The 69,527-nt window shown below is 44.1% G+C and overlaps 7 protein-coding genes and 1 long non-coding RNA gene across 18 annotated transcripts in view; 4 read left to right on the top strand and 4 right to left on the bottom strand.

The window, feature by feature from the left end:
- LOC147982412 (transcription initiation factor IIA subunit 2-like) overlaps positions 1–1,876 on the top strand; it is a 2,276-nt gene extending 400 nt beyond the window's left edge. Inside the window, exons 2-4 of the mRNA XM_087514406.1 lie at positions 43–196; positions 348–398; positions 1,458–1,876. Coding sequence (XP_087370532.1) covers positions 65–196; positions 348–398; positions 1,458–1,634 — 360 coding nt within the window. The 5' untranslated portion in view covers positions 43–64 and the 3' untranslated portion in view covers positions 1,635–1,876. The remainder of the gene's footprint in view (positions 1–42; positions 197–347; positions 399–1,457) is intronic.
- A 34-nt stretch (positions 1,877–1,910) lies between these two features.
- LOC147982411 (P-loop containing nucleoside triphosphate hydrolases superfamily protein) lies at positions 1,911–5,189 on the bottom strand. Its single transcript, XM_087514405.1, has 10 exons — positions 4,881–5,189; positions 4,684–4,777; positions 4,486–4,599; positions 4,275–4,374; positions 3,871–3,971; positions 3,586–3,744; positions 3,364–3,432; positions 2,972–3,061; positions 2,426–2,566; positions 1,911–2,333 (listed from the first exon to the last, which is right to left on the bottom strand). Exons 1-10 carry the CDS (start codon positions 5,069–5,071, stop codon positions 2,049–2,051), a joined length of 1,344 nt encoding a protein of 447 aa, XP_087370531.1. The 5' UTR covers positions 5,072–5,189; the 3' UTR covers positions 1,911–2,048.
- Positions 5,190–5,940: 751 nt separating this feature from the next.
- BIR6 (Pentatricopeptide repeat (PPR) superfamily protein) lies at positions 5,941–11,775 on the bottom strand. Its single transcript, XM_087514404.1, has 2 exons — positions 9,928–11,775; positions 5,941–6,430 (listed from the first exon to the last, which is right to left on the bottom strand). Exon 1 carries the CDS (start codon positions 11,707–11,709, stop codon positions 9,949–9,951), a length of 1,761 nt encoding a protein of 586 aa, XP_087370530.1. The 5' UTR covers positions 11,710–11,775; the 3' UTR covers positions 5,941–6,430; positions 9,928–9,948.
- Positions 11,776–20,522: 8,747 nt separating this feature from the next.
- On the top strand, positions 20,523–30,455 carry LOC147982408 (uncharacterized). The gene is made up of 3 exons (XR_015599203.1): positions 20,523–21,204; positions 29,182–29,779; positions 30,004–30,455. It is a non-coding gene; the product is annotated as an uncharacterized LOC147982408 (long non-coding RNA).
- On the bottom strand, positions 21,616–27,555 carry LOC147982409 (phosphoserine phosphatase, chloroplastic-like). 10 transcript variants are annotated; one of them, XM_087514395.1, is made up of 11 exons: positions 27,315–27,555; positions 27,177–27,245; positions 26,955–27,014; positions 26,567–26,625; positions 26,020–26,069; positions 25,261–25,500; positions 24,797–24,993; positions 23,823–23,882; positions 23,395–23,719; positions 22,728–22,816; positions 21,616–22,033 (listed from the first exon to the last, which is right to left on the bottom strand). In XM_087514395.1, exons 7-10 carry the CDS (start codon positions 24,957–24,959, stop codon positions 22,801–22,803), a joined length of 564 nt encoding a protein of 187 aa, XP_087370521.1. In that variant the 5' UTR covers positions 24,960–24,993; positions 25,261–25,500; positions 26,020–26,069; positions 26,567–26,625; positions 26,955–27,014; positions 27,177–27,245; positions 27,315–27,555; the 3' UTR covers positions 21,616–22,033; positions 22,728–22,800. The 10 variants fall into 10 exon arrangements, 9 of the variants coding, with proteins under 9 accessions (XP_087370521.1, XP_087370523.1, XP_087370529.1 ...); XM_087514397.1 differs by having other exon boundaries at positions 25,261–25,496; XM_087514403.1 differs by lacking the exon at positions 26,567–26,625 and having other exon boundaries at positions 23,395–23,508; positions 23,566–23,719.
- A 10,967-nt stretch (positions 30,456–41,422) lies between the features above and the next one.
- Positions 41,423–43,439, top strand: LOC125531035 (Auxin efflux carrier family protein). Its single transcript, XM_048695445.2, has 2 exons — positions 41,423–41,581; positions 41,741–43,439. The coding sequence occupies exon 2, from the start codon at positions 41,857–41,859 to the stop codon at positions 43,201–43,203; it is 1,347 nt and encodes a 448-aa protein (XP_048551402.2). The 5' UTR covers positions 41,423–41,581; positions 41,741–41,856; the 3' UTR covers positions 43,204–43,439.
- Positions 43,440–44,503: 1,064 nt separating this feature from the next.
- LOC147982407 (protein DEHYDRATION-INDUCED 19 homolog 5-like) lies at positions 44,504–46,720 on the top strand. Of its 2 annotated transcripts, none has more exons than XM_087514393.1 (5): positions 44,504–44,972; positions 45,593–45,702; positions 46,066–46,143; positions 46,215–46,450; positions 46,531–46,720. In XM_087514393.1, the coding sequence occupies exons 1-5, from the start codon at positions 44,795–44,797 to the stop codon at positions 46,610–46,612; spliced, it is 684 nt and encodes a 227-aa protein (XP_087370519.1). In that variant the 5' UTR covers positions 44,504–44,794; the 3' UTR covers positions 46,613–46,720. The 2 variants fall into 2 exon arrangements, with proteins under 2 accessions (XP_087370519.1, XP_087370518.1); XM_087514392.1 differs by having other exon boundaries at positions 44,578–44,972; positions 45,590–45,702.
- A 233-nt stretch (positions 46,721–46,953) lies between these two features.
- On the bottom strand, positions 46,954–51,056 carry LOC147982406 (uncharacterized). Its single transcript, XM_087514391.1, has 14 exons — positions 50,830–51,056; positions 50,103–50,236; positions 49,900–50,014; positions 49,655–49,798; positions 49,443–49,547; positions 48,817–48,900; positions 48,412–48,527; positions 48,228–48,329; positions 48,033–48,146; positions 47,874–47,930; positions 47,716–47,782; positions 47,581–47,634; positions 47,375–47,449; positions 46,954–47,268 (listed from the first exon to the last, which is right to left on the bottom strand). Exons 2-14 carry the CDS (start codon positions 50,129–50,131, stop codon positions 47,116–47,118), a joined length of 1,215 nt encoding a protein of 404 aa, XP_087370517.1. The 5' UTR covers positions 50,132–50,236; positions 50,830–51,056; the 3' UTR covers positions 46,954–47,115.
- Positions 51,057–69,527: the final 18,471 nt, after the last annotated feature.

Raw genomic sequence — 69,527 nt, 5'->3', positions numbered from 1 at the left:
ATCTCGTCTGATTGATGCTTGCTGCTTACTGTTGACCGGCAGGGATCAGGGTTGAGGGGAGGGGATGGCGGAGGCGATCGAACTGTACCGGCAGTCCGCGATCGGCGTGGCCCTCATCGACACGCTGAACGAGATGGTGAGCAGCGGCGCGCTCAGCCCGGAGCTCGCCATGGCCGTCGTCATGCAGTTCGACAAGGTCCCCCCTTCCCTTCCCTTCCCTTCCCTTCCACACGCTGTCACTGCACTGCACTGGTTCCTCTCCGAAACTCATCGATCAACAGCGAGCAAGCATCTAGCTAGGTGGTGTTTTGATCCTGGTCTTGTTCTTGTTCTTGTTGTTGTTTCAGTCCATCTGCCACGCGCTGGACAAGCATGTCGAGAGCAAGGCCGTCTTCAAGGTGCCAACCAAATTCCCTACTCTCTTTCTTATATGTGCTACACATTCATCTCTGTGCTATTGTGATGCACATACATACAGGTTTGTTTGAAGGGAATAGTTAATGCAATGCATGCTGAGATACCTTGCTGCTGTTGCTACCTGTCAGTGTAACTAGTTGTTATCCTGATGATGCAGAGCTTTTATGCCTTATGTTTGACTTGATGCCATGTTGACTTGCGTGCTTAATCTTGAAGTAAATTGCTCGGCATAGTTATTTTCCAACTCGCCACAGGGCCGGCATGTGTTCGTTTAGAAGCAGATTTATGCTTCCCCTGGAAAAGAAACCTGAACAAATTATATATGGCAGGAGATTTGTTTCAGTTATGGCAGGAGATTTGTTTCAGTTAAACCACAATTTCGTGATCAGTTAAGGCATTCCAGGAGATTTGTTTGCTTTTGTCTGAAACATAGTATGTAACTATGTGCTCATATTAATTGCTTAGTTTATGGAAGGGTAAACTGTCTGCAACATGCAAGTGTGTGGATTAATTTCCTGTCTTGTTCCTGACTTCCATATGGACCTACTGGATGATTTCACTCTTAACTTACATACGGTAGTTTCTTGCAACCGTTTCCAAGTAGTATCTGAATTTGTTTGCTGAGTTTTGGAGAACATACTGTATTCAAACCCAGAAATAATTCTGGAAACAACACTCATTTTTGCATGGCCTGGCAAGCATCTAGGTGATGCTGTTTAATTATTTCAGAAAGCAATACTTCCACATGGCAATAGCTTCACTCAAATAGTTCTGCCTGGCTAGTATTTCCGTCAAATTCAGAATACTGTCTTCACAATATTGTAATCTGTAGTCATGTTTCCATGCATACATTGATTTCATTCACATGCATGATTTCTTGGTTTCAGAATACTGTCTTCACAATATTGTAATCTGTAATGATTTCCTGGTTTCCGTCAAATTCAGAATACTGTCTTCACAATATTGCAATCTGTAGTCATGTTTCCATGCATACATTGATTTCACTCACATGCATGATTGTTCTCCTCTTGGCTTGACAGGGCGGCAATCTGCGCACGTACAGGTTCTGCGACAGCGAGTGGACTCTCATCCTGAGAAACACAACATTCAAGAACGAGGAGATCGAAACAGTCCTCCCCAAGGTGAAGATCGTGGCCTATGATATGAGACTGATTGAGGAGCCTGTAGAACCTATCACTTGCCAGCAGTGCCAGTAGTCCAGCCCCTGTAGCCATATTCCTCTTCATGATAGACCAGGCGCGACCCCAAACTAGACAGTCATCGGTATCGCTTATGGAATGATCCCACGAGCATCTAGGCAGCTTCCATTGTGCCAGAACATAATGGTTCTGAATTTGTTATCGTTTGCATCGTTTATGTAACGATAATCTCACTCTTTCGTGCCGATAACTAACTTGTGGATGAGTGGAACTACGAATAGAATGTGACATGTGCGTGATTTTGTCTAACTATATGCTTTGCATGTTTGTGGATGAGTGGAAAGTGCTGTTGAATTTGACAAAGCTTATTAAGATTCATGGCTGTTCGTTCTAATACACATATCTTCACCTTGAGCACTACATAAATAAATAATAACCTCCAGTCTAGATAAAACATGGAGGAAGAACTATTTACATGTTGAAAGTGAACATGGACTCCAAGGGCAGCCGTTGGGAGTGGAACTTGAGCTCGTTCTGGAACCTCTGTAGCACAAAGTGCTCCTCCTCCGTTATGAGGGTCGTCACGCTGCACTCCGACTTGGAGAACGGTTCTCTCCCAGTTCTTCCGGCACGGTGGAGGTAGTCGGTCGCCGTCTTAGGAAGGTCGAAGTTGTATATGTGGCTGGTCTGTGGAAGGTCGAACCCTCTGCTCGCTATGTCCGTCGAAACTAGCAGGAAACCTTTTCCCTTGACTTCCTGCAGCCATACGGTAAATTGATGCGCGCGTCTTCAATCAACATAATAAAGATGCTGGGAGTCTAGACAAACAATTGAATGGGAGCACTTACAGTGAACGAGGTGGCCCGAGCATTGAAATTCATATCTTCTTCTAGTACAAGCACCTCCAGGGTGCCTTTATACTCTGTTCTCAGGAACTCGACAACGAGTGTAGACGACGGAGGATTTCCAGCCCTTTTTGATTTCTCAGACTAAAAAGAATAGGTTGCAACGGTTATCAAAGAGTGCTGTTCTCAGACTACTACTAGTCTACCATGATTTTAGTCAAGACTCGTATATGTGTTCTAAGAACTTGACAACACAGCAATTATAAACTAACCCAGAATTGTCACTTATATGAATATAGAAGTTTTCCAAGTGGAACTAATTTTAAGGCATAATAATAACACTACGGTTTTGAACAGGGCACTGATCATAGAACCATGCCACTACCATAGCAGAAACTGAAACTATGATGGATCTCGCTATGATAGTTCATAAGTTAGCACCTCGGAAAACAGGTGAAAGGGTATCCCATGATACATAGGCTATTTTACAATTGAAAAAAAAAACAATCGACATGCCATGTCATAAACTGAATTAATTTATACTATTACCTGTTGAGCGACAAATATAATCACCGACTTTGGTGCATCCCTCTCAAGCAAGGATAGCAAAACATGCAACCGTTCCTTCTTGCTGCAGATCTGTACATTGATTATGTTCTCGTAAGGATTGAGAATCAGAATGGGGTCAAAAAAGAGCTTTCAGGAGTAAGGAGATTGGTTGTGCTTGTGCACTTAGTTGATCAGAAGATACTAGCTGTGGAGGGGAAGATCCACGGAATAAGAGAAGGTCTGCCGTGCCAAGTAAAACGACTAAATTTTCTAATAAGTGCAAATTCAAATGTACTTTTGAACTAAAACCACGACAAGTATTTTGGAATGGACGGAGTACCATGCAGGAAATAAACTTTAAGATGAAAGTGGTCATTCAAAGATATGCTCACCACATATGTGTGATGTAGGTGTGAAGGCATGGGCTGGACAGGGTTGACATGAACATGAACCACATCGCTCTGCACAAAGGTAAGACACACATGTGAAAACTAATATCTGTATCCATCTGAAGTTCAAAAGGCACAGCCATTCAGGCAGTAATTAGAATGCACATTCAAGGCATGTAGACAAACAATCACGATAGTCCACAACCGCAATGGATGTTAGATAACCTTGGTCCATTTATGTTGCACGCAGTCATGCACAAAGCGATTGTGCTGAGGTATGGATGCGCTAGCAAAGATGGTCTGACGGCTGGAAGCTGCTGTGTAAGAATTCAGTATCTTGCGAAGGGAGTTCACTTGCTTTGATGATCCAAAAATGAAATCAACCTGACAAAACAGCAAGGTTTTTGAAATTAGCTAATCTCTTTCCAAACGAATAAGCATGGCATCATAGGAGATATGTAGACACTGCATAGGTAAACTTGGTTTGCGGCTGAAGAACAGAGTGGCCACCTCATCGATAACTAGTATTTTGATTGACCCAAGACTGAAAGCACGCTTCTCAACCATCTGGCACAAGCTTGCAACAGTTGCTACAATTATTGCAGGGGGCTCTGCCTGAAAACAGACCAATGTTGTTAGCAGGGAGACAGCACAACAGATAAAAGAAACGCAGAGTACATTATATAACACTACAACAGCACTCTTCATATGCCAAGTACAACAGAATTATACATGAATATGCATATCTGCCAAGCCAATTCTCCTTCCTCTCCTTCCCAGCTAACTATGAAATATAATCATATATACTTGTAAGAATCTTAAACGCTATCGACATGAGACTAGATCTAAAAATGTTTCTGCAACTAAGCACGCATCAGCATTGACACAGAAATCCACCAAGGGATGATGATCACTTGCCTTTAACCAGCTCTTTTGCCTTGTCAGCATCCCGCCGTCAAGCAAGGCCATGACGTTGCAAGTCTTCGCCGCGAGAAGCCTGGCGACTTTGGTGACCTTGTGGGCGACGCCATGCATACAGACAGCAACAGGCTAGTCAGACCTCTCACCACCCGGCACGCGAGGCTGATGCAGCAGAGCAAAACAACAGCTACAAGACAACCTCACCTGGATGCCGAGCTCCCGCGTCGGCACGATAACCAGCGCCTGCACCGAGGACCGGCCGACGTCTATCGCCGAGAAGACCGCCAGGAGGTAGGCCAGCGTCTTCCCTGAACCTGTCTACATCAAGAATCACACTGTCATTCTGCAGTATGAATTTCTGAAAGAAATCGACGGAGCTCGAGGGCGGCGGCGAGCGCGCACCTGGGCGTGGAGGATGCAGTCCTGGCCGGCGAGGAGCACCGGCAGGGACTGCTCCTGCACCTCGGTGGGTGAGGTGTACCCGACGTCCTCGGCCCTGCAAAAATACTGAACTTTCAGTGAGAAATTGGTACCAAATGCAGGAAGGGGGAGGAAGAAAGGGGAGGAGCTGTGGGGTGGGGCTTCGGAGGAGCCGTTACCTCTGGAGGACGTGGTCGGGGACGCGGCCGGAGCATACCTCGCGGAGGGTGGCGGCGGCGGCGCGAAACGGGCGGGGGCGTGAGCGTGGCGCGAATGGGACCAGGCGCGTGGCGCGGGCGCTGGAGCTTAGGGCGCTGGGGAGCGTACGGGCGCAGCCGGAGAGCATCGCCGTGGACGCCGCCGCTGCCATGGGAGCCGCCCGGAGGCTGGCCGGCGGGGATTCCGAGAGCCGGCGAGGGGAGCAGGCGGTGCCGGTGGCGGGGGAGGGAAGTGGATGAGCCTGAGCTCCTGAGTGGGCCGGGCCGCAAGTAGAGCTGGGCTCACATAATACGAAAAAAAAACAGTTTATTCCAGGTTGTGCGAAATTTATATCTTCTTCGCCTAGTTTTAATAATGTATGATTTTTAAAACTATGATATTTTGGAAAAAATAATGTTTAGCATGATGTTACATGTTGCACATGCAAAAATTGGCAAGAAATATGACTGGATGAGCTAAGGACAAAGAAGAGACAAAAGTTTCAACTCTGACTAAAAAATAATACTTATTCATTACTACTCCCTCCGTCCCAAAATTCTTGTCTTAGATTTGTCTAAATACGGATGTAACAAGTCATGTTTTAGTATTAGATACATTCGCATCTAGACGAATCTAAAACAAGAATTTTGGGACCAAGGGAGTACCAAGCTGCACCATTTTATTTTATCTATGGAATGCATTTGGTGATTAGTTTTACAGAATTTGCTAGTCATTTTTTGTTATTTTTAGGAATCAAAGTAAAAGCCAATGATTGCTTTCAAATATATTTAAAAATAGCACGATTACATCCACAAAATCCAAATCAAAAAAATTGTCCTACAAAATGTAATAGTGTGCGATTTTATGGTTAAGACAAATGAGAAGCATCTATGTGTGCAGCACACAGCCAAGCAATGAGCACCTATCATCAACAAAATAAAGGGGCTTTATTTTGCTGAATTTTCAAATATGGTCACATCTCGTATCAATATCCAATCACAGGGCACATATTTCCATACAAATCAAATGGTCACAGAATAATTGATTGACTGAATAAAACAAGATCAAGCAACTTGCATATAGCAAAAACTGATGGCAAAACAAATATAGCGAAAAGAAACGAACAGAGATTCTAGATAACACTACCAGCAGAAGGCCTGCAAGTTCTCAACTGCAGTAAGGCATTGTAAAAAATTTGACAGCCACCAAGCATTGCCGCTTTTCTAGAATATAAACTGTTACATTTCCAACTGTATAATAAAGGATATATAAAATTATCAAGATGCCCATGTGATAAACATTCTGCGGATAATAGTGCTAGCGCATGGGATGCACGAAGCATCTTCCCAGGCAAGGAGCATATCTACCTATCAACATATGACTTCTTTCTATTATTGCCAATCACTATCATGCCAAACTCCGTCAAGAAACCAGCGCCCTGGATTGATCCACGGAGCGCCACCACATCGGATATGCCTTCCAGGCAGCGTCTTCCGCATCGTTTTCACCCGATCGTGCGGCAAATCCGTCTCTGCAGGCAAATGGAAGCAGTGGTTAGGTCCCTTTCATTGTGGTTGCAGGATATCATTATTATTCAGGAACATGAAATGTGGACCGAAGAAATAGAAAAAGCATCCAGTTCTTTTCGGGAAATGGAAAGATGATAGACTGAGAATCATATGCAAAGTTAAGGAGCACTGGTGGTGGCTTTTCCCCGCAGGGAAGCATCGTACACGTATAATGTTAGTAATAGTTGCAGCATCTATACATACACCAGAGCATGGCTTTAAATTCATGAACACCTTTAGAAAAAGGTAATGCCTTCGAAGCAGCTCGATAGCCATTCTGATGCACACCCTTTCAGAAACAGGAAGATGATAGGTTTAGAATCATATGCAAAGGAAAGGAGCAATGGGAATAGCTTTTCGTCACAAGAAACAGCATACACGTATAATGTAGTAATAGTTGCAGCATCTATACACCAGAGCATGGTTCTAAATTCATGGGCACCTACCTCTACTACAAAAACAAAATTTGAAGCAGATTATTATAAATTATGATACCTTCCAGAAAAAGATAAAGAAAGGAAACGTTATTTTTGTCCCAGTTGTTTGATGGATCCTTGGGACTGAATAATTTACAAATCGCTGCAGCACGACTATCACTCAATCAGAGTTCATGTAGACAGTCACAGGGATGAAATTAACTAAAAATACAGTGAAACAGATAAACCCAGTAAAAGAGCTAGACAATATATATGCTTAGGACTTGCCTTGTTATTCATAGTTAATGAAAGGTGGAAAAATTTATAATCCAGCATATGAAAGAAGATACCACTTATCTTTACCAGCTGAAGGGGAAAAGCAACTCAACAAATCCTATTTAAAAAGAGAGAGAAGAAGAAGCTGCAAAAGGAACTAAAAACTTAGGTCCATGCTCAGCTAGAACCCTAGCAAGCCAAATCATGTTACAAGATAACGATGGAGTCATTCAACGCCTAACAAATTTGAATGAATAAAGCTAACACGAAATAGTCGCTCAAAATTGTCAAAAGCGGAGAATAAGCATCCTTATTTTTTCTAGTAGTTTGATGGATCCATGGACTGAATATTATCACAAATCACTGCAGTAAAAGAGCTGGATCATATGCTTGGGACTTGCCTTGTTATTCACGGTTAACAAAAAGTGTAAAATATATAATTTCCTGAACTGGTTCATGCCAGCATACGAAAGAAGATATTACTTATCTTTATAAGAGGAAGTGGAAAAACAACTCAACTGCGTCCTATGAAAAAAGAACTGCAGAAGGAACTTAACTTAGGTCCACGCTAAGCGAGAAGCCCTAGCAAGCAAAAATACTTTACAAGATAAAGATGGAGTCATTCAACGCCTAACAAATTGAATGAAGAAAGCTAACAAGAAAGAGAACACGAAAAATATCTCAAAATTGTCAGCAGTGGAGAATATGATGCCCACTTGCCGTCTAAGAATAAGCATCCTTATGGGCCTATAAAAGAGGACAAGAGCACATCACAGCAACAAACCAGTTCCTGCCCTTCCAGCATTTCCTCGTACCCCCAAGCAAGGAGCCACAGAGCAATGTCGCACACTCGTATGCTCTACTTCCAAGCCCACCATCCCCATGCCAACTTTCAGGACAACCATGCCAGTGTTACGAAGAAAGAAGCAGCAGTAGGAGCGAACCATGTCCAAGCGCCCAAAAAACAAGTCAGGTTTCAGGACAACCATGCCAATCCTATCAAGAAAGATGATGTGAATACAGATGTGGATTCGGTGGCTTCAGACTTCATCAAGCGTAAGCACATGTCTTGGGCACTCCAGAAGAGCACAACTATGTATCCATCTTCTTAAGAGAACCAAGGTTCCTTAGTCATGGTATTATCTGTTCATGCTTCGTCCAGCATGAAAGTTCAAATAAGAGGTGCTGCTTGGAGGTGCCCTAGATATCCTGAGGTTATGCTACTATGGTGTTCTTATTTGTAACATGAATAAGAGTGATGTGAAATAGGCTGTACTGTTATTCACTGCTGTATGATATTCTTATATATGAAATGAAAGTGTGGTTATTACAGTGATTCTGTTCGACTTGTTTCTATTTGAATATGATGTGAGAGAATAAGCTTTCTGTGGCATATTTGGTCTTTCTATTAACCATCAATTTAGGAGGGATAAATTATGGACTCCCACGATGGCCAATTGTTTACTAATTTCCCCTATAATCCGAACATTAAGATACCAATAAAAATATCTTACTTAAAACTACAACGAAGTTCTGACTATACCAGCCTATAACACAGAAAAAGGGTACATGCTGATAAATAAATTTGACAGGCACGCCACAGTAAACAACCTCATACTAGCTGTGAGTTCCGACTAAACCAATAGAGTCCTGACCTGCTCATCATATCAACACTGATCATTATAGGATCATATATCATAATCCTAAGCTCTACATATGTAGTGCTGTAGCTCAAAAGGTTGTGATCAACACGAAAAGAAGAAGGTACAGCATGAAACTTAGGTTGTATTTCAAATGGAACGGCATTTGCAAAGACACAGAAAGTACTGGGAGAAAGGAAGAGAGGAGAAAGGACAGAAAAGTACGGGAGGTGGACAAGGCACTCCAGAAGAGCACAACCATGTATCCATCTTCTTAAGAGAGCCAGAGTTCCTTAGTCATGGTATTATCTGTGCATGCTTTGTCCAGTGTGAAAGTTCAAATAAGAGGTGCTGCTTGGAGGTGCCCTGGATATCCCGAGGTTGTGTTATTATGGTGTTCTTATTTGTAACATGAATAAGAGTGATGTGCATAGGATGTATTATTATTCACCTATGTATATGAAATGAAAGTATGGTCATTACAAAGATTCTGTTCGACTTGTTTCTATTGAAATACGATGTGAAGGGATAAGCATTCTGTAGCTTATTAGTCTTCTATTAACCATGAATTTACGAGGGACAAATTATGGACTCCCATGGTGGTCAATCGTTTACAAACTTCCCCTATAATTCGAACATTAAGATACCAATAACAATGTTTTACCTAAAAATTCAACAAAGTCCATTAGTAATTTGACCTAGCACTAAACTATAGCAGCTTATAACATAGAAAAAAGGGACATGCTGATAAATAAATTTGACAAGCATGCTGCAGTAAACAAAGGCTCATACTAGCTGTGAGTTCTAACTAAACCAATAGAGTCCTGACCTGCTCATCATATCAGCACTGATCATTATGGGAACATAAATCATAATTCTAAGCTCTAGATATGTGTGTTGTAGCTCAAAAAGTTGTGATCAACACAAAAAGAAGGTAGAGGGTGAAACTTAGGTTGTATTTCAAATGGAACATTTGCAAAGATGCAAAAAGGAAGAGAGGAGAAAGGACAGAAAAGACAACTCAACGAAATATTCGCATTACAATTATTACCATGTAACAACTCATGACCAGGATCACTAAACAACAGCTAGCTAGTATGCGAAAGCAGGAGTTCACCATAATCTCACCAACAATTTATTGTTCTTCAGTCAAGCAGTAGCCTGAACTTTTTTTGGTTCAAACAGCTCGGTGACATCATGATGCCTGCGGATATGGATGGGGCATTTGTAGAGTAAATCCTGAGCTTCTGAGTATCTCCCCTCCGCAAAGAATGCCTTGAACATCTGCACATAAATAGGGGGCTGCGGATAGTTATTAGATGATCCTTTCAAGGCCTTGAGAAAGTCCCTGGCATCTTCAAGCGTCCCGTATTCAGCGATGTTTGAAGGGAAGGGGTCTGCAAAAGGTGGAAACTTGCGGGCTTTCATTGATTTAAGAAGGCCCAGTGCCTCCTCGAGTTTCTTCACCCTCAGCAACTCGGCAATGATATGCTTGTAAGTTCCTTGCCAAGGGTTCAACTTGGCATTGTCCACCATCTCAACAAACAAAGTGTAAGCCGCATCAATCTTTTCCTGTTTGCACAGACCTTTCACCATCACATCCAGCAAATCGGCGTCTGCCTCCAAGTCCTTCTCGATCATCTCTGTCAAGTACTGCAGAGCCTTGTCCACCTCCCCAGCGGCACAGTGCCCTTGGATCAACATGGTCCAGGTCTTCAAGTCCGGCGTGCAACCCTCAGCCTCCATTTCATCGAGCACCTTGCGAGCTTCATCGCACTTGGCGGCCTTGCACAGCCCAAAGACCAGCTGGCTATAAGTGATGTTGTCCGGCTGGTGGCCAGCGCCTCTCATCCTTTCCACGATCTCCGCGGCCTCGTCGAACCTGCCATTGCTCGTGAGCGCCCTGTGGATCCCATCAAACACATTCTTTGTCTTGAACTCATAGACGGCCTCGAACTTCCTCACCACACGATACACCAGCTCGAGGTCAGGCTCTGGCCCCATGGCGATGCGCCGGAGGAGCAGCGGCCCGTCCTGCTGCGCGGGCTTGTAGGGGCCGTCCATCATGAGCTCGTAGAGCTCCACGGCCTCGGTCATCATGTGGCGCTTCTGGAACTGCCGGGACAGCTTCATGTAGGTATCGATGTCAATGTGCAGCTCGCCGGCCTTCATCTCTTGCACCAGATCCCAGAAATCCCGCTGCGATTCCTCCCGGCCAAGCACCCTCGCCATCGCGTTGTAGGCGATGGACCCGTGCTCGTACCCGTTCTGCCGGCCGGCCCACCGGAAGAAAGCGAGCGCCTTGGCGGGGACGTCCCTCGCCTCCCGCAGCACCCCGGCCACGGCGGCCTCCGTGAGCGGCAGCAGCTGCTCGGCGACGCCCTCCAGCTTCGTCTCGAGCTCCTCGTCCGCCCCCGGCTGGTCGAGGTCGAGCCCGCGGACGGCGTCGGCGAGGGCGGTGACGGGGGTGCCGCCGGAGGCGGCGTGGTCGGCCCGGGACTTGGCGAGGCGGGCGGAGAGGGTGGCGTAGTCGGTGGCGAGGCTGGCGCGCTTGAAGGAGGCGAGGGCGGCGAGGTAGGTGCCCTGGTCGACGGAGTGGCCGGCGGCGTCCATGTCGCGGAGGAAGGGCCAGAAGTGGGCCCGCGCGGCGTCCGGGGTGGAGGCGAGCGTGCGCAGCATGAGGTTGTAGGCCGCGGGGCCGAGCGGGTGGCCCGCGGCCGCCGCGCGCTGGAAGAGGGAGAGCGCCTGCGGCGGGTCCTTGGAGAGGCCGCGGAGCGAGTAGAGGATGGCGTCTGAGGTCGGGGCGGTCGGCTGGGGCGAGGAAGGGGTGTCGGTGAGGGCGGAGAAGAGGCGGTTCCGGCGGAGGTGCGGCAGGAGGAGGCGGCGGAGGTGGGCCGGCGGCGCCGCCATTTTCTGGGGGGTTTAGGGGTTTGCGATGGGGAGAGGAGGAGGGGAGAGGAGGAGGGCCGGACGGAGAGGGGGCTAGGTGATGAAATGGGGAAGAAGGTGGGCTTAAGCCCGCTCTCTCTTGAACGGGCTTTATTCGTTCGTGTATTCTGTTTGGTCCCTTCCCTATTAATGAAAACAGTTGACTCTTGCAATTAGTTTGGCATTTAAAAAATGTTCACGTGTTGCAAAACATGTACATAAGTTTTTTTAAAAAAAAATTAATACTCGCACAATGTAAAAACCGGTTCACCTGATTCCAAAAAAATATATGTGACATTTAAAAATGATCATGATTTCAGAAATGTTTCTAATATTATTTATAAAGAAATTTTATGGCGTCAAACAATATTCCTGCAATTAAAAAAAGTTTTTGTGTTGTGTCATTCAAAAAAATGTGCAGGACATTTGAAAAATGTTCACATTTTTAAACAAATCTTCGTAACGTTTTAAAAAACATTGTTTATTCAATGCAAAAAAAATGTTTGGTTTCATTCCAAAAATTGTTTAAGGTGTATGCAAAAAATTGTCCCAAACATGTATCTGAAAAAATGATGATTATGTATGTCACAAATGTTCAACGTGTATCAAAAAATGTTATGCTTATATATGAGAAATGTACAACGTGTATTGAAAAACAGTCAACGTGTATTTTAGCAAAGGATAATGATAAATAAAAAGAAAAATGCAAAGGCCAAAAACAAAAAAAACTGGTAAAGAACTGCAGAGAAGGGAAAAAACGAAAAATGGAAGAAAAAGAAGAAGAAAAGAAACCGAAAAAAGGAAAAGCCAGAAATAAAAAATCAATAAAATAACCGAACAGAACAGAAAAAGGAAAACCGATCTTAAAGAAACCAGCGTGCAAAATAAAAACAAAAAACGCTACCTGCACACACAGGAAAACCACTTGTTGGGCCGTTCGCAGGATCGCTGAAGGCGAGACGCTGCTATGTCTCGCAGTAAGGTTATAAATAGACCTGGTTTAAATGTCATGAACATTTTTATTGTATGGTATGAACATATTTCAAAGTGCAAACATTTTTTACACCACATGTGCAATTTAAATGCATGGTGAATATTTTTAAAATTTAAGTAAAGTGATTTGTGAAATAGTGTTATAGTGTTATACATCACCCAGGGTGCAGAATAAGTTATTCTTCACCTGAGGTAATCTTACGATCATTTCGTTATTAAATTACATTTGGAATTCAAATAGTTACATTCCTATTGATTCACTACGTAAAATTTGGCATAAGAAAATAAAAACATAGGTCTTAAGACAAGAAAATTTGCAGTTTATGTATATTTTACACTATATTTTTACGTTCGTAATTTTACATAACATAAAATATATTTTTACGACGATTATATATTTTCTTACGATCTCATTTTACGTCAGAAATAAGGCAAAACTTACGGAACGTAAAATTACGGTCCATTGATGGTAAAATAGAGGGGGGTGAAGAATAACTATTCCTCACCCAGGGTGATGAATAGTCGGCGAGCAGAACAAACTAACTAGAAAAGACAAGCCCATTCCTTCCACTCAAAAGAAAAAGACAAGCCCATTCTTGCGACAATCTACCTCTGTCTCACGCCAAGCGAGACACAGACATGCCCCATTGGGCCTTCTATACGAGTACACGGAGGATTTTATAAAGAGAGAGAAAATCCCTCAAAAAAAATACAGAGAACAAGAATCCTAAACTCCGAGAAATTCAAGGTCTCTTTGATTCACGGGATTCTCAAAAAGGAATAGGCAAAACGCAGAAACAGAGTATCATGTCCTCTTGTATCCTACATGATTACAAAACTACATGAATTTGGATGGAAGAGTGTTTGATAGCACATGAAAATAAAGGAATTCTACGAACAGGTTTGAGTGGATGGAATTTTTCCTCCAAAATGTAGTGCAGATGAATCCTACGAAAAAATTCCTAAGGATTCCAATCATGTAAACAGAAGACCACCATAGGAAAAAAATCCTAAGGATCCAGATCCTCCGAAAATCCTATGTAGTTCCTTTGATGAAAGGAGCCCTTAGTCCCTGTGTGAGCACAAATATCTCCTGCAATATCTTCATAATAAAAATATTGGGACTTAGCAAACATATAAGAGATAATAAGAAATTTAGGAAATGTCAAGGAGGTTATGACGTATTCCCCCCCCCCCCCCCCCCCCCCCCCCCCACCACCACCACCACCAAAAAAAGGAGGCTTTGATGCATATGGGGAAAATAAGATTGAGACTAAGGGTGCCGATAATCGAGGGATCACTTGACCTAGTATTTCATCATGTACTGTGCAAGTTGGTATCATAGATGACCTGGAGATGCACAGTACATAGCAAGCACGTGGTGTACACATAAAAAATATATTAAATCATAGTGGAATGGCAACACAAAAGGATTGAAAAATGGGACATCCCAGAATGTGCTTAACCTGTGGATCAAATAGGGTGCTGATTAGGACGTCCTGATGTGTGTGGGGATCTCCCATCTGCCGCTCTTTGCAGCATATTGGCGGCATAACACACATGTGGCCCTCCACTGGGCCGACCATTGGCGCATGTAGTGAAGCGAGCGGGGGGATGTTTGCAGTTAGTTTGAGAACCATGCACTAGAACGAACTGATACATGTAGCAAACCAAATCGAGGTACTATAACTTGCATACAGAGTTTGTGTAATGAAATTTTTAATAAAAGTCTTAGAACAATTATTAAAAATTACGAACATCTTTTGAATTTTCCAAACTTTTTTTAACACAAACAAATTTTGTAATTATGATTTTTTTTAAATTTTCCGAACATATTCTGAAAATCACAACTAAATTTGGAAATGCTAAACTTTTTTTAAATTCTGTTTTTTGATCATTTTTTCAGTGTTTTTGAATTTGTGAACCGAATTTGAAAAATGTGATAATTTTTAAATTTTCAATTAAATTTGAAACACGATCATTTTATGAAAAATCTGGAAGATTTCCTGAATGCCAAACAAATTTAAAATTCCAAATAATTTTTTAAATTTCCGAGTGTTTTAGGAAAAGAAACTACTCCCTCTGTGGTGCCTAAAATGCCTTATAGGGAGTGTTTGTAAAATAAAAAATAAAATAAGAACGAAATCAAAGAAAAATGTCAAAAGAAACAGGTGGAAAAAGAAAAGAAAAAATGAAAATGAGTAAAGTCCGCACATGAACCTTCCAAATGGTTCGCAAAACAGGTAAAAAAAACAGAATTAATGTTCTGGAAGGTTGGCAAAACCCGTGTGTACGCTAGCTAAAATTGGACCAGCCCACCCAACCGCTAGGGTCCCGTCCTCTCTCCCCGTTGGAAGCTCTGGCAATTTGACACTTAATTCTTCACATAGGGTTTGCATTGTGACGGGCCGATTTTGAAATTATCTTGGGAGAGGGAGATATCTGGCCATGCGCCATGATGGGTGTCGAGTTGGTTTTTGGGCGCCCCAGATCAGGGTGCGTTAGTTCGATCAAGGCTCACGTACGTTGGTGCGTGAGCCCCTTCACTTAACATTATTCATTCCCCTTTTTCTGTTAGAGTATTAGATCTAACTGGCCTGTTTAGTCGTCAGATCAAACCAACAGTTTCAGCTAACTAAGTGTAGGGACCGGGAAGCTTGACCATAGACCTTTTTTTTAATTCACTCAGCTAGCTAGTGTACGGTCGATTTTTTCCAAGATCTCAATGAGATATAAGTAAAGCTTTTTAAATTTCTTTTAACTAGCTATAAGTGAACATATGTTTTTTTACCGAGATTAGCAAGAGCTTGTTTACACACCTCCGGCTCCGGCACCAGCGCAATGTCTTACTCATGGTGACAAGGTCCATGCATGAAAGAGAAGCAACGGAGATATGCAAGCACGATTGCAACCATGGCACAAGGAAGTGATGGAGCAAGAATTAATAAACGTGAGAAATCTACTTGGCACGTGGCTGAATTGTATGACACTAAATATGATGCGAACATATGTTCACTTATAGCTACCAAGATTAGCAATATTTAGTGGCTGAATTGCAATGGCACTAAATATGATGCGAACATATGTACTTCACTTATAGATAATTTTGGCACGTGGCTGAATTGCACGTGCCAATGAGATATAAGTAAACCTACTTGGCGCGTGGCTGAATTTTGCCACGTGCATATTCAGCCACATATATTTGTTCAAAAAAGAATTAATAAACGTGTGTATGTAAACCAGACAATGTGGCTGAATATGCACGTGGCAAAATTGTATGACACTAAATTATCTTTTCCAGTAAGAGTATTTTATTGATCCTTAAACATGTGTCCATGCAGCTAGGTAAGTACATTTGATCTTTAAATTGTATGACAGTAAATTATTTTATTGATCCTCAAACATGTGCCTAAATTGTATGACACTAAACTATGCATCTATGCATCTAGGTACACTTGATCTTCATTAACCTAATATATGTTTCCAACCCATCCATCATCCATCCACCTAGTTATATATTCAAAAGAAAAGGAGGAATCCTCATGGATCCATGGCCTGGCATGTCCAGGGAGTCTTTTTTGAAGGAAAATATCACAGAATGTATACTTGCTCTACATTATTTCTCTATACCAAACCGAGAAACTAATTAAGAAGGCTGGCCAATCCATCTCCAAGAGCGCAAACTCTCCACGGCTAAAACCAAGTCGAGAGATATTCTGATGATCGCGTGGCCAATCCATTTATCTCCACATCGCGCGCCCAGTTTTGACATCAACGATGTAGATGCGATGATAGTTGTAACGAGCAATGTGCGACTCTTTTTGCCCGAGCACCAGTATAATGTGCTTTCAGTCCCAATTTTCTCTCGATTGGTTTGTTTAGACAAGGCATGCTAAGATGTCATCCAACTCGTGCTGTCATGCCATATCCAAATCTATACCAGGCACGTGCTCTCCGGCTAAGGTGGCTTTGGTATGAGTGGAAGGAACCCCACAGATTATGGGTTGGATTCGGCAACCCTTGCACGGAGGATGATCTAAACTTCTTTTATGCTTCGATCACCATCATCGTGGGAGACGGCGCCAAAACGCCATTTTGGGATTCCCCTTGGCTTCTAGGGCGCAAGCCCAAGGACATTGCACCTCTAATTTTTGAGGCTTCCAGGAGAAAGAATTGGAAGGCGAGGGAGGCTCTCAAAGGCAATGCATGGATTCTCAAAATCAACTTCAACACCGTCGTCTCCAGTGATCACATCCGGGAGTTTTTCACCCTATGGATGCTTCTGAATGACGTCCACCTTGATGAGCAACTCCACGATGATATCGTTTGGAAGCACTCCAATGACGGGATCTACACGGCGGCCACCGCATATAAGGCTCAGTTCCTTGGATTAACTCTCTCCCCCATGGACCGAATGGTTTGGCGAGTTTGGGCTCCCCCGAAGGTCAAATTTTTCGCATGGTTGGCCCTCCAAGATAGGATTTGGACAGCTGATCGCCTCGAGAGGCGGGGTTGGGCTAATTGTGGCCTTTGCCCTCTTTGCCAAAGGGAACAGGAAACGGGTGCACATCTCTTCTTCAAGTGTCGCTACACACTTAGGCTTTGGAGGTTAATTATCGTCAAGCTTGGCCTTGCTCACATGGACACCATCGATTGGCGCCTTGCCGGGTCCGTCCACGAATGGTGGGACAAGCAAACCGGCAACCACGTCCCCAGCCGGAGCGCTTCGGCCTCCCTCACCATGCTTGTTTCTTGGACCATTTGGAATGAGCGAAATGCACGGGTGTTTCGGCACAAGTTCGCACCACCGCCGATACTTCTCAACAACATCATGGAGGAGGCAAAGCTCTGGATTACCGCGGGTGCTAAAAGACTAGGGCTTATTTTCTTGCGCGAGTAATCGTCATGCCGTGTATGTGGGTGCTCTTGTAAAACTCTAAACTCTGCTTCTCCCTTATTTAATAGAAGAGGCAAATCTTATGCCTCCGTTTCGAAAAAAAAAAATCTATACCAGGAGATGTTCCTTTTGTACGTAGATCAACGTGAGCCTTTGCTCACTGTACACAGTGAAATATGGTTCATCATAACAAAGTCGATGCATGAGATCACGGGGTTGGACAGGCAGCCTTGTTAAGGACATGTGGCTGGTCTTGGCACACACTTCAAGTGTGTAGAGGCTTGACAAGTCGCAAAGGAGCCAGTGGGAAATGGCACGGCGCACAATTACGTTGCGCCGCCTAAATGTTGGGTGTGTGTCGCTGCACTCCAAATTGCCAGACTACAAGTTCCGTTTGGGCTAGCCGGTCGACGAGCAATGGAGCGGGATTGTGCAAGAGCCCCTCTATCGCACAGTACTCTTGTTATTGGCCTGATGGTGAGTAATTACACGAGTTGGATTCATCGTGTCTTTGTCCGATCTACGGCGTGGATACAACAAAAGGTACGTCTGATCTCGTATGCATGTACTCGACACGAGACGGAAAGCTTGCTTTCCTAATGCTGGCCGATGTTCTTGGCTTTTCTGGAGCCCTTCTTTCCTAACGTTGCACCCGTTCTTGAGTTCCAAGTTCCAACATAAAACGGATCAGACTGTGCTGATCCGAACCTGTATATGTTCTTGAGTTCCACGTGGAGACCAAGTCGGCAACCTGAATGTAAAAAACGGATCGTGCATACGTAGTATATATATTTTAGATTTTGTCTAGCAATCGTATCCAATTAATCTTGAAAGTAGCGCCGGCGGCTATGGCGGTCTCGCTCCCGGATGACCTCCTCCTCGAGATCCTCGTCCGCATCAAGGACGAAGCTTCTCTCTTCCGCTCAGCCACGGCGTGCAAGAGGTGGCGCCATCTCGTCACCGACCGCTCCTTCCTCCGGCGCCGCTGGCCGGAGTACTCCCCGTCGTCTTTCGTTGGCTTCTTCGCTCAAGGAAACCGACATGATCAGGAACTGGACGGAGGGTCTTTGCCGGGCCCGGAGCCGTGCTTCGTCCCAGCACGGCGATCCGCTCTGGGCGCTCGCCGCCGCTCCTTGGGCTCCTTTGTCACCCCTGCCCGTGCAGGCCTCTTCGACGGCGCGTCGCCGCTCATCTCGCGCCACGGCCTCGTTCTTGTGCGTCTCGAAGCACACGACGCCACCGGCTATCTGGACAAGACCATCCTTCAACTGGGCGTCTGCGACCTGCACGCCGCCACGTGTGTCTTGCTCCCTCCTCTAAAAGTCAGCCCAAACTTCTACTACGACTGTAATGGCTATGCCATTCTGACCGGTGTAGATTGTTGTTCCAAAGATGATGAGTCGACGCCCACGGTAGTGCTGCCGAGCAACCCTTCGTCTTTCTTCAAAGTGGTCATCATCGGCTACAGCAACGGCGACTTGAAGTACAATCTCCATACGTTCTCTTCCGGCAAATCATGTTGGGACCAACGTACAAACTGCTTCGACAGCGATGTGCAGTCATACGACTATGGGTCGTTCAGCGATGCCGTTGTGCGCAATGGCCGGGCGCACTGGTTATTTGATAACTACGGAGAAGGGTGCCTTCAAGTCATTAATCTGGATGCTAAGACCGGCCGTATCTCCTTGACGAAGCTCGCTTGTAAACTCAACTACCAACCCACTAGTCCTTCATGCCTTACATTAGGCACCAACGGGGTGTTATCGCTGCTATGGATTCAGAAGGAAGGTCCCCGACTAGAGATCTGGGAGCAACGACGCGAGGACCAAGGAGACATGAGCAGCACTTCAGAATGGGTGTGCGCCCGAACAATCGTGCTAAAACGACTCGAAAATGAGAATGGAACAAGGGACCTAATTGGACTGAGAGAGAAGTGCGGCGCATTGATCATCACCGACAACTATCGACAAATTTACACCGCCGATCTCGAAACTGGGATGATGGAGGAGATAGTGGATTGGCCTTCCAGGCACTCCATGTGCCACTGGGATTCCATGCCCCTGGAGATTGATTGGCCCATGATCTTCGTTTCTGGGCTTACCAAATAAAGTTAAACATTCTGTTATGTATGCATACTCCTTGTTTTGTTTTGTTTTGCAATTTGCATTGCAATGTATGCTGGATAACTACTTACCGTTTCATGGGATTGACGAACTTTGGTGTTGTTCCTCAACTTGTAACATTTAACTGCTTTTTTTATTGGGTCTGTTTAGTGGCTCCGTGAGTCCCCTCTAATCTTTTAGTTGCAAGACATCTCCAACAACGACGAAGCGGGACAAGCAGCATCAAGGTTAGACCCGCGGGGGCATATGGAAGTAGGAGAAAAATGTCGCGTTGGCACAATTAAGGACCTAGATTCTCCCAAGGAGAAGCACATGGAAGTCGGGATTTTTTTTAATGTATTTGCTAATTTTAATAATTTGCCTACAATTTTGAGAAATACCTGTCACCTAGAAGTGTATCTTGGTTAGCCTAAACTTGTACTTCCCAAATCCTGCAGCCTTCGTGAAAGTTTAATTAGTTCATAGTGTTCGGTAAAAGCTAAATGGTTAGATATTTCTATCAACCTAGAAACATGTAGGGCCAAAAAACTTCTTCACAGAGTACCAAGTATCCCTAACCTCGGTCACGACAAGTAACTACACATGGTTGTTGCAGAAATTACCTTGTAAAAAATGTACTGTTTGACCAACCGAGGTGGTTATTTTTACACTAGTTTGTATGTACGAGGTGAGGATCGCTGAACGGTTTGAAGAGGTGTATTTGAGACACAGACTAATGATGGAGCAAAAGTTGTGTATATTTAGAGCTTGTTCGGTAATCCTCCCGCTCCACGAAATCCTCCGGGCGAGCTCCCACTCCTCGATCGATCCTGTGAGGCAGGAAAATTGTTGGGCTTTTCGCTCCGCTCCGATTCATATTCATAAGTTAGGCCTAAAGCCCAATAATCTAGCATGTGGCCTATGATGAGGGAATGTGGTACAATAGAAAAGGGTAAACGTTTGTGACCGGTGCGCCGGCTGAAAACTCAGCCGGTCGCACGCGGGCTAACACGCGCCCCGTTTCTCAAGTGGGGCCAGCCCACCACCCCTTCCCTCACCTTATCTTCAGAAGACTGAGACGAGATCCAGTTTATTTTTCCTCTCGCATAACCTCATCTCCTCTGCTCCGCCGGCCGCTTGCACTTCGCCCCTGCCTCCCCGACGGGATCCGCTACAACCGGCGAGGCCATGGCCTCCGACCTCCTCCTTTTGTTTTTTTTCTATCCTGTGTATTGGCTGAGGCTGCTCCACCACCACCCCTTTTTCCCCATTGACCAAGAGCAACACCACCGGCGATGAGATGCACCCATGGCGCCTGTGGATGCAAGGCAGTGGACCGGCCGGCCTGCGGCGGAAGCTGTTGGACCGGCGGTGACGTGGGGGACATGATGCGACCTATGAGGTGCGGTGCTGGAACCAGCCAGTGGTTTCTCTTCAAACAACGAGGATGGTGGTGGGCAGCGACGGCGGTGGCCATTGGCCATGGTAAGTTGCTTTTTTGTTGTTGTTTTGCTGGAACCACTTTTGATTTTTGCTGGAACCCGCTTCCTTTTTTGCTTCAACAGGATAGGCTAGTGCTGCACGGCAACGATGGTAGCCGCCATGATTTTTGCTGCATAGGTTTTTTTTTCTGGAACCAGCATTTGACTCTGCTACAACAGGCGAGGACCGGGCTGGGATGCGATGCCAGGTGGCCGCCATGAATTTTTGCTGGAATCATATCATTGTTTGGGGAAACCATTTTTCTCAATTTTTTGCTGGAACCATATTAACTAGATCGGGCGCGAGGGTGCCGGTCAAAACGTTTGTGCTGCTTAACAATGTATGAACATAGAAAGCATGTTTCGCGATAGGTTTAGCACCAAATATCTTAGGCATAGAAGATACGACAGCACATAATAGCTTGCAGATGATCCGCAACCCAGAATAGATAACTAAAGTCTTAGGCATAACATAGTTTGTTGGGGCTACTTTTATGCATGCAAAATGTTGTTACTCCTAACAAATTTCAATAAATTTGAATTTAAACATTTTTAAAAAATTAACTAAGAAGCATATGATGGTGTTGATATAATAAAGGCAAATGCTAAACCTACGGGTAAATTACAAAAAGCCCACAGATCTTCTCCCACTACATCGTGATCGCGCCTTGGCGCGAGGATGCCGGTCCCAACGACGTGGGTAAAGATCAGATGCTATGATGCGATAGTAGAAAGGATAGAAGTGCACAATTCTTCCGGCCTCCTTGCTCTTCCACAATTTCAAATCGACCTCTTTTTGTCCCTCGCAAGCAGCGGCACACACAGATGCTGATCTGTATGTCGAGGTACATAAAATGGATCAGAACACACAACACACACACACATAGAGAGAGAGAGAGAGAGAGACTGAAAAAATAGAACATTCACTTAGTTATATGGGTCAAAGGTCATAGCAATTTGAAAGCAGAAAATTATCCGATTACTGCAATGAAAGGCAGGCAAACTGATACTTGAAATCATTGACAGAGTTTTGTTAGTCATATTTTTTTTCTTTTGGAGTATAAAGGAAATAACAAATATATAATATAAGAACACTTTAATCAATCTTAATTAGGTCTATGTGAATGTTTAATCTGGAGCAAAATTTTAAATAAGGTAACATTAGTTCGGTTAAATACACCTCTGTTGTTACAGCTCTGCAAGTTTGGGCTAAATACACATATGTTGACCACTATGTGAAACTTCAGTAACAAAATTAAATTTAAAATGTTCTAAAGTGAAGAAAAGAGGAATTGTTGCTTTTAGATCATGGGAATAAACATATCCTTGTTTACTGTTCAACAAATAATATAGACGGAAAATTAGAACCAATTTCTGTATTCAAACCATGGATATCTTAAAAGCATCTTGGTGTGTGTGTGTATGTCACAAAATTTGAAGATGTTTCAAGGACAGGCAAATTTGACTATGTTCTGATAACCCAGGTCCCAAAAGTATCGTTCGTGCAGCCGTTTAGTGAAAATATACCTTGATCATTTGCCGGATACCTCCGGACACAAGGAATACTTCAATATTATTGGCTTTTAATGTCTTGATAAAATCAGCGTTGAGAAATCCTGCAGATACAAACAGATAAACATGTCAATGAACCAGGAAAATAAACAACGCATATCCAACACAAAAATTACATCTATTGCAGTGATGAATAAATGATTAACACATACCACCTTGGAATTATTCTGTAGCCAGAGATTTTAGGAAATCTCTAATTAACACACGAGGCAAATAAGTCAAAAGGGTTATGTTGTGGTTGCAGGGCACGTAACGGCCTAAAGGTTAAGACTAAAGTGGTATAGGCTGATAGTATTTTAATGTCTCATTTAGTGTTATTAAAATGAACTTAACTATGTGGTGGTACTATTCTGAAATCGTGTTTTTACTGTGGCACCAAACCAATTTTGCATATACTCGGCTACTATTTTTCGTATTAGCTTAAAAAGAGAAGCCGAGTAAGACCATTCAAGCATTCCTAAGAGCATTTATTCTATGTTCAGCAGCACATATCTAACCATTCCAATACAAGAACAACAGAGCTGGGGAATCTCAGAAGATTCAATATAGGAATGCAAAAGTGGTAGCTAAATAGTGATTAACTTATGAAATTAACTTGGGGCCGGGACTTGTAAAAGGTCACCTGGGTGGCCTCTTCTCCAAACGGTCCTCAACTTGGGACAGAGATGGCTTACTTAAAGAGATCCAGGCAGCAAGAGCCTCATCAAATGGAACGGTCCCTGTCATCGCCCTGAGACTAATAAGGCCAAGATTAGTTTTTTGGAAGATATTATATGCTAAACAACTAACATACCCCAGAAACTGTGACAATTGCTTTGTCTTCCACCCGGCAACCGCCTGCCCAGCCCCACAGAAATCAGCAAGCTCGACAATACCCTCATCCAAGCATACAGTGCTATCCACATCGAAGCACACCGCATTGGCACTGTGCCATGTCTCAAGAATCTCTGGGCATAAGCAGGGAAACCATTGCATAACCTAACCTCTATGCTTCTTGGAGACGTTCACGGTTAACCAATAAAGGAATTCTCGGTGATTAGGAGTACTAACCTTTGGGGGGATGGCGGGTTGCCAAACCAGAAGAGGAAGGGGCCTTGGAGACCTCCATTGCTGCTACCACGACAGATAAAGAGGTGGTGAGGAGTGGAGGCACCAGAACGAAACATGGAGGAAATGAAGTGTAAATGGCGGCCAGATGTTCTCCACAACATGGCACATGGCATCAAAAAAATAATTTTAGAACCTTTAAAACCGTATTTGGAACTAAGGATACCTAATATTTTGTAAGGTCAGAGTCGTTGAGAGCAAGTTTACTATCGTATTGACTGAAACTATATGCAAATGTGCATGAAAACAGCGCTGGTCTTGCATTGTCACTCCTCGCAGCATATACTGGATGCTTGTCCATAAAGCTGATAACCAAATAATCCCATAATAGCTATATTTTGCTAAATAAACAAAATGCAACTCATCTAGATACACAAATTTAGACCAGTTGACGTGGATACATATTCAGAAACATAACATAGAAAACAACCAGAACAGATAGGAAGCATGGCTCGCTACGCATAAATGTGACTTCATCGATGGTGTTTGATTAGTGAATCTCATTTGGCACTATTGTTCAACAAATATGAACTGTACAAAGCAACTCACTAATATGAGAAGTGCTCCGTCCTTTGAAAACAAAACATTTGAAAGTTTTGGGCTATATTTTGCAGGACAAGAAAAAACAACCTTTTCATTATTGCTGGAACAGGGCAGATACCCTTCTGCTCCAGTTTACTTAATTAATTAAAACTAAGCAATACAAGGCGCTATCAGGCACTACATCTAGTGGCATTATATGGCTAATGATCACCTCCATGATTATTTGCTCCTTTGGGAAATATTTTCCAATTAGTGGTTATAGTGGCTCTATCATCCTTAGCTTTTATCAAACGAACTTGTTCTTGAAAATATGTACATGTGGTTTCAATCTGCATCTGCTTGACAGTTTGATTGAGCAAGTCCATAAGTTATACCTTTTTGTGTATGAAGCACTAAAGTGAGGGAGCAAATCAAAGTAACACTTCTTGTTGACTTGCTCGATCTTGTTCTTAGAAGCACTGGTTCTTCCCTTAAACTTATTTTCTTCCTTGGTCTTGTTAGGAGGGAGAGCAGACTGATCCAAGAAAGCAAACTCATGCCATGTTCTTCAAAGTCCTGCTTGTTTCCAAATCTGTCTATCAGAAAATTAAGCTACTTTAACAACTAAAGAATATATAACAAAAAATAACTATGTGAATGGATTCCAAGGAATGAAAAAACACTTGACTTATTACAAAATAAATAAATAAACAACACATGATTGTAGCAGATGAATTCTTCACAGTTTTGTTGGAAGCATAAAATAGGTGACAACCTTTCAAGTATGTAACGTACATATTAATTATATAATTCAGAACTAAACTAAGCTAATTAGAAGGAAAGCGGACAAAGGCAGGACCTTGAGCTTGAGCTTGGTACTGGGGCCAATGTGTGTGCAACTGGGGCGCACTTAGTAGGAGGAATCTGAATCTTTCACATGGCTCCCCATTGTCTTCCTCTTGATTTCTTCTTGTTAACTTGCTCGATCTTCTTCTTAGCAGCAACAACACCAGTTCTTTCCTTAAATTTCTTTTCTCCCTTGGTCTTGTTAGCAGGAGGGCAGACTGATCCAACAAATCAAAGGCCTTCCATGACCTGCCTATTTCCAAACCTAACTATTAGAAAATTAAGCTACTTGAATATGTAAAGAATCAATCAAACAACTCAGAACAGAACAGTACAAAGCTGCAAGGTAGACATTTGTAGCTACTACCATAACTCCGATTTAACTGAGCAAAAAGCTTGATATATGTATTACTCCCTCCATTCCAAAATAGATGACTCAACTTTATACTAACTTTAGTATAAAGTTAGTATCTAAAACAGAACGTAAAGTGCAGATTAATAATTAGCAGATTTTGGAATCGAATGGAACCTACAGTGATCGCCACTGGGCAAGTTATGGCGATACAACTGATATGTAGAATTAGGCAGTACTATTAGTAATGAAATAATAACATGGTTATATCTCACATACAGAAAAAATATATCAGAATCTGTTACGGATGAACTGGAATATATCTGCAAACAGTTATATGATTTATCATTTCCATTTTCAGAAAATAGTGTATTATGTTTTCTGATAAATGCAGAGGAACCACAATTACTTTGGACATACCTTATTCAGCCTCCATCCTTGTGATTATTGTATTCCTTGTTCCAGAACTCCTGTACAAATGATTTCCATGGTGATACGGAAAAAGTTGAAGCAAGCATATAAATAGTGACCTTCCCAGTGAGTGAACAAAATGTAAAAAACTATCATTTTCATTTAGTGCAAACTATGATTCAATCTTTCTTCTTTTTCCAACGCAAATGTTAGTATTCAAGATGTAGTTGGAAACAGGGCTACAACTTACGAAGGTTTTGATCTTAAGGTTCAATGAATTGCAGAGGCAGAGCACACAGCTGATGGATTCAAACTACTTTTAAGAGATGATGTGGCAAGGCTAACATGATGAAAATAAGTAAGAAGAAAAGTTCAGGCTCAACAACTTACGCAGATTTTGATCTTAAGGTTCAATGAATTGCAAAGGCAGAGCACACAGCCGATTGATTCAAACTATTTTTAAGAGATGATGTGGCAAGGTTAAGCAGATGAAAATAATTAAGAAAAAAGTTCAGGCTCAGCAAAGATTCTAAACGGATAGGAAAATGATGAGTACCAGTTTAAAATACTCGGTCAATCTTGGTGAGAAGAACCGCATCGGAAAAACACCATTAGCTACATAGAACAGAAAAAGTATACTTGGATGTCAATAAGTTAGGAGTTCCATCTCTAGTCCCCTTTTCTAATTATTACTGCCTGGTGTGAAGCACATGCTCAAATATCCTTAAATTTTGCAGTTAAGTATGCCATCCGTAAATTGCGCAGTTAAGTAAATAGCTCCAGGACCACTCTAACCTTGACTGACAGACACGAACAGGTCTCATACTTATGGCCCCATGCACACAATTCAGGTTGGTCAGTAGGCACCATGCATCAGTTCGCAAAATAAAAATGCATGATTCTGAAGCATATATCCGAGGCCCCAAGTAATAGGTTTAACTCACATTTAAATCTCTGTAGACTTTTGCACTTCTGACTGTTCCAATGAGAAAGCTGAATTCCACCTGCAGCAATAGGAAGCTTAATTCTAGTCCCATCCTCTCAACCAATTTACATGTATTCCGTAGATCACAAATCAAGAATCCAACTATCCAAAATTGCAGCCATTCATCATCAGGTATTATTTAAAAAGGAACAGAGGGGATTAAGTGAGAAGCAGGCCAGACCTTCTGGATCTGACTAAACACGTCTGAAGTGGTAGAGGAGACACCTTGGCCACCTGGACGCGTGTGCACCTGCGTGACCAAAAGCAGCAGCAGCATGAGGGGAGTGGAGGGGCCAAGAGCAAATCAAAATGGGGGTACCTTGACCAGCAGCAGCAACGCTAGGGTTAGGGTTGGAGCAGGGGGGGCTGCGTCCCGAGAAGAACATGGCATGGGCGTGGAGCAGAGTTTAGAGAGAGAGAGAGAGAGAGAGAGAGAGAGAGAGACCCCTCGAGCATGGTGCCGCGCTCTCGAGCATGGTGGCGGCTTCCGCGACTGACGATGGAGAGAAGAGACGCGACGGGGAGGGCGGGGCCACGGGAGGTGAGGAGGCAGGGGCAGCGGCGCCCTCACCCCCTCCACTCTCCAGCCAACCGGCGCTCGACACGTCACGGCCCGGACACGTGAAATGACAAAACTGCCCTCGGCGGGGCTCGGTATTATCGGCGGTGGCACGGGATATTTGCCCGCTGACGGAGCCCACGCGCTGCACAGTCCACACTCCTAGCCATAGTCGCTGACCGGCGTGGCCCACCAGCGAGGGAGCAAAGTAATTCTGAGGTAAGAAAAATCGAATGGAGGCTACTATTCATTGTAGCTTGATCCGGGCTTGATCCGAGGTCATCCGAAGGCGAGATCCTATGGTCCAGAACGCATCAAATGAAGGATCCGACGGCCAGGAATTCCGAGCGGGGAGAAGCCTGGGTGTGCACTGCTATGCTTGTTTCTGGATTTTTTTGTTGGAACCATATTAATTTTTTGTTGGAACCATAGCAATGATTGATACGAAGAATATCGTTTTTGCTGGAACCACTTTTCAGTTTGGCTGCAACCATATCAATTTTTGTTGGAACCATGTGTTTTTTGCTGAAACCATCTTTCAGTTTTGCTGGAACCATGTCATTTTTTGGGTGGAAACCATGTTTTGCTTCAAATGGGCGACTCCATGTTCTTGTTTTTTTGCTACAAACGAGCCACTGCTACAAGCGGCGAGACATCTGGCGACAGGAGGAGGCGAGATGTGGGGGGACGACGGCGGCAACGGCGACCTCGTGCACGGCAGAGATTAGGACGTCTTGATTTGGACGAGGCGGATGCTCGCCGCGGGCGGTTACCGTGCGTGCGTGACGAAGGGGGAGAAGCGTGTGTTGAGTTATTATTATGAGACCCAACCGGGGGACTAATTATTACGAGATCCAACCGATGGATGGGGTCTTATCGAACGCTCGGCAGCGGACCGGCTGAAATTTAGGCCGGTGCGCCGGCGCAGAGTACTGCCGATAGAAAAGGCACCAGCACGAGAGATATAACGAACCAGTACGTTCACTTATCGGTGGCAGCCATGCGTAAATTTGTTGAACTCTTCCGTTTTCAGGAGCTGCAGAGTGCCACTTTCCTCGCTCCGAGACTTTTGCCTGTAACTCGCTCCACTCCACGCTGCCAACTCTGTGGAGTTATCATGTTCGGGTCGGCTCCACGAGCGGAGTTGAGGAGTGGAGTCCCTCCGAACAGGCCCTTAGAAACATTATAACCGCGCACTGATCCATCCCTCTCAGCCATCAGCATTTTCGTCCATTGAATTTGGAGCTCTATGCATTTTTGGCCGTTGAATCTCTTTCCAATCCCACCCGGGCTTTCGTTTCACAACAGAAAATGCTAATGGGCCGGCCGCTGCTCCGGTAACAAATTTGCAGGTATGCTATTAGATTGGACCTATTGGGCTTTGAGTATCTTGTACTCCCTCCGTTTCCAAATTTTTGTATTTCTAGAGATTTCAACAAGTGACTACCTACAAAACAAAATGAGTGGATCTATGCTCTAAAATATGTCTACATGCATCCGTATGTTGTGTCCATTTAAAATACCTAGAAAGACAAATATTTGGAAACGGAGGGAGTATATGTCTGGATCTACTCCTTTGCTCTGCACCCGTTCAGCAGATCTGTGTAGCGATTGATGTGGTTTGCAGGAGAGTTAGCGTCGGAGGAGTTATCGGCGTTTCATCGCCGTCCCTATGTGATGTGCCATTAATGAAATTTGGAAACGGCAGCCGACAGTGGATTTCAGTTTTACAGGTTAGTAGCTTACATATAAAATGTGTCGTCTCCCCCGCGCTTTGCCTTTTCAACAGTAAAAGCTTCGCAGTGGCCATGGTTCTCCACTTGGTTGCGGCAACCTATCGTCCCCTCTGCTCCTCTCCTCAGCGGCTCTCCTCTCCTCCATCCTATTAGCATTATCGCCCTATATCTTAGCTCGTCACATAAATTTGCTACGGTTGTAGAGTGTAGACCCGTTTTAAGGTGCTAATGTTTTCTACATGTGGTGTTCATCATGGTTTTGGTCAATTGATTCAAGAAGATCTTGGAGACTGGTTCTCATCAAGCAGATTACCTTTGATACGATTCAAACGATTAGATCATCAGGAGAGGAAAAATATTAAACAAGATCGGTCTGCGTGGGGCGAAGCAAGGTAGGCCTGGTTGATCGAAGCGAGGCAGGGCTGTGATGTATTCAGTCTGTAACGGCCTCGCTCCCCTCACAACCAGGCATCTAGCCAAAATCCACAGGTATTCAATCTCTGCTCCTCCGCCACGCCCATTCCCCTTCTAAGATTTGATTCCGAGGTCCTTTCTCTCTATCTTAATAATATACATGCAGTCCTCCTGCATGGTTCAAAAAAAAAAGGATTTGATTCCGAGGTCCGATCTGTGAGGAGGACTGAGGATACGATTTTGTTCCTTGATCCCTTTCTGAGGGTTTGTCCTAATTATGTTCAGTTTAATAATAACAGGAACATCGCATGGATTGATTGATTGGCCAGGAGGAGAACTGCAACAAGATATGCTGCTGCAAAATCAGTGTTGGAGTTTGAGACAGGTCGATGATGTCCTGCAGTAGCCTCGGTTGATCTATCTTCGGCCTCTGAATGGTGGTGTGTTCTCTTTTGAGAAAAAAAGGGTGTTGTGTACTTGTGTTTTGCAACTAGTATGGCTATAACCCTCGAAGTCTGCTGAAGTCCTAATATGCTTCGGGTGTTGTCTTGTTCGGTGACAAGTCATTCTATGCATGCGGATATTGCTTCACAACCTATGTGAGAACAAACTTGAATACACACTTTTAGTACAACCGCATCTTCTCCTGGCTATGTTTTACTTTCAAGCTACCCATTAGTTCTATGCTGCTGCATCAATGCACAATTTTTTAGGACTGAATTTTGGTAACATCATTGTATCAATTCTTCTAAACCCTTCTATCTGCTCTGTTTTAAGCTCCCGTAATGAAAACTTTTTTCTTCTGAAGACCAATCATAGGGACATGATTGAAATGTTTGCTGTGGTTCCCTTTCCTACAAATATTCACCATCTCCATTGCTAATAAAAGTCTTGGAAAATGAACTTTCACCTCGCATACCTCCATACATTTTATAGATTTCTACTATTCCATATATATTTAAAACCTTACCTTTCTATCGCCAAAATTGACGGGCGCAGCAACGCGCGCCATCATGGTCTAGTATCCGTTCATTGCTGCACACATACTACGTGCCCTCATCTCGTCCTCACGTCAATTGGAGTACAACAAGTCAAGGTCTCTGTGTCTCAGTTGTTTTTAGACTAACAGGAGGGCAGAAAACACCCCCCCGGCTCCACCATTTTCCATTGAAAAACGTGAAACCAGGTACAACGAAAGACACCCTTCTATCAAGGTTTTCAAAGGACGGATTTGAGGAGCTACCCCCTCCCTGATCTGCAATAACAGAAAAGGGAGCTGGAGCGCTCACGAGCTCAAAAAAAGTAGAACTTATTACAAGACTCAAAATCTAGCACAGGAACTAAAGTGTTCATATTTTTAGAAACTAAAGACGACCCTATTGAGAGAGTCAATTCTTCTTCATGCGCCAATCAGTACAGCTCCAGCTTTCTCCTGGCTCGCCTGGTACGCACCCCCCCACTTGATTCTCTTAAAGGTTTGAACTGGGGTTAGCGGCAGTTCCAGCGGAGTGACAGGGCTCAGCAGCGATTCGTGCTTGCAGTTCCTATCAGGTCTGTTAGGAGGTGTGTAATGCACAGGAGGCTATAGACCTGCACCCCCTCCCCCATTTCCCAACGACATTTTTGAGAGTGAATCTAGGCTTAAGATACCTGCAGTATCATTGCCATCATTCACCCCATGGTCAGTAGGAAAGGAGAGGTGAGGGTCATTGCCACTTTCTGTGACACCAGCTTCAGCTCTTCTAGACTTGTTTCTTTGAACAAGATCATCCACTTCTTGAGAGTCCAATGAATCTGCCACCAAACCTGTTTAAGATCAGTCCACATCACATTATTAAAAATCATGGAATTTCTGAACTTCCAGATGCACCACATAACACAGGCACAAACCGAGTTCAAGACCATTTTATGTTTATGAGCTGGCCAAAATCTAGCAATAGATATGTAGTCATTGCCTATATCATGGGAAAGGATCTTGGACATTTCAGCACAGATCTGTTTGGCAACCACACATCCAAAGAACAGGTGGTCTATTGACTCATGTTCCTTACAAAACATACATTCAGGTGGTTTACTGATACCTCTTTTTAACAAGTTATCCTTAGTCATTAGCTTGTTATGAGACAAGAGCCACAAAAACACTTGCACTCTGGGAGGGACTGCTATAAACCACACAGAAGGAATATACACAGGTTGCACTCCTCTAAAATTAATAATATTGTAAAGAGAGCTAGTAGAGTAGACTCCTTTACTCTCATATTGCCAGATTAGGGAATCTTCATCATCAGACAGCACAGTGCCCTTGATGATCTGCTCAAGGCAGTACCAACTCTCCATCATGACATCTGAGAAAACCCTCCTAAAAGTCAATTTGATATCAATCCCATCCCAAATCTCTGCAACAGTAGCACCCTGTTGGTGACAGATAGTGTACAGGGGCCAGAATTGCACTGACAGAGGTGAGGTGCCAAACCAATGTCTTCCCAAAATCTAATCTTCTTACCATTACCTATTTTCCACCTATACCCAAACTTCAGGGCTTTTGCAGCCCACATTACTCCTTGCCAGAATTTGAAGGTGTTCTCTGGGTTGGATGCAAAAATGTTTGGGCTTTTCTTAATATACTTAGAGTCTACTATCTGTCTCCAGATCTTGCCCTCATCTTGGATATATCTCTTAACCCAATTACCTAGTAGGCACAGGTTGACATCCTTGATGTTAGGGATACCCATCCCGCCATACTCTTTTTTCATGCAAACCAAATGCCAGTTTGCAAGATGAAGCTTTCTATCTCCCTCAAAGTCACTCCAAAGACAGTGGGCAAGCTGGCTGTTGATCAGGTCCAGAGCCCATTTGGGGAATTTGAAGAATGAGAGCAGGTAGACTGGGATGCTAGCAAGACAGGCTTTGATCAAAACTACTCTGGCAGCATAAGAGAGAAGCTTCCCTCTCCATCCAGCCATCCTTTTGAGGATCTTGTCAATAAGGGGCTGGATGTCTTCCCTCCTTAGCTTGTCATAGTGAAGGGGAATGCCTAGGTATTTAATAGGGAAAGTGCCTACAGTACACTCTAGAATTTTTTTTGAAAGAATCTACTTCACTGTCGGTGAGCCCAAGGGGGATAATCTCACTTTTTGAGTAGTTGATCCTCATACCAGAAACATTCTCAAAACAAGTTAAAACCTGTTTGAGATTAGTAACCTTATCTACAGAATTTTCTATAAAGAGGATGGTGTCATCTGCATATTGAAGGCAGATGACCCCTCCAGGGATGAGATTAGAGCATAAGCCTTTCACTAAATTATGAGAAGTTGCTTTGGCCAGCATCCTGGTCAAAACATCTATCACAAGGTTAAAAAGAAGTGGGGAGAAGGGGTCCCCTTGTCTAAGGCCCTTGCCAATAGTGAAGAAATCTCCTTCTACTCCATTAATCTTCACTCCAATGGATCCCATCTGGGTGATCTGCTTGACCCATGTGATCCATTTTGTGCCAAAGCCTCTTTTTTCTAGAATCTCATAAAGAAAGTCAAGATTCACCTTGTCAAAGGCTTTTTCATAGTCTAGTTTGATCACTAGTCCAGCATTGCCAGAATGCACTATGGAGTGCAGCACTTCGTGTGCTGTCACCACACTTTCTAAAATGTACCTGCCTTTAATAAAGGCAGATTGGTTACTGGAAGTAAGGAAATTCATTAACCTAGCTAATCTATTAGTCAAGACCTTGGTAAAGACCTTGAAAATGCAGTTAAGCAAACAAATGGGTCTGAACTTCTTCATGCTAGAAGCATCTTGTTCTTTAGGAACTAGAGTAACCATAGCAAAATTAAGTCTATAAATGTCTAGGCTCCCCTCATAAAAGTCTTTGAAGAGGGCCATGATATCTTGTTTATGTTGGGGAACGTAGCATAAATTCAAAATTTTCCTACGTGTCACCAAGATCTATCTATGGAGTCATCTAGCAACGAGGGAGGAGTGGATCTACATACCCTTGTAGATCGCGTGCGGAAGCGTTCAAGAGAACGGGGTTGATGGAGTCGTACTCGTCGTGATCCAAATCACCGATGATCCTAGCGCCGAACGGACGGCACCTCCGTGTTCAACACACGTACGGAGCAGCGACGTCTCCTCCTTCTTGATCCAGCAAGGGGGGAGGAGAGGTTGATGGAGATCCAGCAGCACGACGGCGTGGTGGTGGAAGTAGCGGGATTCCAACAGGGCTTCGCCAAGCGCTGCGGGAGGAGGGAGATGTGTCATGGGAGGGAGAGGGAGGCGCCAGGGCTCAGGTATTGCTGCCCTCCCTTTCCTCCACTATATATAGGGCCAAGGGAGAGGGGGGAGGCGCAGCCTTGGCCCTTCCTCCAAGGAAGGGTGCGGCCAGGGGAGGAGTCCCTCCTCCCCAAGGCACCTCGGAGGTGCCTTCCCCCTTTAGGACTCTTCCTTTCCCTCTTCTCTTGGCGCATGGGCCTCTTAGGGCTGGTGCCCTTGGCCCATATAGGCCAAGGCGCACCCCCTACAGCCCATGTGGCCCCCCGGGGCAGGTGGCCCCACCCGGTGGACCCCCGGGACCCTTCCGGTGGTCCCGGTACAATACCGGTGACCCCGAAACTTGTCCCGATGGCCGAAATAGCACTTCCTATATATAATTCTTTACCTCCGGACCATTCCGGAACTCCTCGTGACGTCCGGGATCTCATCCGGGACTCCGAAAAACTTTCGAGTTACCGCATACTAATATCTCTATAACCCTAGCGTGACCGAACCTTAAGTGTGTAGACCCTACGGGTTCGGGAGACATGCAGACATGACCGAGATGACTCTCCGGTCAATAACCAACAGCGGGATCTGGATACCCATGTTGGCTCCCACATGTTCCATGATGATCTCATCGGATGAACCACGATGTCAAGGACTTAATCAATCCCGTATACAATTCCCTTTGTCTAGCGGTACGATACTTGCCCGAGATTCGATCGTCGGTATCCCGATACCTTGTTCAATCTCGTTACCGGCAAGTCTCTTTACTCGTTCCGTAACACATCATCCCGTGATCAACTCCTTGATCACATTGTGCACATTATGATGATGTCCTACCGAGTGGGCCCAGAGATACCTCTCCGTTTACACGGAGTGACAAATCCCAGTCTCGATTCGTGCCAACCCAACAGACACTTTCGGAGATACCTGTAGTGTACCTTTATAGCCACCCAGTTACGTTGTGATGTTTGGCACACCCAAAGTATTCCTACGGTATCCGGGAGTTGCACAATCTCATGGTCTAAGGAAATGATACTTGACATTAGAAAAGCTTTAGCATACGAACTACATGATCTTGTGCTAGGCTTAGGATTGGGTCTTGTCCATCACATCATTCTCCTAATGATGTGATCCCGTTATCAACGACATCCAATGTCCATGGTCAGGAAACCGTAACCATCTATTGATCAACGAGCTAGTCAACTAGAGGCTTACTAGGGACATGGTGTTGTCTATGTATCCACACATGTATCTGAGTTTCCTATCAATACAATTCTAGCATGGATAATAAACGATTATCATGAACAAGGAAATATAATAATAATCAATTTATTATTGCCTCTAGGGCATATTTCCAACAGTTTAATCACCTCCCAAAACTGTTGTAAGAAGAGAAAAGAAAGCCCATCAGGGCCTGGGGCCCCATCTGAATAGGAACCAAAGATGGCTTCTTTCACCTCCTCTTCAGTGAAAGGGTTTTGAAGGAAACTATTGTCCTCTAATTTTACTTTTTCTCCTTCCAAGAAGAAGTCCTCTCTCAGTCTAAACCCATTTCTACTCTCTTTTTTAAAGAGGTCTTTGTAGAAGGAGGAGGCAACATCTAACATGTCCTTGGTCTCTGTGACAGCGCCATTTGGGCCCTCAAGGACATGAATCTGTGTTCTCCTCCTCCTTTGATTGGCTACAGCCTGGAAGTATTTAGTATTCCTATCTCCTTCTAAGATGTCTCTATCCCTAGATCTTTGCATGGCTTTCACTTCCTCTTTTAGCCAAATATGGTGAAGTTCTTGCATCACTATTTTCATCCTATTAATCTCAGAGTCAGATAACTGCTCTGTTTCAGCCTTAACATCTAAGGAATCAAATTCTTGAGTGAGGAGGGCTTTGTGTTTTCTAATATCAGCTTCTATATTGATGCTCCAGCCTCTAGCAAACCTCTTAAACCTCCTGGCTTTCTCCTGCCAAATATCTATAGCTCTATTTTTCTTGACAGGAGTTGTCCAATTCTTAATCACTAAATCTTTAAATTCTGCCTTCAGCAGCCACCATTTTTCAAATTTGAAACTGGTGGGTTTTGGGGGCTTACTCAACCCAGAATCCCAAAGTAGTGGTGTGTGGTCACTCCCAATTCTGGGAAGGGCTTGAGAACTACCCAAAGGAAATAAAGCATCAAACTCAGTAGTACAGAAGATTCTATCAATGGTAAACATAACCAAGTTCTGTTGGTTATTAGCCCATGCGAATCTTCTGCCTGACATTTTAATTTCTAAAAGACTCCAGATCTCTACCCAAGCATTAAATTTATCACTCCAGTGGTGATTGATGTTGCCATTACTCTTGTCTTTTTGATACCTAACTAGGTTAAAATCACCCCCAATCAGGGTAGGCAGATGATCACATATGAACAAGCTATGCAGTTCTGTAATGAAATCATCTTTGCCCTCCTCATAAGGAGATCCATATACTCCAATAACTCTACATTTGATCTTACTGGCTTTGATTGTAAGTGTGCAAGAGACAGAGTATTTAAGGGGAAGCCAACTATCTATCTCAAAAATGTCTTCATCTACTCCTACCAGGATGCCACCAGCAGTGCCTTCTGCAGGCAAGTGGTGCCATTCAAAATTCCTGTTATTACTGATGCTTTTCAGGAAAGATGAAGAGAGCATCTCTTTCTTAGTTTCCTGGAAAGCTATAATATAAGGTTTGACCTCAGTTGTCAACCTACTTGCAGACCATATTGCCATATCTCTAGATCCCCCAATCTTTATCCTTGATTCCAGACAACCAGCTAGTAGTACAAGTAGAGTACGTGCTTGCTATGTACTGTGCGAGTTGATATCATAGATGACCTGTACTATGCTTTGATGAAGGGAAAATTTGCTACTCCCTATGTTTCTACTCATACTGCCAGGCATATTAGGTACAATTAACACGAGACTTTGGCCATGGATTACTTTATTAATATGTAGTTTTTGCTCCGTGGATTCTTCATCCCTGATTTGTTTTCAAAAGTGCTTAGTGCTTACTCATAATCATGATATTTTATCATATAAGGCACATATTAATGGAGTAATTCTTAGCCAACCAAAATCTAATATGTCCTCCATGCGCAAATGGAGCGAGTACATTTACTACGAGATTCTTGTACCTCTACAAGAAAGAACAAAATATAGGTAGATTGTAGGACAATAACATTCCCAAAACAAAATGGATTGTCAGCATCATACACAGGCAATGGGTCCCGTTCGCCAACCAATTGTCAACAAAGGAAATCAAAAGGCATTTTGACAGACAGATATCTAGAGATATAGAGAGAGGTACAAGTCAACAGCAACATCATGTGTGGTTAATTAATTAGGAAAAGCAACCTGAAGCATCTCTAATTAGCCTGAGGATCTCGCTAAACATAACTAAAACCGTATGCGCATCGTCTTACTTTACGCGGTGGACTCTTTTCATCGCTAACAAACAAAGCTAAACCTATAGACAGACAGCAACCAGAAGGTGACATGGATCCAATGGTGACATCGGCTGAGCTGCATCCTGTATGCTGTCAAGATAAAACAAAAGAAAAGGCTGAGCATTTATTTAGAAAAGGAGAGGTAAATTCTCTCATTAGTAACTTTGAAACTTATTTTCTTCTTCTGTCGTGGAATAGAAGATGAGACCTGCGTACTTAAGATCCATGGAGTAGAGAACCATTTCCTTGATGCACATGAGCTTTACTCACTTTCATCAGCGAAGAAGGAATTAATGATCACAGCAGCCAGTCTGCTGGATATCAAAAGGTGACAGTATTTCTTTAGGGAGTTCTGATGCAACTTCACTAACAAAACAGGAGTGATTTAGCAGACCTCTGCCAGAGATATATAGGTAGAGATATATTGAGAGGCTACAAGTCAAGAACAACATCATGTGTGGTTAATTAATCAACAAGAAAAGCAACCTGGAGCATCCCTAACTAGCCTGAAGATCTCGCTAAGCATAACTAAAACCGCATGCGAGCGAATCGATCGTCTTACTTTACGTGGTGGAGTCTTTTTCATCGCTAACAAACAAAGCTAAACCTAGAGGCTACATACATTGCATATGTTGGATTACTATAGCATGGAGAGTACATGCAGCAACCAGAAAGTGACATGGATGATGGATCCACCTGAGTTGAGTCCTACATGTTGTCAAGAAAAAAGAAAAGGCTGAGCTGACTCCTCTCCAGCACACTCAATTATGTTCCAAATTCTCAAGGAAAACAAGAGGCACTTTCTCTCGATGCTAACTTTTGAAGTTTGGATTTCTTTCCTTCTTGTGCTGTAGATAAAAAAAAGAAAGATCAGATCTACCTAAGATATATGAAGAAGAAAAGCATTTCCTTGATGCACATGAGCTTACTCACATTAATCAGGGCAGGAATGATGACATTAACTATGTAAAAAGGTACTATTTTTTTAGGGAGTTCTGAAGCAATTTTAGTAATAAATCAGGAGTGGTTTGTTAGGAAAGACCAATACTAATACTCCTTAACATGGTTAATCAGACCTCTTCCAAACATATATAGGCAGAGGAATTTTACAAGCAATAACTACCATTATTATTAGCATGGCCTTCACATCACCCAAATCAAGGTTAACCAACCTGCCAGGAGATGCATTATTTTGGTCAAAAGTTAATAAAGCAGGAACCAGCTAGCATCCTAGCCTAGGGGAGTGCCTTGTATAGGTAAGAGGGAACAGTGTTGTTAGGTCAGGACGTTGCTTAGGACAGACAGACAAGATGTGATGATGAGAATCTAATGGGACAGCAATAGCATTAGCATGGTCGGCTAATTAGGTAGGTAGGTACGTAGGTTGAGTGGTTATTTCTTGTAACCAAACCCATCCATCCACATCCATGCTCTCCCTGTCACGGGTGACTGGAGAAACTTTTTTGTGGGTGAGAACAAGGCCTAGCTCTTGATTGGATCAGAGAGGCGATTTTGCTCTGCACTAAACTAATTCTGAACCCATCCATGCTTTGCTTTCTCTGCCACCTGAGACAGCTTTGCTAATTTGCATTATAAACTAATTAAACCCGATGTGGGTTTTGCTTGGTGTGCATTGAGCTTCATGATGACCTGTGACCAAATTAATTGCTGTGGTACTGTTGGCTAGTGCATGGCTGGAGCTAATCCTACTCGAAAGCATAGTGTACTGAAACTAGTCTGAAGTGCATGCAGTGGTATTACAGTCATAGAAGCCATGCAGGAGGATGGACAGGTCTGTGGAACAAGAATGACATAAAGTTTGGTCAAATATTTGTTTGTTAGCATAAAGGTGTCCAGCAGCTCCATGCAACTTGATTTTTGCTTGCAAGAGAAAGGAGGAACAAGTAGGTCACTGGCAGATGTCAATGCACATCACTGTCATGAGCTGATTTTTGTTTATTAGAATATGTTGAAAGTTTTCGTGTGGTTGTCTGCAGGTGTTTGGTGGCACACAAGCCATGGGAATCATGATGTGTACATGGATGTAAGGTTCTAATTGCTCCTTGGATGCAGAGAGAGTAGAACATGACCACATGTATATATGACTAATTTTTTTGGCGATTGGAATAAAAGAGAAACCTTTGGATGGCCAGGGGAAATAAGTTCAGAAATTTGGAATTAATACATCGGATGTTGTATAGAGGTTGCATCAATTAATTTGGGTCGGAGGGAGTACTTTATTTTTTTGAAAGAGAGGCTAATTTTTACTTGATTTTATCAAAAATGGAAACATCTTTATACTTATATACTTACTAAAAAGAATAGTGTTCTTTCTTGCTAGATGGAGTGCTCCGTCCAACATTTCATATATTTCCTGATGAGCATTTCTTGAAAACTGACTTCATTGTCTCATCTTTTATTGACTTATATCAAATAAAGTATATTTTCTTTGGCAAGTCAATAAGTTATTACAAAATCAAATCACAGGCAGAATTTGGTAAACATTTATTTACACAATCATATAATATGGACAGGTAAATTATGGATATGGACAGTTAAACATTTATACCACATAGCAACGCCTAGGAAATACCTAGTAAAAAACAAAAATGTGTGGGAGCTGTCAAAGGAATTTGTCAGAATTGTATGATCTCTTCTAGAAAATCTTAGACCCTCTTTCGACTTCGTTAATGAACCCACCAAAAAACATTTGAATGTATTACTTTTTACACTTGTATGGTACATAGGAATTGATCCTTCCGGATATGGTTAACTCTCTAGGAAAAATTTCTTTGTACCTTTGATAATTTTGACATGCAGACGAGCAATATAGCTGTGTATAAAGTTATTTATGTTGTTGCCAATAAACTTATATTCCCCTATTCATTGTTCTCCATCCCTAAGCGATTGAGTTTTTTTAGTTATTTAATCTTTCTACCAAATTGTGTTTTCAGTTGTGGTGTTCCAAAAAAGCCGGCCCTCACCCTACGAAGTTCGACCGATGTGATCTACATTCAAACCAAGCGAGAGGTCGTGCAATATAATAGGGTTTTGTATCTACTTCTCGCCCCTCCCTCCCGCCTCCGTGACACCAAGAAAGATCTCCCCGACATCGACCACCTATCCACTATTGCTACAATCGAGAGGGGGCAACGCCGACCACCTCATGAGGCCTCCCCCGCTGCAACAACCAGCGTGTTCCAAACCATAGGGGCAAGGCATCACCCGCCGCTCCATCTCTACCCGTTGTTGCAGTACCCATTGCTGCAAATACAAGGAGGGGGGAGGGGGGGGGGCAATGTTGACCACCCGCAACAACGTCCGTGCCTCAATGTGCTCACACCATCAATGATGTTTGTGAGCTCATGGGCCACAACATCACCGTTGTTGCGATAAGCGGCATCAAAACATCCCCGGTGTTGTAGAGTGCTCGTCTGCGACATCATTGATGTCGTGCTCACCGTGTTGCAATGGGTGGCCGTGCCGACGGCGTGACTTCACCAAGGGTTGCAACATCGTCTCCGTTGCAGAGGTTGCCGGGCACTTTGGGAGCATCGCCGATGGCGCGGCCGTCGCGGCAGCATATGGCGGTGCTGGGGTTATGTGCCGGTGGGCGTGGATGTTGGTGTTCCACAACTCGGGAAAAGGGAAGGGGAAAGACATGAAGTCGATGATTGCGGCTTGGAACGACTGATTTCTTAGCGTTAGCCATTTAATTATCATTGGTTTATTTTTGCTTTGTGTCATGGAATCCAATGACATATATCAATGGCAAAGAAATCAGTGGTGTGATGGCATCGCACATGCTGACAATGCTGCCCTCCTCTCATGAGATCCATTCACGTGCCTCGTTACATTTACCAGTACAAAATAACAATTTTAAAATCAAAATTTTAGTAGTACTAGAAGTACAATTTAGAAAACCCAATTAATCACGAGATCGCATCGCCATCTGACGGACAATGACACCCGGGCCCCGCCACGGCCAAGTTTATCAGAAATCCCACGTGGCCAGGAACAGCCACCGCATCCACCAATCCCCCATCACATCACCACAGCCCGAGACGAAACCCCGACAGAGATCGATCGATCCCATCCCATCCGGCCGGAGTAACGCGGCGGCGACGGGACTCCTCTCGGCGGCGGACAACCAGCCACTGGTAATCCCGTCGCTTGATTCCGTACCTCTTCTTGGATCCATATAGGCTCCATGTATGCTCAAGATTTGATTTCGTTCCGTGTATCCCCGTGAATCTGAATCCAGTCCGACATCCCCGTTCGCTCGCTGAATCCTCGTACTTTAATTTCTCGGCGTGCAGACTGGTTCAACCTTTTTGTCGGAGCCGATTGGCCGGACAGGCGAAAAGGGGATCGGCGGGACGATAATCTTGATTATTCACAGAAAGGCGCCGGCTTTTAGCGGCGGAGGACGGCGATGGACCCGCAGGTGGCGGTGCAGGGCGGGGACTGGGTGTCGGCGGTGACGCCGCTGCTGAAGCTGCTGTGCCTGACGGTGATCGGGCTCCTCCTCGCGCACCCGCGGGCGCAGGTGGTGCCCAAGGCCACCTTCAAGCTGCTCAGCAAGCTCGTCTTCGCGCTCTTCCTGCCCTGCCTCATCTTCGTGCACCTCGGCCAGTCCGTCACGCTCCACAACGTGCTCCACTGGTGGTTCATCCCCGTCAACGTCCTCATCGCCACCGCCGTCGGCTGCGCGCTCGGCTACGCCGTCGCCCTCGTCTGCCGCCCGCCGCACCAGTTCTTCCGCTTCACCGTCATCATGACGGGCTTCGGCAACACGGGCAACCTCCCCATCGCCATCATCGGCTCCGTCTGCCACACCGCCGACCACCCCTTCGGCCCCGGCTGCCACCGCGAGGGCATCGCCTACGTCTCCTTCGCGCAGTGGGTCGCCGTCCTCCTCGTCTACACCCTCGTCTACCACATGATGGAGCCCCCCATGCAGTACTACGAGATCGTCGGCGAGGGCAACGAGATCGAGGAGGAGCCGCAGCTCAGCAACTTCAGCCGCCCCCTGCTCCAGGAGGCCGAGTGGCCCGGGATGGCCGACAAGGAGACGGAGCACTCCAAGACGCCCTTCATCGCCAGGATCTTCGCCAGCATCTCGGGCTCCTCGCAGAACACCTTCCCCGACATCGATTTCACCGAGGAGGGGGGGATCTCCGGCGCCGGGCCTAGCAGCCCAAAGTCGCTCCGGTGCTTGGCGGAGCCCAAAGTGGTCAGGAGGATGAGGGTTGTCGCTGAGAAGACTCCGATTCAGCATGTCCTTCAACCGCCGACCATCGCCTCCTTGCTGGCCATCATCATCGGCATGGTCCCCGTGCTCAAGGCTTTCGTGTTTGGGGCTGATGCGCCGCTCTCGTTCTTCACCGACAGTTTGGAGATCCTGGCTGCTGCCGTGGTTCCCTCGGTGATGTTGATTCTCGGAGGCATGCTCGCAGAAGGCCCAAATGACAACGCACTGGGTATGCGGACTATCGTCGGTATAACCGTTGCAAGGCTCCTGATACTCCCCTGCATTGGCATCGGCATCGTGATGCTAGCAGACAGGTTGCATCTGCTCGTCGAGAACGACCAGATGTACCGGTTTGTGCTCTCACTGCAATACTCCACCCCCAGTGCCATCCTGCTCGGCGCCATCGCAAGCCTGAGGGGTTACAGCGTTAAGGAAGCATCCGCGCTCCTCTTCTGGCAGCACATCTGTGCGGTGTTCTCTCTTTCCATCTACCTGGTCGTATATTTCAAGCTGTTGTCGTACATCTGAAAGATGATTGCCGGCCTTGCAAAACCGGGTTATAGCAGTCATCATGGGAAGTGATTCCCAAGAAAAGGAGTGCTTGAATGGATTCTCAGCCATGCCTCCTTGTGGTTAAGAAGTGTATTCATAATTTGCTAGTGATTTGTTATTTCTGTCACATGTATTATTATTCAAGAACAGGAGATACGGTTTTGTCGTTAATTATTGTCGATATATTGCTGGTGTACATGTTTTTGATCTTATTGCAATATTGCACTTATTGGCTGCCATTGACAACTTTGTAGAACAACACAAGTTGTCAATACATTGTTTGTCTGATCATGAAGTGCAAATGTCTGGTGGTCAACAGCAATGTGATACATTTGAGTAGCATCTAGATTTCTGTTAAATCACTCAATGTGATCATGGTTCAATGGCCAGAAAGCAGATAAACTATTTTGTATAATTTCTTGAGAGAGGGTGAAAAAATCAGTTTTGTTTATCAAATTGAAGTCGAAGTAATGACCTTAAATTATGTCCATTGTACAAAGTATATGAATGAAACAAAAATTGCTGATAGGTAGTTCCTGGAGAGATCTGGAGAACAGAGCAAAGACAATCAGGCATGCCAGAATGGTGAAAAGTGAGCCAATAAAGAACCACAAATTGGGCAAAACTTTCAATTTTTCTTGAGGTAAATAAAGGTGTCCAGCAACTCCATGCAACTTTCTACTTCTACTTGCAAGGGGAAGAACAAAAAGGCATGGCACTAACATATGCATCACTGTCATCAACTGAATTGAGTGGCCACTTTCGATTTTCTTTCTGCAGGTCTGGGCTGGCCACTTTATCCTCAGATCCAGACATGCCGTTGAATTACAATCCACACATTGCTTTCAGGTTGGATTGCTGACTGGAAAGCTAACCCCCAAGGCACTGTGTGCACCAGCATTACTACTAGTATTTTCTTTACATGTTTGCAGAGAGTGGAGTGGCAAAAACAACTCCTTTGCTTTCCTTGTTTACTCGCTAACCTATCATCGACGATCTTGGAGAATGGTGACCAGGTTTTCCCGAAGAACGAGGTCGTGCGATTTGCGAGCTTCCACGGGTGGTATCTTGCTACTTTGGTGGAGAAGTTAATTTCCGTGCGAAGCGACGTGTCGCGCTTTGGTCATGTGGGAGACAAGTGCAAGTACAATTCATGCAATAACTTGGTTAGTGAGCAAGCAAATGCAAATTTATTTAAGTTCAAGGTACCCCTTCAGATGCCAAGGCAGTGATATGCTTACAACTTCTAGGAAACAGGGTTTTCCCTCAACTCATACCAGCAACATAACTATATACCATACTACGAAATTCCTAGTTCCAATTTCCGTCGGCGAAAAGAATTCCTTGTGCCGCACACGAGCCTGAAAATCCATGTTGTCTCTTTATGCATCCTCCTTTTGCCTCCTTTTCCCCCTGCTCCTACTTTTGAGTCACCAACAACAGAGGAAAATTTAATCATGTGGACAGAGAAGGCAGAGTCCCCGAGAGCCGTATATAAGTCGACATCCGCGGCCGAGGAGTTGTGATCCACCTCAAACCTCCAATTCCTCTGTGATCACTTGCTTGGATGTGCTGTGTCAGTTACAGTGACCCGTCTGCTCCTCTTCCTGCCGAGGAGAAGAGTAAAGAGGAGGAGCAGCGGTGCAGCGCAGCCATGGAGGTGGATGCAGAGGCCTCCTACAGCTATGGCTTCCTCCCCCAAGGCAGGCACCAGCCCTATTATGCTCCACCTCCTCCTCCACCAGGTATGTTGTTCCTTGCTCTCTGTTCCTACTAACTGTTGTTTGGTTTCATTTCACTCTGAGAACACCCGTGCGCCGTTTCGTTATGAGGCGACGCGTTGCCGTTTGGTTTCTGATCTCATCCTTGGTTTCTTCATGGTTTATTGGGTCCATTCATTCCTGCTTTCTCTTGAGAAGAAACTTGTTCTTGCTGGTTCCTGTTGCCCTGTGACAGGTTCTTGCATTTTCTTTCCTGTTTATCAGGAGTGCAGCTATAGTTGCTGTTGAATCTTTCCTGGCCTTTTTTCAGATTTTGTTTTCTGTTACTTCTGTTTTCGTGGTTGCCTGCAAAAAAATCAACTTGGAGCCTTGCTTTTGGTCATGTCTTGATCAGACGTAACAAGGAAAAATAACATTTCTTTCTTGCTTCTCGCTTTCTTGGCATACAAGAGAACGATCTAAAGTTGGGTGCTTTAGTCATTCTAGCTCATGAAAAAGTTTCCACGTCGTGAGATTGAGAAGTTGACTGCACCTTTTAACAAAAAATTACTCTACGACAGAAGGGTTAGATTAGATCAGATTGGATTCGATTTGCTTACAGCAGCACATGAGCTGATTTTTTTTTTGTTGATGTTACTCAGAAGATGGTGAACTGTGGGAGTACTTCCCTTGCCCTTTCTGTTACATCGAGGTCGAAATGCCCTTCATCTCCAGCCATCTGCAGGAGGAACACTGCTTTGACACCAGAAATGCTGTAAGAGAGTCTCTCTTTTTTTCCCTTTTGCCTTCTATCTGCAATTGCTTGCTTGAAATACTACAGTTTTGATCAAACATAGGCTTGAGCCAATAAGCTGTTCATGCTGGAAATGCACTTACAATCATAAGACTTTTTTGTGTGAATAAGGGTGCAATCTGAAGATCCTAGTATGCTAGTATTGAATGTTTGTTTATAGAATCCCAAATGGATTATATAGCTCTTGATATAACAATAAAACAGAGTGCTTTAGCCTGTCCCGCCCTTAAACAAAGTGGATTGATTCCATGATAACAGTTTGATATCATGATTTTCTCTCTACGATGCTGAATCACTAATGGGGGTTTACCCGATGACCTTCAGGTTTGCCCGATATGCGCCGAGAATCTGGGGAAGGACATGTCCGCGCATTTCAGATTCCAACACTCCCATCTTCTCAAGGTACTATCCCAACTCCTACTTCAGACTCGACACCATTCCAGGCCCCAAAAACTCATCTGAGATCATGGCAGAGGAGGAAGCCTTCGAGGCCCAGCAGCTCACCATGGCCAGCAGCGGCATCACCACCTGCATATGATGTGAACCCCTACATGATGAGTAGCAGGCCATGCCAGGACCCTGAGCCTGACCCGCTGCTCTCCCAGTTCATCTGCGGCAGCGGAGACCAAACCGAAACCGAGCCGGGACTACGCGACGGAGCAAGCCACCGCCACGGCCCGAGCAGCGCTCATCCGGCGGATGCCCAGAGGTGAGGAAGATGACGGTTGCCTGTTTTTTCAGAGATTTGCTGTGGCTAAGCTCAGCAATGGTGGTGCCTTTTGTTTTCAGGCCTGTGAGCCAGCTGGAGCTGGAGGAGAGGCTGCAGAGGATTGAGTTCCTTAGGGAGATTATCACATCGACCATTCTTTAGTTTACTATAAGCTCTAATTATGTTCTAAGCCTGTGTTTTATGGTCCAGATGTACTATATAACCTTGGCTATCCATCTATCAATACAACATTTGCATACTTTGCAGTTATTTCTTTGTTATAATTTACTCTTTTTCATAAAAAAGTTAATGTGCTTCTTTGGTGTATGTACTGAGAGGATTAACATGAACATAAATCAGTGTTCCATTGAGATTTTCCCGAGCTGATTTTCATTTGCTTGCGACGTCAAATAATTTCAGTTCAAAATACAATTCGAGGAAACGAATAGAGTAAAATGGGAGAAGCATATACAGAGCAAAAAGTGAGAAGCACACAGAGCAAAAAGGGAGGTAACAAAATTAATCTGATATGGTATGATATCTGTGTATGCTCTACACGTATCATCAATATCATCACCATTCACCTAAGCTCACTACAATAAGGGCTCTAGAGATGACAAAAAAGGGGGACAGGGAGGATTAACAGCTGTGATGTATACGACGGCCTAGTGGACAAATGTTACGTTGGGAGGGGTGACGCCCATCATCTCGTAATACGCCTTGTCGGCCTCCGCGATCCTCGTCTGGAAGATCCCCCACTCTTTCCGGCAGCGCTCCCGCACCCCTTCCCATGGCGCCTTCCCGTTCTCCACCTGTCCCTGTGAGTTTTCGAAAGCAGGAATGAGTTTGGTAGTAAGTGCTAGGTTTTAATGTTCTATGATGGGGCCTTGTGCTCAAAAGATATGCTTTTATGATTCTTCTTACCTGGTTCCCAAGAGAAGGAACCACTTGGTGCACGATCCACTGGGAGTCGACGACACCGATTTTCTCATGAGCAGGCTGCAAAGAGTAAATACGTTAGTCGTAGACATAGAGATAAGATGGTCGAGAGCTATTTAAATGATTAATAGTGTTATCGATGGAAGTAGTCAGAAATATATCAATGTTTGACAAGGGTGTGTGGTTCATACCTCCACACATTTCCTCAGAGCAAAATCAAGACCCCATCCATGAACCAAGTCATTCTGCAACGACGAGCAGATATCAGGCACACGAGGTATTGAAGTGAACAGACAGAGGAAAGAAGATGACAGACGATGTTATACCTGAATCATATGCCATACACATCTCCATGCATCTCTGGAGAAGACTGGAGCCATAATTTCAACAAAACTGCACATCAAACATACACAGTTAGGCCCTTTTTCCACATATATCATCAACCAAAGTAACACAAGTCAGCTGCGAAGGCAGAAATACATACGCAGCACATGGTGGAAGATGAGGATCCGTGCACCAGCCAGGTCTCTCCTCAGTATCCCTGTTAAAACCAAACCACCAACGAGGTATGGTATGAGATGAGATAATAAAAAGAAACAAATTTGTGTATCTCAGAAGGGCAGACGAGAGTTCATCAACTTACTTGTGAACCTCACGATCCCCTCTTCTTTTGGTCATCTGCCATGTCAATCCCTTATCCGGCTCCAAACCAGGTTGTGAGATTTCCAGTTGATATTTCTTGACAAGTTTGATATACCTGCAATGTAAATCATGTTAGCAAGTCACCTAACGCTCCAACAGAACAATGTGTTATGCTAAGTGAGGACTGAAAACATACTCCTCTCCATTGAAATGATCGACTCCAAGGTCCTCATCCCAGATAAATATGTACTCATAAGGTGCCACGATATCAGGATGCAAGAATCTTTTAGCATACCACCTAGAGGTCAAGAAATTAGTCAACTTCAAGATTCGCTGTTCAGATTACAAATTTAAGAAAATACAAGAGCATCAGGGCATACCATTTCGCTTGTTTCAGAACACTAACATGAATTGCTCGTTTTGACCACTCAAATTCCTCCCATTCAGTCACATGGCCATCATAGTGAAATAACAGGATAGCAAAGTCATCAGAAAACTGCAAGAACCAAGAGCTCAAACAATTAGGCAGATAACCAAGTTACAATATCATTGTATTTGTAAATTAATGGATAAAAAGTAAAGATACACAACAAAACAATGCCCTGTAACAAGGTACTAAGAAAGGAAACAGTGGAAGTAAAGTGAAAGTAAAAAATGCCAAGAAAGGTATTGCGAAAGGAAACAGTGCAACACGACAAAACAATGCCCAGAAAACAGTGGAAGTAAAAAAGGTAACCTGGGACACTCAGATAATTGATATATTATAAATGTATAAAAAGAATTACCTTCTGGACTGCTCTATTTATGTTGTCCTTCTGTGCAATTCCAACAGTGAAAGTAACAAGGTACTTTGGCTTGAAGGGTAGGTCCTGCGAATTCAAAGTCAAGCAAATTTTGTGAGGGTTAACTCGAACACTGAGGTTAACTTTGATGCACCATAAATGCCAGAGTGCAGAGATTAAGATTTACATTTATAAACTTTATGAAACATGAACGCTAAAATGCAAATTCTGGGCATAAAATCAGCAAAAAAAAATGCAGGACATACCACAGGTCAGAACATTATATATGCAATTCAAAGGAGCCCACAGAAATGCCAGTGCACAACAGTGTGCGTCAATTGTGCAAGAACAATCACTTCGAAATTATGTGACAACAATAGACAGGCATAACAATGTATCAGATGACAAGAGCAAGCCTTTTGCTGATTATTTGAGAACAATGTCATAGGCAGAATACATCATAGTCCGCTTTTTGAGGTGGAATATTATAGCACATCTAGTGGAGAAAGAAAGGAACACAATATTCTCTTTGAGGCGGAATACAGCATATAAGGTGGAAAAGAAAGAAGGAAAGGCATCCCTTGAGGTGAAATACATCCATCCAGGTGGATGGAGAAAAGAATAGCTACCTCAGCCGGGTCTCCCCATAGTCTGTGAGCATTGAAATCAGACTCTGATGCAATGATGCCAGGTGCCAGCATCTCTGCACCCCTGGGGTTTGTTGGTACATATATCTACAATTATCAAGAAAGATCAAAAAGTTAGGATATGAATTGTACATATACTTTTAATAAAAGATGTAGAAACAGAGTTGGAGTATAGAAGAATAACGGCAAGTTACCTTCATGGTAGTGTTTGAACTAGATTCAGAAGTATTTCCCCTTGCGTTTCTAGCAGAAATCCAGGCATGGTTCAGTATAGCCTGAGCTGTGAGTCCAGAGTTCTTGTCCTCTATGTAGGAAACAATGCTAGAAGGGAAGTGAAGCTGCAAAGCATGTTCGAAAGAGTCAACATTCTTGAGATGCGGTCTGCATCCATGCACTTGCTGCAGCACTACGTTGATAATAGAGGCATGTGAATGTATACCTTTGTTATGCTGACTGTTGGGAAGGAGATCCCGATGAAGAAACCAAAGACCACCCCGATGATGGTCACGACGACAAGCCTCATGCTCTCGTTGGGTTTCCTGCTACTATGCACACTGCAGGGGCACCAAGTTTAGGGTTAAGGAAACAGGGCAGCATAATTAAAAGCAGATGACCAAGAGGAGAAGGAAAAGGCATGTGAACCTGCGACCAACTATCGGGAGTTTTGCCATCGCCTAGTACACCAGTGCGGGAACGGGCGATCGAGTCTTGCGAGCGGCAACTGCTACACATTGCTCGACAAGAACATAATGATGGCGCCAACCCGGAAAGCAGACCTGAAATACACACAGCCCATGTTTGCATCAGAATCAGGCGGCTGTAGTTATGAAACGACATATCCACGCTGGAGTTTCATATGCTTTAGTATTTACTAGTACTACTGTACTAGTCATTACTCGCTGCCAATTACACACGCTTCCCTACCTCAGATGCCGTAGCTACCAGTCGCTGCCAATTATACACACTTGCCTGATTTTGATGCAGCTGTTAGCCGGTTACTGGTTGGTTTCCTAATTCTGATGCAGCACTTGCTGGTTAGCGTGGTACGTAGTGAAGATTGGAAATTTGGCATGGCCATGCCCATGTCCATGTGGGAAATTGAAGTGCAGGATTCATTAAAGATGTTCCAACTCCGAACTGAACTTTCAACCTAGGAGTAGTGGTGCTGCTAGGATTAGCCACGCGAATCAATTCGTCCTGCTCCTGCCTAGCGGGAGAAAACGTAGGGGAAAACCCGGCCTTTGGATGGTATATATGGTATGAAGAACCAATCTATCTATCTAGCACTGGGGCTCTAGCGATGATAATGAATCGGAAAGGGGAAGCTGATCGAGTAAATCGAAGCAGCCCCGTGCGAGGATCGGCATACCTGTTGCAGCGCCGCGCGCGGAGGGCCGATCCGGCTCCGGCGCGTCCGGCGGCGTCCGGTGGCGGCGGAATCCGGCGCGTCCGGCTGCGGGCGGGGGTCGGGGGCGCGCGCGCGCGCGCGTGCGGCGGAGGCGGGGGCCGGTGCCGCGGCGCGCGCGCGTGGGAGGGGGCGGAGAGGGGATGGCGACGGCGAGGGCGGGCAGAGATTGGGATTGAAGAAGGGGGGAGAGGGGAGGACGGGTGGGAGGCCGGCCAAATCTTCTGGTGCGCGCGATTCGCTGGCCCCGGTGGTCGCTGCCGGGTGGGCCCCAACAGCCAGACCTGCCGGTTTTTTTTCCTGTTTATGTTACCAAACAAAATATATTTACCAACGCCCGACCAATCAATTAGGGTTCCGCCGTTTTGCTTGCGCGTAATTTATGCATACCTCCTCCATGCGAGCACACGTGCGATGCATGCTTCTTCATTATTTTTTGTTTAAGAAAAAAATAGAGAACAAAAAAGATTTGCACTAAATTAGTGGCATGTATATGCTTATTGATGTCAGAGACATACAATTAAATAACCCCGTAACGGTTATTAGAGGAGATATTGAGCAATACATTACCAGATTTTTGGACATGGCTTCCGTTACCTTTCCTTTTGCGAAACACAGCGCAGCCGCGCACGCTCATAAACGCAGACATGAACTCGATCTTATACGCAATTAAATGACACTACACTCGTTTCACAACGGGAAATACATACGCGTTATTTATTACGGAGAATATCGTGAAGGTGTGTAGCTACAACAGTCGATTCTTGGAGTTGAACACCGCGCGTTGCACATATCATCGATTGCTAGGATTGTTTTAGAGCAGATCCTGACTAACACACGTGCACTTGGTATCGCTGGTGTCGTGGCATTGCTTACTTTGTATTCCCTCTGTAAACTAATATAAGAGCATTTAGATCATTATTTTAGTGTTCTAAACGCTTTTATATTAATTTACGGAGGGAGTACTCCTTCTCTTCCGGGTTTTATAAGACAGAATTGCGTGTATTCTTTCTTTGTTCATTAGTTTAGACCAATGAGGGGCCTTTTTGTATCGTTTTGGCATGTATGTGATTTTCTTTTCCTTGTTTCACTATGCCATGAGAAAAGCAAAGCAAATGATCCTTTCAAAGAGGTTTTAACGCATGAAGTTACTATGGATTGTATTGGGAAGTGATTTGTGGGAGGGGGTGGGGGGGTTCTATGTGGTTTAATTGTTTACAAATTATCAACCAATTTTTGCTGTTACCAAACAAGAACTTACTAACTCCTGTTGTCTGCTAAACGGCCAACAATTCAATTAGGGTTCCGCTGTTTTGCTTGTGTGTAATTTACACTACCTCGTCCATCTACACGTGCAATGCATGTTTCTCATTATTTTTAAGGAATAAAAACAGAGACAAAGATATGCACTAAATTAGCGGCATATATATGTTTGATAATGTCATAGTTATGCAATTAAATAATTGTGTAGCGGTTATTGGAGGAGATATCAAGCAATAAATTACTGGATTCCGACATTGTTTTTTCTTCTTTTTGCGATGCACAAGCTCATAGACACAAACATAAACTCAATCTTACGCAACTAAATGGCACGACACTTGTTTCACACGGGGAATTACTTACACGGTTATTTAAGGAGATATCGGGAAGGTGTTCTACAACAACAGATTCTTAGAGTTGAAGATTGATGGTTGCACATATCAATGATTGCTAGGATTGTTTTAGAGCAGATCCGGACTAACACACGTGCACTTGGTATCGCTGGTGTCGTGGCATTGCTTACTTTATACTTTGTATTCCTTCTCTTCCGGGTTTTATAAGGCAGAATTGTGTCCATTCTTTCTTTGTTCATCAGTTTAGACCAGTGAGGGGCCTTTTTGTATCGTTTTGGCATGTATGTGATTTTCTTTTCCTTGTTTCACTGTGCCATGAGAAAAGCAAAGCAAATGGTCCTTTCAAAGAGGTTTTAACAAATGGAGTTGATATGGATTGTAGTGGGAAGCGAAAAAAATTTGGGGGCCGGGGGGGGGGGTGTCCTATGTGGTTTAATTGTTTACGAATCATCAACCAGTTTTTGCTGTTACCTAACAAGAACTTTCTAACTCTTGTTGCGTGCTAAACGCCCAACAATTCAATCAGGGTTCCGCCATTTTGTTGGTGCGTGATTAACACTAACTTGTCCATGTACACGTGCAATGCATGCTTCTCGTTAGTTTTTAAGCAAAGAAAACAGAGACAAAGATACACACTAAATTAGTGGCATATATGTGTTTGATAATGTCAAAGATATGCAATTAAATAAGAGCATAATGGTAATTAGAGGAGATATCAAGCAATAAATTACACAAACATAAACTCAATCTTATGCAACTAAATGACACGACACTCATTTCACACGGGGAATTACTTACACGGTTATTTAAGGAGATATTGTGAAGGTGTAGCTACAACAATCAATTCTTAGAGTTGAACATTGAGGGTTGCACATATCATCAATGACTAGGATTGTTTTATAGCAAATCCCATCTAACACGTGCACTTTCTACTGCTCGTGTCGTGTCATTGCTTACCTTTTATTCCTTCTCTTCCGTGTTTTACAAGGCAGAAATGTGTGTATCCTTTGTTCATGAGTTTAAACCAATGAGGGGCCATTTGTATCATTTCAGTTGTATGTGTGTTTTCCCCTTGTTTCATTGTGCCAGGCGAAAAGCAAAGCAAATGGTTTTTTCAAAGAGATTTTAACGAATTGGAGTTACTATGGATTGTAGTGGAAAGCGATTTGTGTGCATGTGTGTGTGTGTTGGGGGGGGGGGGTCCTATGTGGTTTATTCGTACACAAATCAAACAAATAATGATGAACACGCGGGCTTACGAACCGAAAGGACACTACCATTTCTTGGTATCCCCTGAAATCAATAATGCTCGAGTTTATGGTATCCCTTTTTTTAAAATTGAGTTTATATTATCCCTATTGATGAGGGAAGATCATCCAATATACTTACCAGAAAGGCACTAGAGCTGGTACAGGTCCCATACTCCTAGATCAAGCCGATTATGATGGTGTTTTTTGGGACAGGCCCAGGAGTGGCTCACAAGCACGTGGGCTGGATCACACTCCCTGTCGTCTTTGGGCGGGAGAGCAAGCATGAAAGGAGTGTTGCACCTTCGAGGTGGTAATCTTTAAGATGGCCTACAACATCCTTTTGAACCGTCCACAACTTCCAAAATTTAGATGTATATTGAGTTATGCTTACGTGATGTACAAGATTCAAGGACCCAAAGGCACCGACACAGTCGGTTCCAAGGCACGGCGGAGTTCGACGGGCAGAGTTTCCACTTGGATGTTCTCTTGACCAACGTGGATGTCGACGACATCGAATCCAGCAACCAGGACAAGTTGTCCCAACTTGACCAACGAGCTGGGTGATTCCTTTGATCCCGCTGGATCATGTAAGTGATCACACACGGTTGAGCCAACCATTGAGCTTAAGGGGGGGGGGGACAATTGTTATCAAAAGTGGTGGATTTGATTGACCCCATCTTCAATAATTGGGATGAGGATCTGAGTAGACAAACTATGTGGCCCATTGACGCACAACGGATTCTTTCAATCCCAATTTCGCAACATAATATGACAGATTTCATTACCTGGAGTTATACAAAAAATGGTATGTTCTCGGTACGGTCTGCTTACTCAGTGGAGTGGAACTATCAGTATGGGAGTCAACTAAAACACTCTAATGGGATGGGGTGAACCACACCTAACCCTATATGGTGTCAGATATGGAAGTTATCATGCTCGGCAAAAGTCAAAAAATTTATATGGCGTATGTTACATGGCACTCTCCCATGTCGGGCAACACTTGCTAATAGACACATGAAGGTTTCGCCCTTGTGCCCTACTGATACGTCTCCGTCGTATCTATAATTTTTGATTGTTCCATGCCAATATTCTACAACTTTCATATACTTTTGGCAACTTTTTATACTATTTTTTGGACTAACATATTGATCCAGTGCCTAGTGCCAGTTCCTGTTTGTTGCATTTTTTTGTTTCGCAGAATATCCATATCAAACGGAGTCCAAACGGGATAAAAACTGACGGTTTTTTTGGAATATATATGATTTTTGGGAAGAAAAATCCACGCGAGACGGTGCCCGAGGGAAGCACGAGGCTAGAGATGGCAGTTTTACCCATGGGTATGGGTACCCGCGGGTATCCTACCCGAAAACAATGAGCATGGGTAAGACTTTCTACCATTTCATACCCATGGGTAATGGGTATCCATACCCGCAAAATACATGGGTAGGGTATGGGTATGAAATTATACCCAGGGATAACCCAATGGATATCCAGAAATAATAATAAAAAATTTAAATCCTATAATATCTGGGTAAACCTAAAGTAATTAGCATTGCAAGTTTACAAACTTGAGTTTTTTCAATGGAGATTAAGACATTTCTGTGTCAATCGTCATTGTGAAATTTTGATGTAAGTGCAAACCAGATGGTGATGGTCGAGTACCTAACATTAGTTTTAAGCCATTTTCTTGTCTTACAGTTATTATGCCAATGTTATATATTGTACCCATCGAATACCCATTGGGTATAAGATACCCGATGGGTATGGGCATGGGTACCAATTTGTGCCCATGGATATTGAAATGGGTGGGTATAGAAAAAATATATGGGTATGGGTTTGGGCACAAAAAGTTCGTACCCGCCCATACCCTACCCATTGCCATCCCTACACGAGGCAGGGGGCGCGCCCCTGACCCTCGTGGCCACCCCGTAAGGCAGTTGGAGCCCTTCTTTCGCCGCAAGAAAGCTAATTTCCGGATAGAGATCGTGTTACAATTTCAGCCCAATCGGAGTTAGGATCTCCAGATATAAAAGAAACGGTGAAAGGGCAAAATCTGAGAACGCAGAAACAGAGAGAGACAGGGAGACAAATCCAATCTCGGAGGGGCTCTTGCCCCTCCCACGCCATGGAGACCAAGGACCAGAGGGGAAACCCTTATCCCATCTTGGGAGGAGGTCAAGGAAGAAGAAGGATGAGGGGGGCTCTCTCCCCCTCGCTTCCGGTGGCACCGGAGTGCCACCGGGGGCCATCATCATCACCACAATCTTCACCAACAACTACATCGCCATCATCACCAACTCTTCCCCCCTCTATGCAGCGGTGTAACCTCTCTCTTACCCGCTGTAATCTCTACTTAAACATGGTGCTCAATGCTATATATTATTTCCCAATGATGTATGGCTATCCTATGATGTTTGAGTAGATCCGTTTTGTCCTATGGGTTATTTGATGATCGTGATTGGTTTGAGTTGCATGTTTTATTATTGGTGATGTCCTATGATGTGATGACCCACAAGTATAGGGGATCTATCGTAGTCCTTTCGATAAGTAAGAGTGTCGAACCCAACGAGGAGCAGAAGCAAATGATAAACGGTTTTCAGCAAGGTGTTCTCTGCAAGCACTGAAATTATAGGTAACAGATAGTTTTTGTTGGAAATATGCCCTAGAGGCAATAATAAATAAGTTATTATTATATTTCCTTGTTCATGATAATCGTTTATTATCCATGCTAGAATTGTATTGATAGGAAACTCAGATACATGTGTGGATACATAGACAACACCATGTCCCTAGTAAGCCTCTAGTTGACTAGCTCGTTGATCAACAGATGGTTACGGTTTCCTGACCATGGACATTGGATGTCATTGATAACGGGATCATATCATTAGGAGAATGATGTGATGGACAAGACCCAATCCTAAGCATAGCACAAGATCGTGTAGTTCGTATGCTAAAGCTTTTCTAATGTCAAGTTTCATTTCCTTAGACCATGAGATTGTGCAACTCCCGGATACCGTAGGAATACTTTGGGTGTGCCAAACGTCACAACGTAACTGGGTGGCTATAAAGGTACACTAAGGGTATCTCCGAAAGTGTCTGTTGGGTTGGCACGAATCGAGACTGGGGTTTGTCACTCCGTGTAAACGGAGAGGTATCTCTGGGCCCACTCGGTAGGACATCATCATAATGTGCACAATGTGATCAAGGAGTTTATCACGGGATGATGTGTTACGGAACGAGTAAAGAGACTTGCCGGTAACGAGATTGAACAAGGTATCGGGATACCGACGATCGAATCTCGGGCAAGTATCGTACCGCTAGACAAAGGGAATTGTATACGGGATTGATTAAGTCCTTGACATCGTGGTTCATCCGATGAGATCATCGTGGAACATGTGGGATCCAACATGGGTATCCAGATCCCGCTGTTGGTTATTGACCGGAGAGTCATCTCGGTCATGTCTGCATGTCTCCCGAACCCGTAGGGTCTACACACTTAAGGTTCGGTGATGCTAGGGTTATAGAGATATTAGTATGCGGTAACCCGAAAGTTGTTCGGAGTCCCGGATGAGATCCCGGACGTCACGAGGAGTTCCGGAATGGTCTGGAGGTAAATAATTATATATAGGAAGTGCTATTTCGGCCATCGGGACAAGTTTCGGGGTCACCGGTATTGTACCGGGACCACCGGAAGGGTCCCGGGGGTCCACCGGGTGGGGCCACCTACCCCGGGGGGCCACATGGGCTGTAGGGGGTGCGCCTTGGCCTACATGGGCCAAGGGCACCAGCCCCTAGAGGCCCATGCGCCAAAGGGACAAGAGGAGGGGAGAGTCCTAAAGGGGGAAGGCACCTCCGAGGTGCCTTGGGGAGGATGGACTCCTCCCCCCCTTGGCCGCACCCTTCCTTGGAGGAAGGGGCAAGGCTGCGCCCTCCCCCTCTCCCTTGGCCCTATATATAGTGGGGGGAAGGGAGGGCAACGATACCCGAGCCCTGGCGCCTCCCTCTCCCTCCCATGACACATCTCCCTCCTCCCGCAGCGCTTGGCGAAGCCCTGTTGGAATCCCGCTACTTCCACCACCACGCCGTCATGCTGTTGGATCTCCATCAACCTCTCCTCCCCCTTGCTGGATCAAGAAGGAGGAGACGTCGCTGCTCCGTACGTGTGTTGAACGCGGAGGTGCCGTCCGTTCGGCGCTAGGATCATCGGTGATTTGGATCACGACGAGTACGACTCCATCAACCCCGTTCTCTTAAACGCTTCCGCGCGCGATCTACAAGGGTATGTATATCCACTCCTCCCTCGTTGCTAGATGACTCCATAGATAGATCTTGGTGACACATAGGAAAATTTTGAATTTATGCTACGTTCCCCAACAGTGGCATCATGAGCTAGGTCTATTGCGTAGATTCTATGCACGAGTAGAACACAAAGTAGTTGTGGGCGTTGATTTTGTCAATTTACTTGCCGTTACTAGTCTTATCTTGATTCGGCGGCATTGTGGGATGAAGCGGCCCGGACCAACCTTACACGTACGCTTACGTGAGACCGGTTCCACCGACAAACATGCACTAGTTGCATAAGGTGGCTGGCGGGTGTCTGTCTCTCCCACTTTAGTCGGATCGGATTCGATGAAAAGGGTCCTTATGAAGGGTAAATAGCAATTGACATATCACGTTGTGGTTTTGCGTAGGTAAGAAACGTTCTTGCTAGAAACCCATAGCAGCCACGTAAAACATGCAAACAACAATTAGAGGACGTCTAACTTGTTTTTGCAGGGTATGCTATGTGATGTGATATGGCCAAAAGGATGTGATGAATGATATATGTGATGTATGAGATTGATCATGTTCTTGTAATAGGAATCACGACTTGCATGTCGATGAGTATGACAACCGGCAGGAGCCATAGGAGTTGTCTTTATTTATTTATGACCTGCGTGTCAACTTAAACGTCATGTAATTACTTTACTTTATTGCTAAAGCGTTAGCCATAGTAGTAGAAGTAATAGATGACGAGACAACTTCAAGAAGACACGATGATGGGGATCATGGTGTCATGCCGGTGACGATGATGATCATGGAGCCCCGAAGATGGAGATCAAGAGGAGCAAAGTGATGATGGCCATATCATGTCACTATTTGATTGCATGTGATGTTTATCATGTTTATGCATCTTGTTTACTTAGAACGACGGTAGTAAATAAGATGATCCCTCATAATAATTTCAAGAAAGTGTTCCCCCTAACTATGCACCGTTGCGACAGTTCGTTGTTTCGAAGCACCACGTGATGATCGGGTGTTAGATTCTAACGTTCACATACAACGGGTGTAAGACAGATTTACACACGCGAAACACTTAGGTTGACTTGACGAGCCTAGCATGTGTACAGACATGGCCTCGGAACACAGAAGACCGAAAGGTCGAGCATGAGTCGTATGGTAGATACGATCAACATGAAGATGTTCACCGATGTTGACTAGTCCGTCTCACGTGATGATCGGACACGGCCTAGTCGACTCGGATCATGTAATCACTTAGATGACTGGAGGGATGTCTATTTGAGTGGGAGTTCATAAGATGAACTTAATTATCCTGAACATGGTCAAAAGGTCTTCGCAAATTATGTCGTAGCTCGCGCTTTAGTTCTACTGTTTAGATATGTTCCTAGAGAAAATTTAGTTGGAAGTTGATAGTAGCAATTATGCGGACTAGGTCCGTAAACTGAGGATTGTCCTCATTGCTTCATAGAAGGCTTATGTCCTTAATGCACCGCTCAGTGTGCTGAACCTCGAACGTCGTCTGTGGATGTTGCGAACATCTGACATACACATTTTGATAACTACGTGATAGTTCAGTTAAACGGTTTAGAATTGAGGCACCGAAGACGCTTTTGAAACGTCGTGAAACATATGAGATGTTTCGAGGGCTGAAATTGGGATTTCAGGCTCGTGCCCACGTCAAGAGGTATAAGACCTCCGACGATTTTCTTAGCCTGCAAACTAAGGGAGAAAAGCTCAATTGTTGAGCTTGTGCTCAGATTGTCTGAGTACAACAATCGCTTGAATCGAGTGGGAGTTGATCTTCTAGATGAAATAGTGATGGTTCTCCGAAGTCATTACCACCAAGCTGCTTGAGCTTCGTGATGAACTATAATATATCAGGGACATATATGATGATCCTTGAGATATTCGCGATGTTTGACACCACAAAAGGTAGAAATCAAGTTGGAGCATCAATTGTTGATGGTTAGTAAAACCACTAGTTTCAAGAAGGGCAAGGGCAAGAAGGGATACTTCATGAAACGGCAAATCAGTTGCTGCTCTAGTGAAGAAACCCAAGGTTGAACCCAAACCCGAGACTAAGTGCTTCTGTAATAAGGGGAACAGCCACTGGAGCAGAATTACCCTAGATACTTGGTAGATTAGAAGGCTGGCAAGGTCGATAGAAGTATATTGGATATACATTGTGTTGATGTGTACTTTACTAGTACTCCTAGTAGCACCAGGGTATTAGATACCGGTTCGGTTGCTAAGTGTTAGTAACTCGAAATAAAAGCTACGGAATAAACGGAGACTAGCTAAAGGTGAGCTAACGATATGTGTTGGAAGTGTTTCCAATGTTGATATAATCAAGCATCGCACGCTCCCTCCACCATCGAGATTGGTGTTAAACCTAAATAATTGTTATTTGGTGTTTGCGTTGAGCATAGACATGATTGGATTATGTCTATCGCAATATGATTATTCATTTAAGGAGAATAATGGTTACTCTGTTTATTTGAATAATACCTTCAATGGTCTTGCACCTAAAATGAATGGTTTATTGAATCTCGATCGTAGTGATACACATGTTCATGCCAAAAGATATAAATGATAGAACCACCTACTTGTGGCACTGCCACGTAAGTCATATCGGTATAAAACGCATGAAGAAGCTCCATGTTGATGGATCTTTGGGCTCACTCGTTTTTGAAAAGTTTGAGACATGCGAACCATGTCTATTGGTGTATATGCATGAAGAAACTCCATGCAAATGGACCGTTTGGACTCACTTGATTTTGAATCACTTGAGACATGCAAATCATACCACATGGGCGAGATGACTAGAAGCCTCGTTTTTCAGTAAAATGGAACTAGAAAGCAACTTGTTGGAAGTAATACATTTTGATGTGTGCAGTCCAATGAGTGCTGAGGCATGTAGTGGATATCGTTATGTTCTTGCTTCACAGATGATTTGAGTAGATGTTGAGTATATTTACTTGATGAATCATGAGTCTGAATTATTGAAAGGTTCAAGTAATTTCAGGGTGAAGTTGAAAGATCGTCGTGACAAAAGGATAAAATATTTATGATATGATCATAGAGATGAATATCTGAATTACGAGTTTGGCACAGAATTAAGACATTGTGGAAATTGTTTCACAACTAATACATCCTGGAACACCATAGTGTGATGGTGTGTCCGAACATCATAACTGCACCCTATTGTATATGATGCATACCATGATGTCTCTTATTGAATTACCACGATAGTTTATGGGTTAGGCATTAGAGACAACCACATTCACTTTAAATAGGGCACCACGTAATTCCGATGAGATGACACCGTATGAACTATGGTTTAGAGAAACCTAAGCTGTCATTTCTTAAAAGTTTGGGGCTGCGACGCTTATGTGAAAAGGTTTCAGGCTGATAAGCTCGAACCCAAAGCGGATAAATGCATCTTCATAGGACTCCTAAAACAGTTGGGTATACCTCCTGTCTCAGATCCGAAAGCAATAAGGATTGTTTCTAGAATCGGGTCCTTTCTCGAGGAAAAGTTTCTCTCGAAAGAATTGAGTGGGAGGATGGTGGAGACTTGATGAGGTTATTGAACCGTCTCTTCAACTAGTGTGTGGCAGGGCACAGGAAGTTGTTCCTGTGGCACCTACACCAATTGAAGTGGAAGCTTATGATAGTGATCATGAAACTTCAGATCAAGTCACTACCAAACCTCGTGGGATGACAAGGATGCGTACTACTTCAGAGTGGTACGTAATCCTATCTTGGAAGTCATGTTGCTAGACAACAATGAACCTACGAGCTATGGAGAAGTGATGGTGGGCCCGGATTCCGATAAATGGCTCGAGGCCATAAAATCCGAGAGAGGATCCATGTATGGAAACAAAGTGTAGACTTTGACAGAACAGCTCGATGGTCGTGAGGCTGTTGAGTACAGATGGATTTTAAAAGGAAGACGGACAATGATGGTAAATGTCACCATTAAGAAAGCTTGACTTGTCGTTAAGATGTTTTCCGACAAGTTCAAGGAGTTGACTACGATGAGACATTCTCACTCATAGCGATGCTAAGAGTCTGTTGGAATTATATTAGCAATTACTGCATTATTTATGAAATCTTGCAGATAGGATGTCAAAACATTGTTTCCTCGACGTTTATCTTGAGGAAAGGTTGTATGTGATACAACCGGAAGGTTTTGTCAATCCTGAAAGATGCTAATAAGTATGCAAAGCTCCAGCAATCCTTCTAAGGACTGGAGTAAGCATCTCGGAGTTGGAATGTATGCTTTGATAAGATGATCAAAGATTTTGGGTGTATACAATGTTTATGAGAAACTTGTATTTCCAAAGAAGTGAGTGGGAGCACTATAGAATTTCTGATGAATATATATGTTGTTGACATATTGTTGATCAGAAATGACGTAGAATTTCTGGAAAGCATATAGGGTTATTTGGAAAGTGTTTTTCAATGGAAAGCCTGGATTAAGCTACTTGAACATTGAGCATCAAGATCTATAAGGATAGATCAAAACGCTTAATGGTACTTTCAAATGAGCACATACCTTGACATGATCTTGAAGGTGTTCAAGATGGATCAGTCAAAGAAGGAGTTCTTGCCTGAGTTGTAAGGTATGAAGTTAAGACTTAAAGCTCGACCACGGCAGAAGAAAGAGGAAGGATGAAGGTCGTCCCCTATGCTTTTATCATTGGCTCTCTATAGTATGCCATGCTGAGTACCGCACCTGATGTGTGCCTTGCCACATATCTGGCAAGAGGGTACAAAGGTAATCTAGGAGTAGATCACCAGATAGCGGTCTAAATTATCCTTAGAGGAATAAGGATATGTTTCTCGATTATGGAGGTGGTAAAAGAGTTCGTCGTAAAGGGTTACGCCGATGCAAACTTTGACACTAATCCAGATTATTTTGAGTAGTAAACTGGATTCGTATAGTAGAACAGTTATTTGGAATAGCTCCAAATGTAGCGTAGTAGTTGCATCTACAAGATGACATAAGAAATTTGCGAAGTACATACGGATCTAAATGTTGCAGACCCATTGACTAAAACCTCTCTCACAAGCAAAACATGATCAAACCAGAACTCATTGAGTCTTAATCACATGATGATGTGAACTAGTTTAGTGACACTAGTAAACTCTTTGGGTGTTAGTCACATGGGGATGTGACCTGTGAGTGTTAATCACATGGCGATGTGAACTAGATTATTGACTCTAGTGCAAGTGGGAGACTGTTGGAAATATGCCCTAGAGGCAATAATAAATAAGTTATTATTATATTTCCTTGTTCATGATAATCGTTTATTATCCATGCTAGAATTGTATTGATAGGAAACTCAGATACATGTGTGGATACATAGACAACACCATGTCCCTAGTAAGCCTCTAGTTGACTAGCTCGTTGATCAACAGAAGGTTATGGTTTCCTGACCATGGACATTGGATGTCGTTGATAACGGGATCACATCATTAGGAGAATGATGTGATGGACAAGACCCAATCCTAAGCATAGCACAAGATCGTGTAGTTCGTATGCTAAAGCTTTTCTAATGTCAAGTATCTTTTCCTTAGACCATGAGATTGTGCAACTCCCGGATACCGTAGGAATACTTTGGGTGTGCCAAACGTCACAACGTAACTGGGTGGCTATAAAGGTACACTACGGGTATCTCCGAAAGTGTCTGTTGGGTTGGCACGAATCGAGACTGGGATTTGTCACTCCGTGTAAACGGAGAGGTATCTCTGGGCCCACTCGGTAGGACATCATCATAATGTGCACAATGTGATCAAGGAGTTTATCACGGGATGATGTGTTACGGAACGAGTAAAGAGACTTGCCAGTAACGAGATTGAACAAGGTATCGGGATACCGACGATCGAATCTCGGGCAAGTATCGTACCGCTAGACAAAGGGAATTGTATACGGGATTGATTAAGTCCTTGACATCGTGGTTCATCCGATGAGATCATCGTGGAACATGTGGGAGCCAACATGGGTATCCAGATCCCGCTGTTGGTTATTGACCGGAGAGTCATCTCGGTCATGTCTGCATGTCTCCCGAACCCGTAGGGTCTACACACTTAAGGTTCGGTGACGCTAGGGTTATAGAGATATTAGTATGCGGTAACCCGAAAGTTGTTCGGAGTCCCGGATGAGATCCCGGACGTCACGAGGAGTTCCGGAATGGTCCGGAGGTAAAGAATTATATATAGGAAGTGCTATTTCGGCCATCGGGACAAGTTTCGGGGTCACCGGTATTGTACCGGGACCACCGGAAGGGTCCCGGGGGTCCACCAGGTGGGGCCACCTACCCCGGGGGGCCACATGGGCTGTAGGGGGTGCGCCTTGGCCTACATGGGCCAAGGGCACCAGCCCCTAGAGGCCCATGTGCCAAAGGGACAAGAGGAGGGGAGAGTCCTAAAGGGGGAAGGCACCTCCGAGGTGCCTTGGGGAGGATAGACTCCTCCCCCCCCTTGGCCGCACCCTTCCTTGGAGGAAGGGGCAAGGCTGCGCCCTCCCCCTCTCCCTTGGCCCTATATATAGTGGGGGGAAGGGAGGGCAACGATACCTGAGCCCTGGCGCCTCCCTCTCCCTCCCATGACACATCTCCCTCCTCCCGCAGCGCTTGGCGAAGCCCTGTTGGAATCCCGCTACTTCCACCACCACGCCGTCGTGCTGTTGGATCTCCATCAACCTCTCCTGCCCCTTGCTGGATCAAGAAGGAGGAGACGTCGCTGCTCCGTACGTGTGTTGAATGCGGAGGTGCCGTCCGTTCGACGCTAGGATCATCGGTGATTTGGATCACGACGAGTACGACTCCATCAACCCCGTTCTCTTGAACGCTTCCGCGCGTGATCTACAAGGGTATGTAGATCCACTCCTCCCTCGTTGCTAGATGACTCCATAGATAGATCTTGGTGACACGTAGGAAAATTTTGAATTTATGCTACGTTCCCCAACAATTTTGTGATAAGATAATTGGTAACGAGCAACAAGTAACAAAAGTAAATAGAGTGCAGCAAGGTGGCCCAATCCTTTTTGTAGCAAAGGACAAGCCTGGACAAACTGTTATATAGAGAAAAGCGCTCCCAAGGACACATGGGAATATCGTCAAGCTAGGTTTCATCACGATCATATGTTTCGCGTTCGGTACTTCGATAATCTGATATGTGGGTGGACCGGTGCTTGGGTGCTGTCCTTACTTAGACAAGCATCCCACTTATGATTAACCTCTATTGAAAGCATCCGCAACTACAACAAAAGTATTAAGGTAAACCTAACCATAGCATGAAACATGTCGATCCAAATCAGCCCCTTACGAAGCAACGCATAAACTAGGGTTTAAACTTCTATCACTCTAGCAACCCATCATCTACTTATTACTTCCCAATGCCTTCCTCTAGGCCCAAATAATGGTGAAGTGTCATGTAGTCAACGATCACATAACACCACTAGAGGAGAGACAACATACATCTCATCAAAATATCGAACGAATATCAAATTCACATGACTACTAATAGCAAGACTTCTCCCATGTCCTCAGGAACAAACGTAACTACTCACAAAGCATATTCATGTTCATAATAACAGGGGTATTAATATGCATATAGGATCTGAACATATGATCTTCCACCAAATAAACCAACTAGCATCAACTACAAGGAGTAATTAACACTACTAGCAACCCACGGGTACCAATCCTAGACTTGGAGACAAGAATTGAATACAAGAGATGAACTAGGGTTTGAGAGGGGATGGTGCTGGTGAAGATGTTGATGGAGATTGACCCCCTCCGATGAGAGGATCGTTGGTGATGACGATGGCGATGATTTCCTCCTCCCGGAGGGAAGTTTCCCCGGCAGAACAGCTCCGCCGGAGCCCTAGATTGATTCCGCCAAGGTTCCGCCTTCTGACGGTGGAGTCTCGTCCCGAAAGCTGGCTTATGATTTTTTTTCTCATCGAAAGACTCCATATAGCAGAAGATGGGCATCAGAGGGCCACCAGGGCGCCCATGAGATAGGGGGCGCGCCCAAGGGGGTAGGGCGCGCCCCCACCCTCGTGGGCAGGGTGTGGCCCCCTTGGTGAACTTCTTGCGCTCAGTATTTTTTATATATTCTGAAAATGACTTCCGTGAAGTTTCAGGACTTTTGGAGCTGTGCAGAATAGGTCTCTAATATTTGCTCCTTTTCCAGTCCAGAATCCCAGCTGCCGGCATTCTCCCTCTTTATGTAAACCTTGTAAAATAAGAGAGAATAGACATAAGTATTGTCACATAATGTGTAGTAACAGCCCATAATGCAATAAATATCGATATAAAAGCATGATGCAAAATGGACGTATCAACTCCCCCAAGCTTAGACCTCGCTTGTCCTCAAGCGAAAGACGAAATCGAAAAATATGTCCGCATGTTTAGAGATAGAGGTGTCGATAAAAATAAAATACGGACATGAGGGCATCATGATCATTCTTAGAATAGCAACTTATATAATTCTTGTCATATGATCTCTTATGCTAGAGTAACAATTAAATCACAATTTCAAGTATGAATCATAAACTTCATTGAAAACTAACAAACTATAATCTCAGTCATTGGAGCAATTGCAATTTATCATAACATAAGAAAGAGTCAATATAAGAGCTTTTCAGCAAGTCCACATACTCAACTATCATATAGTCTTTCACAATTGCTAACACTCACGCAATACTTATGGGTGTGGAGTTTTAATCAGACACAGAGAAAGATAGGGGCTTATAGTTTTGCCTCCCAACGTTTTACCTCAAGGGTAATGTCAACAATAATAGTTCATGAAAACTCACATCCAATTAGCCATATATACCAGGATCTTTCCAACATGTTGTGCTTGCCAAAAGATAAAATGTAAAAAGGAAGGGTGAAGATCACCATGACTCTTATGCAAGGTAGGAGATAAAAGTAAAAGATAGGCCCTTCGCAGAGGGAAGCAGAGGTTGTCATGCGCTTTTATGGTTGAATGCATAAAATCTTAATGCGAAAGAACGTCACTTTATATTGCACTTGTGATATGGACCTTTATTATGCAGTCTGTCGCTTTTATTTCTTCCGTATCACACGATCGTATAAAGCTTATTTTCTCCCACACTAATAAGTCATACATATATAGAGGGCAATTTTATTGCTTGCACCGATGACAACTTACTTGAGGGATCTTACTCAATCCATAGGTAGGTATGGTGGACTCTCATGGCAAAACTGGTTTAAGGGTGTTTGGAAGCACAAGTAGTATCTCTACTTGGTGCAAAGAATTTGGCTAGCATGAGGGGAAAGGCAAGCTCAAATCATGTTGGATGATCCATGACAATATAATTTATATCAGATGTAAGAAAACATAACCCATTACGTTGTCTTCCTTGTCCAACGTCAACTCTTTAGCATGTCATATTTTAATGAGCGCTCACAATCATAAAAGATGTCCAATATAGTATATTTATATGTGAAGACCTCTCTTTCTTTATTACTTCCTATTAATTGCAACGATGACCAAAACTATGTTTGTCAACTCTCAACAACTTTTATTCATCATACTCTTCTATGTGAGTTCATTACTCTCCATAAGATCCATATGATCTCCTTTATTTCTTTTTATTCTTTCTCTTTTCTTTTATTCACTCAAGATCATGGAAAAATAATCAAGCCCTTGACTCAACACTAATCTTTATTATATATAGCTCACGGACTCGATTACATAGAAGGATCATAAAGGAAAACTCACAACTAGATCATACTAAAACTTTATTCTACTAGATCAAGATATTATCAAAAGGATCGAACTAAGAAAAACGGTAAAGATAAAAGTGATGGCGATACGATACCGGGGCACTCCCCCAAGCTTGTTAGTTTCCAAGGGGAGTGCCCATACCCATGTGATTACGTCTCCTTTGTTGGTGAAGAAGATGGTGGTGATGATGGGTAGTCGCACATCGAGCGTAGGAGGTCTTCCAACTTGCGGATAATGCCCTTGAGTGCGATGATATGCTCCTTCAACAAAATATTTTCACGTGTGAGATACTTGTTTTGTATACGAGCTAGCTCAATCATCTTGAAAGCTTCGATCTCAGTTGGGGTAAGAAGATTGTGATCAAGTTAAAGGATGTCTTCTGTTGCCGGAACTTGGTCCTCTGTGGCCTTCTTGATCCCTTCATCCTTGTTGATCTCCATGGGTTCTTCTCTCTTTAGCTCTATCTTCATTAGCCAAGCATCGTGGTCCTCATTGTTGGAGGAGGAGGGAGACGACATGATGCTTGGCTTTGATAACCCTGGCAGAAAAAAGCTCGAAACAAGAACAGGAGATTTTTGTGTGATACGGTGGTCAAAACCTTCGGGAGGTTATATAATGAATTTTTACCGACCAAAATACGTGACGTGTAAGAAAACGGAGTCCGGAGAGCACACGAGGTGCCCACGAGGTAGGGGGGTGCGCCCGGGGGGGTGGGGGGGGGGGGGGGGGTAGGGCGCGCCCTCCACCCTCGTGTCCTTCCTGGACTGCTTCTTATTTTTCTATTTTTCTAAATATTCCAAAACAGAGAAAAATTGCCATTAGAACTGTTTTGGAGTCGGTTTACTTACCGTACCACATACCTATTCCTTTTCGGAGTCTGAAACATTCCGGAAAGTGTCCCTTATGTATTCCTCCGGGGTTACGGTTTCAATAACATTGGTTTCAACATTTATAGGATTACCTAAGATATAATGTTTAATTCTTTGACCGTTCACCACCTTCGGATTTGTGCCTTCGAAGTTGTTGATTTTTATGGCACCGGAACGATAGACCTCCTCGATAACATAAGGACCTTCCCATTTAGATAGAAGTTTTCCTGCAAAAAATCTTAAACGAGAGTTGTATAGCAACACATAATCACCTACATTAAACTCACTGTGGGAGTCCTGGATTAGGGGGTCTCCGGATAGCCGGACTATCTCCATTGGCCGGACTGTTAGACTATGAAGATACAAGATTGAAGACTTTGTCTCGTGTCCGGATGGGACTCTACTTGGCGTGGAAGGCAAGCTAGGCAATACGTATATGGATATCTCCTCCTTTGTAACCGACCTTGTGTAACCCTAACCCTCTCTGGTGTCTATATAAACCGAAGGGTTTTAGTCCGTAGGACAACAATCACAACATACAATCATACCATAGGCTAGCTTCTAGGGTTTAGCCTCTCTGATCTCGTGGTAGATCTACTCTTGTAACATCCATATCATCAATATCAATCAAGCAGGATGTAGAGTTTTACCTCCATCAAGAGGGCCCGAACCTGGGTAAAACTTCGTGTCCCTTGCCTCCTGTTACCATCCGGCCTAGACGCACAGTTCGGGACCCCCTACCCGAGATCCGCCGGTTTTGACACCGACATTGGTGCTTTCATTGAGAGTTCCTCTGTGTCGTCACCGTTAGGCTTGATGGCTCCTACTATCATCGATAGCGATACCGTCCAGGGTGAGACTTTCCTCCCCGGACAAAT

This window comes from Triticum urartu, chromosome 3A (genome assembly GCF_056163025.1).
Source record: "Triticum urartu cultivar PI428250 chromosome 3A, HENAU_Tu73, whole genome shotgun sequence".
Taxonomy (NCBI): domain Eukaryota; kingdom Viridiplantae; phylum Streptophyta; class Magnoliopsida; order Poales; family Poaceae; genus Triticum; species Triticum urartu.
The sequence above is the reverse complement of the archived record's forward strand: the minus strand, read 5'-3'. Positions and strand labels throughout refer to the sequence as shown.

Bases quoted from the DNA above. Each gene is read 5' to 3' on its own strand.
- LOC147982407 (XM_087514392.1), top strand. From the start codon at position 44,795: ATGTGCTGTGTCAGTTACAGTGACCCGTCTGCTCCTCTTCCTGCCGAG. The intron at 46,144-46,214 runs GTACTATCCCAA...AGATCATGGCAG, and splicing joins AACACTCCCATCTTCTCAAG to AGGAGGAAGCCTTCGAGGCC. The intron at 46,451-46,530 runs GTGAGGAAGATG...TTTTGTTTTCAG, and splicing joins CATCCGGCGGATGCCCAGAG to GCCTGTGAGCCAGCTGGAGC.
- LOC147982411 (XM_087514405.1), bottom strand. From the start codon at position 5,071: ATGGCAGCGGCGGCGTCCACGGCGATGCTCTCCGGCTGCGCCCGTACG. The intron at 3,972-4,274 runs GTGATCATCATC...GTTTTCAGGCAG, and splicing joins AAAGAGCTGGTTAAAGGCAA to AGCCCCCTGCAATAATTGTA. The intron at 3,745-3,870 runs GTGGCCACTCTG...CTGTTTTGTCAG, and splicing joins AAATACTAGTTATCGATGAG to GTTGATTTCATTTTTGGATC.
- LOC147982406 (XM_087514391.1), bottom strand. From the start codon at position 50,131: ATGGCAAAACTCCCGATAGTTGGTCGCAG. The intron at 48,330-48,411 runs GTATGCCCTGAT...CTTGACCTCTAG, and splicing joins GTTCTGAAACAAGCGAAATG to GTGGTATGCTAAAAGATTCT. The intron at 47,783-47,873 runs GTATGTATTTCT...TTTGATGTGCAG, and splicing joins CATCTTCCACCATGTGCTGC to TTTTGTTGAAATTATGGCTC.
- LOC147982409 (XM_087514395.1), bottom strand. From the start codon at position 24,959: ATGAGTTTGCTTTCTTGGATCAGTCTGCTCTCCCTCCTAACAAGACCA. The intron at 23,883-24,796 runs GTATAACTTATG...TCGTGGTAGCAG, and splicing joins AGTGCTTCATACACAAAAAG to CAATGGAGGTCTCCAAGGCC. The intron at 23,720-23,822 runs GTTAGTACTCCT...GCTTATGCCCAG, and splicing joins AACCCGCCATCCCCCCAAAG to AGATTCTTGAGACATGGCAC.
- LOC125531035 (XM_048695445.2), top strand. From the start codon at position 41,857: ATGGACCCGCAGGTGGCGGTGCAGGGCGGGGACTGGGTGTCGGCGGTG.
- BIR6 (XM_087514404.1), bottom strand. From the start codon at position 11,709: ATGGCGGCGCCGCCGGCCCACCTCCGCCGCCTCCTCCTGCCGCACCTC.